At 47.8% G+C, this 60,948-nt stretch overlaps 1 protein-coding gene across 2 annotated transcripts; it reads right to left on the bottom strand.

Annotated features, from left to right (window-relative positions):
- Positions 1-22,590: 22,590 nt before the first annotated feature.
- Positions 22,591-44,486, bottom strand: TENT5C (terminal nucleotidyltransferase 5C). Of its 2 annotated transcripts, none has more exons than XM_081226510.1 (2): positions 44,426-44,486; positions 22,591-28,109 (listed from the first exon to the last, which is right to left on the bottom strand). In XM_081226510.1, exon 2 carries the CDS (start codon positions 28,081-28,083, stop codon positions 26,908-26,910), a length of 1,176 nt encoding a protein of 391 aa, XP_081082636.1. In that variant the 5' UTR covers positions 28,084-28,109; positions 44,426-44,486; the 3' UTR covers positions 22,591-26,907. The 2 variants fall into 2 exon arrangements, with proteins under 2 accessions (XP_081082636.1, XP_081082637.1); XM_081226511.1 differs by lacking the exon at positions 44,426-44,486 and adding an exon at positions 33,611-33,667.
- Between the last annotated feature and the right edge of the window lie 16,462 nt (positions 44,487-60,948).

The following is a 60,948-nucleotide window of genomic DNA, read 5'->3' on the forward strand; positions in this document are numbered from 1 at the left end:
AGTTCTCCCAGCCCCAGGCTGGAATCGTCACTCTGCCTCTTATAACTCTGGGTTCCTGGCAAACACTTGGCCCTTGTGTGCCTGCTTCCTCATCCCTTACACAAGGAGGCCACGGGTCGAGCAGGGCACTGCCGTAGGACTGAACAACAGCACACGCAGGCAAGCACCCAGCAGAGACCCCGGCACCAGGAGGTCTTTGCTTTTACTGCTGAATTGTCCAGCCCAGACCTCAATCTGTGGCGGGTGCTCGAGAACTGTGATTTCTTTCCAGCCTTCCTCCTGCCCGTGGCAGGACCCAGAGCTGGGGGTTCATGGCTCACCCTGCTAAAAAGTTGCTTCGTGTCTTTGGGCAGCCACAGGGCCTCTCTAGATGGCTAGAACTTGGCTTGTAAAATGAAGGGGTTTGTCCAGATGGTTTCCAAACTCTCCAGGTGATAAAAAATCTCTTGGAAACCTTGTAAAACGTCCAGCTTCCCTGGCCCCTCCCTTAAGGGTTCTGGCTCTGGAGGTCTGGCGTGGGATCCAGGTTGGAATTTGTCATTGAAACAAATACCCGAGATGATTCTTGACATCAAGGTGCTTTGGGAAACACTGGGCTCGAAGAGGCCTACCTTCTGTGCTCCAATCCCGCAGCCCAGGCAAGTGTGTGGGGGGAGGGGAGGTGTGTCTTCGGGCTAATGAAACTGTCAACTGGGCATTATTCAAAAAGATTTTAGTTTGTCAGCTTTCGAGAGTTAGTCACCACACGATCACTGTGATGCCCAGGCAGCTAATATGCAGATGGGACCTGTTTGTCTTTGTCCTCTGACTCACGCTTTGCTTTCCTCCAGAGACCTCTGCCCCATCCGAAAAGAGTGCTGGGCCGGGACCTGCAGCTGGAGCATCCCACCAGCCGTCGCAGGCTGTGCTTCCTGTAGTTTCTAGAAAACTCTCCATCTTCCCAGCCTCTTTCAACACGGGCCAGGTGTCCTGAAGGCCGTGTTTGAGGGAGGTGAGCACCAGTAGCCTGGAAGTGGAGCCCCCAGCAGCAGGGGGCCCAGAGCCAAAGGCAGGAGGCAGACTGGTACGGGTGGCAGAGAATGTGGCTTTGGAATCAGGGCCCGCTGGGGCCCAGTCGGAGCCCACACCTGCCCATCACAGCTGCAAGCCCAGGGACAAGTCCCTTTGCATGTTTACAGTTGAGTCATCTGTAAACACTCCCATACAGAATTGCCTTGGGGGTTAAATGAGCTCCTGGGTGAGCCCATTTAGGCATCGTGTGCCTGCAGCATCTACACACGTCACCACTCTCCGGTTCTCTTGAAAGCTGCACCTGCACGCCATCAAGTTTCTAGTGGCGAAACCTAGTTTTTCTTAGCCTCTTAGACTGTGAAGATGCAAATAGCTGGACACCTGGAGAGTCATTTAGGTCATTTCCCCTTCCTAGCCCTGTTTCTGACCTCAGAGCAAAGGCACGAATGTACAGCTCTGTCTTTTGAGACAGGACCGCCCCAGAGGGTGAGAGTAAAGAAGTGATCACTTACCTGAAGGGTGGATGGAGAGGAGACAGCCAGGTGATGGTGGGTGGGAGGGGTGTCCCAGGCAGCAGAGACCCCACATGGACGGGCCCTGAGGTTTGAAGGAGCTTCGAATGTTCGAGGGTGTGAGAGGCGCTCAGTGGGGGTGGGGAGACAAAAAGAAGCCAACCCACACGGGGGTTTTGAATGTTATCCTACATCCAGGGAGAACATTTGGGCTGGGGAGCAAGATACTTTTAAAAGGAGATTCTGGGGGAATAGGCTGATGGTAGCAGGGGCAGAAACTGAAAGTTAGGCTCTGAGCTGCTTCTCGATGTGCTGTTATTGCAACAGTTCACTTAAATCTCACGACACCCTTATGAGGTGCCTGCTATTACCCTTGTTCTTCTGGGCCTGGGTAGCCTTGAAGAAACAAGGCTCAGAGAGGTTGCAGTTTGCCTGGAGGCCACCCAGCTGGTGAGCTGTGGAGCCGGCACTCCAAGCCCATGCTCTTGCCTACTAAGCCTCACTGCCTTTTCTTTAAAGACAGCATCTGCACTTGGTGGCCCTTACCTCCCATTTGCTGTTCAGCCCCGTACAATAGGGCTTTGTCCCCCTCTGGTCCCTGCACCTCCCGCTGCAGTCACAGTGATGTGCTATGTCCATTATCTAATCCATGCCAACCTCTGACGCTGCCAACTGCCCCCTCTCCCCCGCCTTGACTCCTGGGACATCACACTCTCCTGGTTCTCCTAGTTCTATACCTGCCTCTCGACTGCCCTCAGTCCGATACCTTGCAAGAAACTGAATTCTACCAGCACTGTGAGCTTGGAAGTGGCTTCCTCCCCAGTCCAGCCCCAGATGAGACACCAGCCCTGGCCACCCTGACTGGACTGCCACCTTGTCAGATACCCAAGTGAGCTGTGCTCTGATTGCCCACCCTCGGAAACTGTGAGATAATAACGTGTGTTGTCTTAAGGTGTTAAATTGGCGACAGTTTAGCACACGGCAATAGGAAATGAATACATTTACAGACTCTTCGCCTGTTTGAACAAATGGAGGTGAGCTCCTTCTGCTGAAAGCAGGGTGTACACCCAACAAAGGTGCGCCAAGCCCACGGGACCAGCCCATCTCACTGGCCTCTCCTGCACATCGTCCCCCATACCTACTTTTCTATCATTTCCTGCATCCATGCTTTCTCTGCCTAGGATATCTGCCCCTTTTCTTGACCTGTGATCTCCCACGTATCCCTGGACTAACTGAAATGACACCTCCTCCGTGAAACCCTCTGAAATGGACCCCTGCTGTGGGATTTCACGGCTTGCTATCTATCCCTCCACCCATGTCCTGTGGCTGCCTGTGCACCACATAGCGCCCCCCATCTCATTTATCATTGTACACCCAGGGCCTCTGAAGTCATAGGGATGCAATAAACATGTGCCGAATGCATGCATAGTTCAGCGCAGCATACCTCCTCCCCCATGAACACCACAGCCAGCGAGGGAGTCTGTAGCCACCTTGAGTAGAAGACAAGGCCTTGCTGTCACCATAGTGGCCCACTTTAAGAATGCTATCCTATGATATTTATGTAAGCGGGGAGAACTACCTTCACAGGAGAGCAGATCTGGACGAATGAAGGGCCTTTTTGTTGCGCTCAGAGCCAGGATGGTTTGGGATATGTAATCTGACCTGCAGTAGAGCAAAGGGTGGAGGCAGGGAACAGTGGAGAGCATGGGAGCCCGTGGGATGTGGCAGCTGGGGACCACAGAGGTGACACAGGCCACCAGATACCCCCAGTTGGGGAAAGGCCAAGGATAGAACATCTGATGTTCAATTTGAAGTTGTCAGCATTGCTGTTAGGGTTGAAAGGTTTAGAAAAAAATATTTGGAGCATGTTTATCTGAAATTCAGATTTAACTGGGTGTCCCGGATATTATTTGGATATATATTTGCTATGATATAACTACCTCCTCCTGTAAATTTTCAGTTAAGTCTATAATTAATACTGTGCCTTGTATGATTATATGCTGTTGGTGCATGTTATTTAGGTAAAAATCTTTCCCTGAAACTTTTGTTATGAATATATCTACATACATATATGTGTACTAGGTTGCAAGGTAAAACATATTTCTGAGTTGTGGTCCAATTAATTTGAATGTCACCAATTTATAAAATGAGCACCACAGACCATAGCATGGAACATGGGAACTGAGACCATGTCCTTTTTCTTATCATCACCCAAAATGTCAGCACATAGGCATTCAGTAAAAGCATACTGCATGAAGGAATGAAGGTGGGGGTAAAAGAGAAGAGAATCACGGTGTCAGATCACTGATTTGGCAATACTGAGAGCATGTATGGCCTTATCTCTGAGATTTCTGTGCACTGGCGGAGCAGAAGCCAGGCTGCAGAAGTAAATGGAGATGAGACAAATGCCAGTGGAGACTGAGAGGCACTTGTTTTGTTTGCATTGAAAACATGGAAGTTCAATAAGTGCCCAGAAGAGATGATACAGGAGAGGCATGCTCTATTACCGCACTGTCCAGTAAGAGAACCACTAGCCACATGTGGCTATTTAAATGAAAATTAATTAAGAATACAGCTCCTTAATCACAGCTGCTAAGTGGCTACTGTGCTAAGTGACTAATCAAGTGTTAAACGGCTACCATATTGCCCAGAGCAGATAGAGGACATATCCATCATTACAAAACGGTCTATTGGACAGTGCTGCTCTAGAAAAAAAGTTGTAATTTGTCATGTCTATGCTGGCTTCAATAAAACGGGTCTACGTGAGACCAGTGCACGTAGCCCCCAACCTCCTCCTGCCCAAAACGTTCTCCAAACACAGCAGAAAAACTGTTGGGATTCTATTACAATCTATACACGATAAAATCACATTGGGTTCCAGTGATTGCGAGTTAACCCTGGGAGAGTTCAGTGGGGACATCAGGGAGCTGCTGGACCGCAGGATGTGGTCTGGGGGCAGTCTGGGCGTTCTGTGTGTTCATGATGGTTTCCCACCAAATCCAACAAAGGTCTGTGACAACTAGAAGTGGCTTACGATCGCCCGGACTGAATGCATGGGGAAAAGGAGGTATGGGTGGGGGGTACTGATGGGAGGTATCGGGGTCATGCTCAACAGAAAAGGTTGGAGCATTCAGGCTGGGGTAGACAGAATATGGTGGGTAAAAGGTGGTCATTACAGCCAAGTTCCCGTTCTACAAAATTCAAGTGACACAACAAATTGTGTTTGTGATTTCTATATGTAATTTTCACGGTTTTTATATGGCAACTTAATAAAAAAAAGGAATGTGGTAGAAGATGAGGTGTTATTATCCATCAGGGTTGTCCACTTAGGATCTGTTATTAGGTGTCCTCCTGACTTGCTGAAGTGAGAAAGTCACTTCTGGAATTTTAAAAATAAAATTTCCAATTATATGGGAAGATCTCTCTCTCCTTTTGAAATCACCTTGCTCCCAAAGATATGTTCACTTCTCTGTGCAATGAAGAGGTGGTTTTTCCTCATAGAAACTTGTTTACTTCTCTTTTCTTTCATCCCATTTATGGGATGATTTATGACCCCTGTGTTATATTTATCTTATCTCTTCTCCAATAAGACAGGAATTTGGAGGAAGCTCTTGAACCATTTCTGAACCATAGTGTGTGATGAGGCAGCTGAGGCTCAAAAAAGGTAAATGACTTGTCCAAAGACATGAAAATGACATGGTCAAAATCCCCTGCAAAGAAAAAATTCTATTCACTAACATAGTTGAATCGTACAAACATCCTATTGAATGAACGAAACACGTTCTAAAAGAATGAAATTATAAATTCACTTCTATCAAGTTCAAAAGCAGGCAAAACTAAATGACGGCACCTAGGGGTACATACACACATGATAAAACTATAAGGAAAAGGAAAAACAAGTGTCACAAAGGTCAGTAGAGCAGCACCCTTGGGGAGCAGGGAGAGTGAGGTAATGCAGGGCTCTGGCGGGACTTCTGAGGGACCAGCAAGGTTTTATTGGTTAAACTGGGTGGTAATTATACAAATAAGGAAAAGCGAGGTCTACATCTTCTCATCTCATTGATTCAAACATTACTTTTTTTTTTTTTTTTTTTTTTTTTTTTTTGCGTTACGCGGGCCTTTCACTGTTGTGGCCTCTCCTGTTACGGAGCACAGGCTCTGGATGCGCAGGCTCAGCGGCCATGGCTCACGGGCCCAGCTGCTCCGCGGCATGTGGGATCTTCCCGGACCGGGGCACGAACCTGCGTCCCCTGCATCGGCAGGTGGACTCTCAACCACTGCGCCACCAGGGAAGGCCTCAAACATTACTTTTGAAAAAGCTCATTTATTTGGATGCACCAGTCCAGAATCAGTGGGTGTTCATAGGTGGAGCAGGTCATTTTTCTGAGAGTTGAAACTTTGAGCTCTGGCGTTGGAGGTACAGTGGGACATGGGCTATTATGGGGCTCTGCTTCTTCTGGTGGTGCCTCAGTTCATCTTCCTCTTATTTTATAGGCGTTTCAAAGTGTTGTCCTTGGGGGGCTCTGTGGAGGCGAGTCAGGGCTCCTGAGGGAGTGGTCAGCACCCGAGCAGGACTCTAAGCCCCAGATCAGCTGTAGCACAGCTGCCCTCGTCCAGCTGCTTTACATATTGGGCATCCACAAGGGATTTCATTTTAAAAATGGGTTTTGATGTCAAAAGAAAAATGTAGAAAATCCCTGGGGTATCAGTTCTCCCTTCAGTAATAGACATACTATTTAGAATTACTAAAATTACTTAAAAAAAAAAAAAAACTCCCTTCCAGATTATTCACTAAGAAAATTTCCTCAGGCTTCCCTCTGGACCCTGGGCCCTGAGGTCCCAGGTTCTGCTCCCTGGCTCCCCACCTCACCCCTTCCAGCTACACTCTCCCCAACTTCTGTGCTGAGAAAAAGGCTGCTTCCTTGGGGTCGGTGGGCCAATTTCAGCAATACTGGCTCACCCAGTGGTCTTCTTCAGGGAAGGTGGGGTTTCTAGGAGGTGGAGTCCCCCAGTCCACACTGGGCAGGGTGTACAGCTGGCTCACAGGAGAAGGGAGTTGCAGACCAGTTCCAGCCACTACAGTCTGGATTCCATGGGGCTAAGCCACGCGCTGCCAGGTCTAATGTCTCTGTCTAGACTTGTTTGCTGCTAGGCCTCCAGGAGCCTCCAGCATAAGACCTCTGGCCTCCCCTCTGACCTGCCGGCTTCTAGAGCTGCTGACATAGGAGTCCTTAACCTTGCAGGCTGCCTGATCCCTGCTAGAGCGAGCTGAGCACAGTGAGAACCAGTCATATGACTACCCAGAGCCGAGGCCCAGGGAGCCAGAATGGAAGGGGCTGTGCTCAGAAGCCTGCCCAGGAGGGTAGCAACATGGGCTGGAAGCTTGCCGGACAGAGCATCAGCCCAGCCACTTGCCATTCAGAGAACAAGCTTCCTCCAGAGAAACTTGCCCATTGTGGCTCCAAGGCTACATTCAAAGTCGTGGACAGGATGTATTATGTAACCAAAGGCAACTGTTCATCTCGGACTCACTCCAGAACTTCATTATTAAAAATAGCTAAGACCATTTACTGAGTTATTACTACATTCCAGGCATTCTATTAAGTGCTTTAGGTACATATCTGGGTCAATCCAAGTCAATCCTCCCTACATGTTAAGTACTTTTTCTCATTTTATTGATGCAGGAACTAGTCCATGGAGAGGTTTGGTAGCTATCAGGATTAATGAGTCAATACAGGTGAACCCAGGTCTGATGACCCCCATCCAATCCACTGAAGTATCAACAGCCATCACGCTGCTGCATGCACAGGGCAAGCCCACCGTGGCCGCCATCTGTGGGCCTCAATATCTCCCAACGCCTCTCCACTCTTCCCCCACAATATTGTTCCCAGTTCCCCCCTCCCCCATCCCCATTATGGCCCCCTGACCTTCATTTCCTAGGGACGCCCCCATGGCTTGTTTCTCTGCAGGGCCCCATGTAGAGCAAATGCCGCCAATGGCCAGGGTCCTCACTGAGCCCCCTAGGAACCTCATTTGGGGGACCCCAGGTCAGTTCTCAAACTTCTAGACCTTCTATATGTGTGTCTACATTCATGGCTACAGTCCAATATGAGATGATCCTGGCAATATCGCTGAGTTGCCAAGAACAGATACAACTGTGCTTGATGATCTGTGTGCCTCAGACAAATACTGAATCTCCTGTGTATGTTTCCTCAACTACAAAATGGTGATAACACTTGTATATACCTCACAGGGTTGTTGTGAGGATTATGTTAATTAATATATGTAAAGCACTTAAAACTCTGCCAAACTCATTGTGCTATTATTATTATTGGTATTGTCATTTTGTTACTCTTACTAAGGCAGAAAAGTATGCAGTGAGTTTTAGAAATAGTTCAGTCAAGGAGGTAAATTTTTTGAAATGCTGGCACTCAAGGGCTAATCTCTGGGTATGTGAGAAACCGGCTGGCCCAGCACTCCCATCGCCTGGGGGACAGGATAACCCAGAGGTGCGGCACCCTAAGGCCACTTGAAGTGAGAGATAAAGGACCAGGGAGTCACTGGGTTTGTTTGATCTTTCTCAAATTGCCAAAATAGATTCCCTAATAAGCAATACCCCTCCCTCCAGTGTCTAAAAGAGATTGAACAACAACCAGTTAGAGGAAGCTTTTTAATCAGCAAAACAGCATTGTTGTTACGATCTCTTTCTCTGATAGTTTCATTGCTCCCCACCCCCATCTCTTTGCTATACTTTGCAAAGAGAGAGACTGGCCTTCTGGCCTTTGGGTGAAATCAGGCACAGCCTCCACTGCTGATTCACTGGCTCCTATCGCTGCAGGTCCCATTCTTGGGGAAGAGGTGGGTGGATGACATGGGCCTCCCGGGTGGCTCCATCAAAGCTGAACCCGACCACAAGCTAAAGAGTTGTGCTTGGTGGATTTTATTTCTCTCCTGACCACTTCTGTGGATTCTACCTATGCTGAACATGTCAGGAATTAAGATTTTTTTAAAATTAATAATTGGTTCAATTCAAAAGAAATCTTTAGGCTTTCACTTCTAGCCATTCTTACCATTTTGCCTGAAAAAACTTGAAACCAGACAAAATGAATGAAAGACATTGGGTGTCAGGCAGTGAAAGGTAGTGATTCCTGAGAGATGGGAAACCAAGGAATTGAGCCCTCTGATTGGATCAGCTCACTGGCTAGAGAGAGTTTACAGGTTTCTGAGATAGGGAGGAGGAAGTCAAGGGGAGCTGAGTTTTGGAAATGGAACTGGGAATCTGGGAGAGTGCAGGGCAGAGGACCAGAGAGGAGGGAACTGCATAGGGAGGGAGCTCCAGAGATCTGCAGAGGGTCTCCTACAGACCTTCAGCTGAGCCCTGACCATCACATACATGTAGAGAAAACTACTCGGGGTTGGAGAAAGAACCACCTTAAAGGACTAGAAGGAACAACCCCCGGTGTTCCACAGATCCAGGAACTGTTCCTTCTCTCACCAGCCATAGGACATTATGGGGCATTAGATGGAGAACTGACATAGATGATAGGATTAGTAGACAAGAACATTTAAAAAGTTATTATACTATTAGAATGGCTAAAATCTGAAAGACTGACAAAGCCAAAATCTAATGAGGATGTGGAGCAACAGGAACTCTCATTCGTTGCTGGTAACAATGCAAAATGGTACAGCCACTCTAGAAGACAGTTTGGCAGTTTATTACAAAGCTGAACATACTCTTACCATATGATCCTGCAACTCATTTGTCAAAACCCACAGAATGTATAACACAAAGAGTGAACCCTAATGTAAACTATGAACTTTAGTTAATAATAATAATAATTAATAATCTGTCAATATTGACTCATCAATTGTAACAAATGTGCCACACTAAGGCAAGATGCTAATAATAGGGAAACTGTGAGTGGGGGAGGGCAGGAAAGAGAGAGAGAGAGAGGGGATTTACGGAAGCTCTTTGGACCTTCTGCTTGATTTTTTCTATAAGTCTAAAACTGCTGTTAAAAAGTCTTTTTTAAAAAAATAGTTATTTATTTATTTATTTTTGGCTGCCTTGGGTCTTCATTGCTGCAAGCAGGCTTTCTCTAGTTGTGGCGAGCAGGGACTACTCTTCGTTGCAGTGCTCGGGCTTCTCATTACGGTGGCTTCTCTTGCTGCGGAACACGGTCTCTAGGCGCGTGGGCTCCAGTAGTTGTAGCACGTGGGTTCAGTAGTTGTGGCTCGTGGGCTCTAGAGTGCAGGCTCAGTAGTTGTGGTGCACAGACTTAGTTGCTCCGCAGCATGTGGGATCTTCCCAAACCAGGGCTCGAACCCGTGTCCCCTGCATTGGCAGGTGGAATCTTAACAATTGTGTCACCAGGGAAGTCCTAAAAAGTCTTTTAATTAGAAAAAATCTACATAAAGTACAAAAATGTTATGATAACTTTATTCCATATTTTCAAAAAGATGAAAGATTGAATATGTAAGTAAAGAAGTGGAAGACATAAAAAGACCCAAATTGAACTTCTAGAGATGACAACTATAATGTATGAAATGAAAAACACTATGGATGGAAACAAGAGCAGATTAGACATTGGTAGAAGATGGGAGGTTTACTCTGCAGAGCTGAATTGAAAAGGCTCTGGATTGGGGGATATCAACACTAGCTAAGGGATGGTTGAGACACTATTCTGAGAGTGAAGATTAAGTGAAAGTCCACACACTTGACTGTAAGTCAGGCTTGTGCCTCCAGATACATATTTGGCTAAAAGATTCCTCTTGGGAAAAACTGGCCAGCTCAAGAGAAAATACCTACAAACATCCACATTGGGGGTCTCCCAACAAAACATGGCTGAGTATTTGCCCATCCCTCTACAGAGAAGACTGGAAAGTATAAGTATGCCTCGTGCACTGACTAGAGCTTCTAATTAATATTAAAGTGACTCATTCCCAAATAAAAATGAACAGCCAAGCGTTTTCTACCTTCTGAAGAAAGTCTCTAAATGAAAGATGGGGTAAAATATGTAAACAGAGAAAAGGAACTTGGAGAAAAGAGAGAAAAGAAGCATGAGAAAATATCAGCAAAATGTATAAATACTATTCTTGGGGTGATAAGAGAAGCTATTGCATCAGTGAAATAGAGTAGAAAGCTAAAAAAAGAGTATTAAAAAAGAACCTTTGAAAGTTAAAAACTTGATAGCAAAAATTTTTAATTCAACAGAAAATTTAGAAAGTATGCTCAGGATATTCAGGATACCACTCGGAAAGTTAAGGAAAATTATAGATATAGATATATATTGAGACAGAGAGACAGAGAATTTGATTGAAAACCAGAGGGAAACAGTAGCATTAGAGAATTAGACCAGAAGGTCCAACATCTGAATAATCAAAATCCAGGAGGAGAAAATGAGGAAAAATTTTTAAAAGTAAAAATTTCCCATAACTGAAGGACATGACTTTCAAATTAAAATGACCCATGGTGGGCTTCCCTGGTGGCGCAGTGGTTGAGAGTCCCCCTGCCAATGCAGGGGACACGGGTTCATGCCCTGGTCCAGGAAGATCCCACATGCCGCAGAACGGCTGGGCCAGTGAACCATGGCCGTTGAGCCTGCGTGTCCGGAGCCTGTGCTCCGCAACGGGAGAGGCCACAACAGTGAGAGGCCTGCGTACCGCAAAATAAAAATAAAAATAAAAATAAAATAAAATGACCCATGGAGTACCCTGCATAGTGAATGTAAATTCACACACACACACACACACACACACACACACACGGCACTTTATCACTGAATTTCAGAACCTCTGAAGAGAAGACCCTAATAGGGCAGGTAATGGGAACAGGTCACATACAAAGGATAAGGGGCTAGTGTGGCATCAGACTTCTCAACAGCAATACTAGAAGGCAAAAAGCAATGAAAAAAATGCCTCAACATTCTAAAGGAATATGACTTGTAGCCTAGAAGTTTATGTCCAGCTAAATTCAACCAAATATGAGGGTAGAATAAAGATATTTCAGGCATGCAAGCAGGTTGGGTGGGAACTGTGTCCTCTTAGCTGACCTGATTGGAGGGGCTGGGATGATTAATGCTGTCTCCGGGGAAGCCAATCTTTCAGGGAATGGCAGACAAGGGACACACCTGTATACAGCAGCTGTCTGGGAGACAGGACTATGTGTGGCAGCATGAACAGTCATCAGGCAAGTATTGTCCCCCTAAGGGGAGATTGGAAGTATAGGGGGACATTGGCTGTCATAATTACTAGGGGCTGCTACAGCCATCTAGTTCCCCAAAGGCCAGGACACTAAGTGTCCTGCAGTGCATGGGATAGTCCCTCAACAAAGGACTGCCCTCCCCATAATCCAAAAAGCACATCCCTGAGAAAGAGTGACTTAGACACTTTCTTTGGCTTTTGCTAGGAGACTGATTATGCTTGAAGTGGGGCTGAGAGGGAGTCATGAGCTTTGGTGGGGGGCGGTGTTGGGTGAGGGAGAGAAGACAGCTGATTTGGGGAGAATGGAGACAAGTGAGAACATTCCAGGGGATAAAATACAATAACTGATTAACATAAACAAGTATGCCACATGCCCGTGCGTCCACAGAACAAATTCTATAAAGCTATTTTTGGTGATGCTTACATTTGTAAAGGTCTCTGTAATTGTTCTGTGTCCAAGTTCACATCAACACCCCCTCATCATGTGTCACCTGGACCACTGCTGAGCTCCCCGTGGCTCTCCTCATTTCCAGTCTCACCTCTGCCCCTCCATCTGCTACACAGTGACCACAGTGATCTTTCTCAAACGCAAATCCGATGGTGTCACTCACCAGCTCAAAAACTTTCAGTGGTTTCCCAATGCCTCCCCAGTCCCCAGGGCACGTGTAGACAAACTGACTCATCCTGTAAGACCCAGCTCCAAGGTTGGAGGGCTTTCCCCAGTCATTCCTTCTAATGAGACCCTAACACTGTACCCCTCCATTTTAGTATGATCCACAGTGTGACTCTTGTGTGCTTTTATACAGTGTTTCCCAGGAGTCCACAAGCTCCTCATGGGCAGGGACTGCTTCTCATCTGTCCTTGGATCTCCAGTGCCCAGCACCAAGCCTGGCACGGGGTAAGCACTCCTCAAGCATCTACTAAGTAGAGTTGACCCATTTCTTCCTCATGAGAAGGCTGAGCTCAAAGAAAGGTCCCAAGGGCACTTCTGTGACCAACATGAGCAAGGGCCCTACATCATGTCAGGCCTCCTCTGAGCACCCGAGTCCTTCACAGCTTTTCTGAGTCACAAGGTCACTGTGGCATCAGGCTCAGCTTAGACCTGTGGGCTAATGCCTCTATGGATGGGCTAGTCCAATATCTGCATTTTGCAGATGAAGAAACTGCGGCCTAGCGAGGCCCAGTGCCTGACCTGAAGAAACATGGCCTCACAAGCCAGATTAGGACATGGTCACCTGGCCTCCAGGCCAGTGTCCTGCCAGATCTCACACCAGGTTCGATGGGACCAGTGGGGAACTGGTGAGTATTGTATAGATAGTGAAGGCTTCACCAGCCTGTCTTCCCTTCTCACCAGTGGGGAAGCTTGAGTGGAGGGCGTGGGGATGGGGGGGATGGGAGAGAGACCTGAAGGTGATTCGAGACCAACAGGGGAGGATCTGGAGCCTTTCTACAGGCAAAGAGAAACAAGTGAAGGCTTTTGAGAACAGGCTGACTTGATTGGAACAGGGCTTCCCACTGAAAAGAGGTGGGAAATGCAGTCTACCAGGGACCAGTGAGGTTACCAGAAGTGATCGGTCCTGATTTATGGATGCCACAGCTAGAGGTGCACAGGAAAGAGGCAGGCTGTGTCTCACCTGCACAGTGAGGTTTTCTCTGGAAACTCTCTCAGCTCAGAAGATGTCATAATCAGAAGAGAAGATCCTCGGTAAAGAGCAGCAGGGAATCTGTCCCTGGATTCTGTAGTCTGGACCCAGGAAGTGTCAAGAGATCAAGGATGTGGCCTTGGAGTAGCAGTGACAGTAACTGTGGGTCCCACCAGTGAAGGCTGAGACTGGGAGCCAGCCCCTAGGAGCTGGAGCACAGGACTGGCCAGCCAAGGATGGTGTGGGCTGGAGCCCCGAGGACCAGTTGACCTCGGGGAGCACCAGAAGCAATGCTCTTCACCTTGCCCTATGGTTATACTCCTTGCTCTTTCTATATTTATTTTCTTTTTGTTCTCTTTTAAAATGTAGTAAAATGTTGTTTTAAAACATCCAGACTGTCTCAGCTGGCTCCAGGGAACCAAGGGTGTTGGTGGTGCCCATGCAGGGGCGGGGGTGGGGGCAGCTCCCCAGGTCACTAGAGTGAAGGCTCCAGAGGGGTGGGAAGAGCTGCTGGTCACTTGCTCTGCCCATGGGAACATTCTCCTTGCAGAGTTAAACCTTCAAGACGAGGGATTTTGGGACTTCCCTGGTGGCGCAATGGTTAAGAATCTGCCTGCCAATGCAGGGGACATGGGTTCGATCCCTGATCCTGGAAGATCCCACATGCCACAGAGCAACTAAGCCCGTGCACCACAACTACTGAGCCTGCGAGCCACAACTACTGAGCCCTCGTGCCACAACTACTGAAACCCACGCGCCTAGAGCTCGTGCTCTCAGCAAGAGAAGTCACTGCAATGAGAAGCCCACGCACCACAACAGAGTAGCCCCCACTCTCCACAACTAGAGAGTCCCCGAAGATGACATCCCAGGGCGCAGAAAACACTTGAAAACTAAACAACTAGAGAAAGCCCACGTACAGCAACAAAGACCCAATGCAGCCAAATAAATAAATAAAATAAATTTATTGGAAAAAAAAAAGACAAGGGATTTTATCATGGGAAGCGAAAACCTCTTACCACCACCCTCTGAGTGGATTTCAATTCTTAGACTCAGTTTTGTTCTGCAAATCATAAATTCCCTTAATTTTATTACCATTCAGTACACAATTCCTCCCCAGGAACAATGATTTTTTTTTTCAGAATCTGAAGTTAAAATGCAATGTATTAACAATAGTCAACTAAAACCACAAAAACAAATCAGTCTTTTTGCATTTGATCTGGAAGCCTAAGAAAAAGGCAGATTTGTCTCTCTTATTGAATCTCTGTGGGCAACAGTTTAAAAATTCAAACTAATTCTGAGGGTGTGGACATCTAGATTATTGGTTTGATGTTTCTGGTTGCCTTTTTTTCTTGTTGAGAACTGTGACATGTGATCCTATTTTTGAGTGTTTTCTGCGCCCTGGGATGTCATCTTCAGGGACTGGGCCCCCGTTTTTCCAGCTCCTAAGGACCCTCTGGCCATCCCAGCTCCTGTGGTACATCTCCTCCTCAACCTTTAATGCTGTGGTGTCCAAACTCCAAGCACGTGGGAATTATCTGGGGATGATTCCCAGCCCCTAAGCCAGACCTACTGAATCAGAATCTTGGGATGGGATCTGGGGAACCTGAATTTTTAACTAGCACTCCAGGTGATTTTATCAGATAATCTGAGGACCAAAATGAAAGCCTCAACTTTACTGAAGAATCACCCTGTTTAAACACAAAATAGACATGCCTACACACACAGGCTATCATTTATTAACTATCTATTTACTGCTAGGGTCTTCACTAACTTTAGTTCCTTTAATCTTTATACTAACCATAGCAGGTAAGCATCCCCATTTTTATAGCCAAGGAAACAAAGAGGTTAAAAAACTGACCAAAGGACACAGAGTTGGGAAACGGCAGTGCAAAGTCCATCCATCTCCTCAGCCCCCACCCACTTCTCACTCTCACTGCCTGTTCCCTCTTGAATGGGAAAAGACAGATGCCCAGGAAGAACAGAGCGTGTGGGCTGGCTGCATAGCATCATCCGCTCCATCCTCTCCTTCCTGAGGCGTGTGCCCTCCACTTTCTTCTTAGCGAAGCCCAGTGTCTTTCAGATACTCTCTTCACGTTTTTGAGCCTCTTGACTTATTCTTGGCAGGGTTGAGCCCCGGTCTCTCATCATGGCCCCTCCATCACTCTGTCCCTTGAACACCTGAATGACCCGTAGAGTCGCTGATGGCATTAGCGCCTTCCCCATCCCCTTCTGAACTCATCAGGGAGAAGGTCAATAGTTTTCCCGTTTGGAACCTCCATCTTTCTTGAACATTTTGTATGTCAGGCCATTGTTTCTCCAAATCTCTGACAGCCCATGTGCCTGCTGCAAAAGTGCAGGCTGAGCTCCTGGGGCAGGGAGGTCTGAGCCAGGTGGGACAGACCCTGCTGGATGCCCAGCCTGGGGGTACTGTCAGCTACTACACCTTCAAGCAGCCCCAGGGACCCCCGAGAGAAGTGGTAAAGGTCTCTGGAGTCTGGGAGTCACCCCCCAGGATGCCAGAACAAAGGGCTCACTTTAGCCTTAGGCAAGTGTCTCAGGATTCTGGGGGATGTGGGCAGGAAGGATTCATTTGACTCAGCGCTGAGGGGTACAACTTGAAAGTCCCAAGCAAAGCGTCCCAAGGTCTCTGAGAGGAATTGTAAGGAGTAGAACCAGCCTGTCTAATAGGAGTTGTAATATTTGAGGGCTCTAGGAAGAACCGAGGGAGAGAGTCCAGCCTTTCTGGGAACCTGGAAGAAATTGTGACCCACATGGGGAGAGGGGCTTCCCCCGCTGAGCGAGAGGTATGGTGGAAGGTGGGCCAAGAGGACCATCTGGGGCCGGAGGGCAGTGATGTCCACATGGCTAGAATCTCTGGGCTCAAGTTCAGAGTTGTGGTGACAGAAACTTACACTGGCAGGTACAGCGGGCCACCACAACGAGACCCTGAGCAGGGAGCTCACAAGGAGAATGTGACATGTGGGTGACAGGACTGGCAGTCTGCAGTTCCACCCGGTTGAGGGATATGGTTGGAGGGGGGACAAAAAAGAGAAGTGGTTTTCTGTGATGCAGCTTCTCATCTAGAATAAGAGCCGGCAAACTACAGTCAGTGGCCGCATCTGTCCTGCTGCCTGTTTGCTTACAGCTGGCAAGTAAGAACACATTTTACATTTTAAATGGTTGGGGAAAATAAAAATAATGGTATTTCACGATACATGAAAATTATATGAGGTTCAAATTCCAGTGTCCGGAAATAAAGTTATATTGGAACACGGTTAATTTACATATTATCTCTGGCTGTTTTTGTGATAAAAACAGCAGAGTAGAATAGTTGTGACAGAAACCGTATGGTCCACAAAACCTAAATTATTGCTAAATGCTTCTTTACAGTAAAAGACTGCTGACCCCTGAGCTAGAAAAATCCTTATACTGTCCCCTATAAGATATTTATCCAATTGGCTTCCACGATGGCCGGATCAGAAACTCACCCCAGCTGAACCCACGTGGCTGTGCAGTGTCCCCCTCCACCTGCCCTTTTCCACAGGCCCTGACTGCTGACCCTGCTGGAAGCCACTGACTGCTCCCTGGGGGGAAGGCCCTTGTCTGGCAGAGAGAAAACACAATCGAGCAGGGTGGGTTAAAGCATTCGTGTGAAATTTCAGACAGGGAAAGCCCCTGCTTCCTCCAGTACCGTTTTTGCCATTTTTCTGAGCTGCTGGGTCCCCGGTCAGGGGGGAGCAGGCCCTGGTTGGGGACGAGGGGGCTGGCTCTGGGGCTCGGGCAGTGGAGGAACATCTGAAACAGCAGCTTTGGAGAGAGGAAACGCCCCTGCCATGCAAAGTCCTCTTTGTTTATCATCACCATTATTAGAAATGTGCACATCCCAGCAAAACCAGTAGGTCACACAGTTACAAAAGAGCCTGCCACACTGGAGCAGGAGGTTTCTGGGCTTTTTCAGCATGTAGGTTCTAATTCCTGGTACAGGGAAGTGGTTCAGTGAAAGAACAAAATGACTTCATTGTGCAGCGAGTTCACTGTGGTCGTCCAGAACAGTATCTTTCATTCTCTGCTGACCGCCCAGCACAGGGGTGGGGGAAGTAGGTCTGAAGTTCCGGGGAACTGTGTGAGTTGGCAACAGGTCAGAAGTGAGGCTCATTGATTATCTAGTAGGAATTATGATGATATTGCCATCCATGGGTCAATGGGCAATGAGGTGGTCTGCCAGGACAGAGTACTGGCTGGCACCCCAGGCCTCAGACCAACAGCTGGGCATGGCCCACACCATCTTGGCTCCAGGTATGAAACTGTTCAGCCCAGGCTGATCAACCCCTCTGCGGCTGTGTGGGCTGGGACATGTTGCTTAACCTCTCTGAGTCTTGGTTCCTCATCAGCTAAGCGGGAGGTGGGATGGGGGGAGAGAGTATCCTCACTTACCTGGCAGAGCTGTCATAAGCATTATTGATAGTATAGGTGACACCCTTAATTGGCCTTGTAGGTTTCAATAAATTGTAGCTAGTGTTACTATTTACTTCCTGATATCCAACAGAGCTGAAGAATCTGTGGCACACGTGTTAGTGCTTTCACATAGTCTCTCTCCTCTCACAAGCAGATTATAAGCCCCTGGAAGGCAGAGGATAGCAAGGAAGACATACCATCTCTGAGCATCTTGTATTGGGCTTGGGGCTTTGTATCAAATACTTGCTTTTCTAATTCTCAGCAACCCCAAAGTGTGTACCATCTTCATTTACATCATCTCGAGGAAAGTTGGGCTGCAAGCGGTTTATGAGAGCGTGCGGGGAGGAGGGGAGGCGTGCTGGGTTGGGAGCTCTGGCCCTTCTGCCTTTCTGGGTTGTTCCTCACCTCGGGTCCCTTGTACCCTGCTGGGTACGGGCCTGGCGCTCGGGCAAGAGGCTGGAAGCACACAGCAAGCCTCTGGTTTGACGTTTCCTGACATAGGGGTTGCGCCCAATTCAGCAGCAGCCAAATTTCAAAAGGCAAAAGCGAGGGAAGAACCATGTTCCTTTCAGTAGTATCTGAAGTGGGATGGAAAATAAGCCTCTGCTGGAGAGCTGCCCGTGGGCCTGCGCTGGAGAGACGGAGGGTTTCTCCCACCCCGTGCTGATCATGGGAAGGCCAAGGAAACCGATCCCTCACCTTGGGGGAAGGGACAAAAGGCACAAGGATAATCAGGTACATGCAGCCAACCTAAGAGAAGAGCAGAAGCACAGAGGGAATCTGAAGTAGCAGGGGCGGCCGAGGAGTCAGAGGCTGCCAGGAGGCTGCTTCTCCCAGCCTCCAGCTTGCCTGAGCCAATGGCAAGATTCTTTTCTAAAAAGTCTTTGTCTAGCTAGTGTTTATTTAGGGATAAGGTGACCCAACTACCACTATATTTAGTGCATGAAAATCGACAGGTGTTTGCCTCGGGGAACTGCTTCGGGTTTTGCTATTCGTTTTCTGAGTCCCCTCCCTCGTGGGTTTCATCATGCCATGGCTGTGGGCAAGCTGGCTTCCTGACCTCCGCACAGTCCTCCCGCACCCCCGTACCCTCTGCTCCAGCTCGCAGGTAGTTTACATATTCCTGTATCATGTAACTTTTTTCTTGTTTAAGGGAAAAAAGATGCTGTTTCCATTTTAATTCTGATGTTAAATTATAAGCCAACCCCAATGCAATAGAGGCACCTTATTTCAGCTTAGTCAGTTGACTTAATTTTTGTTTTGAGCTAATCAGTTTAGTTGGTCTCTTTGGCCTCCATTTAATACCACTTACTAACCACAGACTTGGGACGTGTGCCCATCACTCTCCAAATGCTCTTGTTGGAGGGCGGGATACCTGTTCTCTGTACCTCCTCCATGTGCTCCCCTGTAAAATACAGGTTGAAGGCAAAACAGCATATCGTAGAAGGGCTGAAAGCTTGAGCCCCAAAGTTAGACGCCCCATAGCCTAGTCCTGGCTCTGCCGGCTGTACAACGTTCTGGTTTCCTCTGTAAACGGGATCGTCCTATCTCCGAGCTGTCGGGAGAGGCAATGCTAACACAGCACAGGACATGGCGTTCGGTGATGTTCCTGGAACATGTCAGTGAGCCTGCAGTAGGTACTCCTCACCATTCCCCACCTGATTCACAAAGGGAGGGTTGTCTGAGAAAAGCTGCTGGCCTGCCCAAGGAATTCCTTTCCTGCACCAGTGGAAGCGGATCTATTACCAAGCAACTCAACACCTCTTCAGCCCTTGGGCCCCGAGAGGCTGGCATAACAACTAATACTGTCCGGTGATTTATGGTTTACTGAGTGCCTTTGGGGGCATAAGACTGGGAAGACTGGGGCCTTGGAGATGGCTGCTGTGCACAGGCTCTGCCTCTCCTAAGATATGAAACCTTGGGGTGCTGGGAGCTTCCGGTCCCTTGTCTGTAAAATGGGAACAGTGCTCCCCATCTCCCAGGTCTCTGAGATCCACAAGCTGACTCACTCTCCCTCTCTGTCTCTCTCTGTCTCTGTCTCTGTCTCTGTCTCACACACACACACACACACACACACACACACACACACACACAGTCCAGCTTCGGACCCCTCCTTCCCAGGTAATCACCTAAAAGAAGGCAGGTGACACTTGCTTCTCATGCCTTCCCCTAGGACCACTTGTAAGAAACTTCCTATAGTAAAAGGCAGCTTGAGTGGTGACTCTGATGAAACAAATCTGTGATGCAGCTTTGGCCGGAACAGGTCGGCGGGCTTGCTCTGAGCTAGGTGAGGAATCACCTTCCCAGGCATGAAGCCGAGCCTCCCGCCGTGGCCCAGCTTCCCTGGCTTTTTGGCGGCACTCACAGAAACCTGCTCAAGAGAGGGAGGCCACTCAAGCAGCCGAGAGACATGTGGTTCATCTGCCAGCCCGGCACATTCTACTAGAGAGCATTCACCCTCGGGAGAGGGACACAGCCCCGTGTACAGGAGAAAGCACGGGACCGGGAGGCAAGAAGCCAGCCCTGTGGGCCCAGCTCTGGTGCTGTCATTCGGGGCAGGAAGTCGCTTGACCTCATCAATTCCCCCTCAGCTTTTGGGAGGTGTGGGATACCAGACACCCACCATAGTGCCTCCCAGCTCCTTTCTATGTCCCCCACCTTGACCCGCCTCTCGACTCTACCTGCCATGAGGTGCACAAGGAGCTGAAGGTCTCTGGAGAGGATGAAGCTCCACCCCAGGTAAGGCAGTAGAGGGTGTGTCACACTGAAGCTTTGGCCTGTGCTTCTCCCAGAGGTTGTTTCATAAACCCTCTCAGGTCCTGTTAATGTTCTTAGCATCTTCCAGCAGATGTTAATCCCAAATTACATGTATGTGACTCTCCCACCCAAGTCACTCCTTAGACGGTGAAGGAGAAAAAAATTCCCCACTAATTGAAAGTGTGCTCCTGGAAATCCTGGGTGGTGATGGGAGCAGTATTCCAATGCCAAGGAATTAACCCTCGGAGGTGATTCAGGAGTTCTACTAAAACACCAGAAGGGAAAGTCTGGGTGGGGGGGGGGGGTGGTATTAGGTGGGTGGGGAGTTAGGGAGGATACAACAGAGTGTGAAGCTTGCAGCCGTTAAGTACTGACCTTGTTCAGGAGGTCAAGAGCTTGCGGTCAACAGTGTTCCAGCATCCAGGAGATAACTACTCATTCTGGGGAACTGAGCACCACCACTGCCCACATCAGTTGCTCTGTAAATATTGGTCTGGACAATGCCTGGACTAAAATGTTTCCCAGCACGAGAATGAGGCATGATAACACACCCATGTTAGTAACCAGGATTCAGCCTCCTGGTTGCTAGTGGCCCCAGTCCAACTTCTCTACGGGCAAAAACACCAAGTTCAACATTTGCACAAGTTCAATCTCTGACAGTTGTGTGGGAGGCAGGCTGGGGGAAACGAAACAAGCAGGTGTTCACAATCTAGGTGAAGAGCTGATGCAACACAGTAAGTACAGGAGTCGAAACAGAAGCGGGGAAGGTGGCCTGGGAAGCAGGGTAGGTGCGACAGCCCGGCTGACTTTAGGGACTCGCTGCACAGAAGGACCTGTGTGCCCTGGGACTGGAAGGAGGGCTGCTTAGCAGGGGGGGTATAAGGCTGGAGCTGCCTGCAAAGGACTCCTCATGGGTTTAAGTCTGACATCTGCCCTTGCACAGCAGAGCCTTAAGCAGGTTTTAATGTCTGGGAGGAGCACAGGCAAGTCTGTTTTAGAAAGAGCCCTCGGGTGAGTCGAGAAAAATGGAGGGGAGACACATGATCTGACTCATGAAATAACCCAGGCAAGAGGTGAAGGCCACACCAAAACAGGCAGAGTCAAATATTTCAGAAGGAACATGCAGTACAAACGAGGAGGAAAAGGATCCTGGCATTGGCTTGTAGGCAAACATAAAAGATTGTAAAATTGCTCTCTGATGGATCCTAATTCTTGTGGCCATGGAGGGAGCTGCTCCAAGCTTCAGGAGCAGCTCTAGATCCACACAAAATATAGCCAGTGTGAGTATGTGGCCAGAACGGAGGTAGTCAACGTAAGGCTGAAGAGGCCACTGATTCGGATGTTGACAGCGCCAGGATGAAGGGCGGGGTGAGGAAGCAACAGAGGTGGTGCAGGCTGGGACTCAGGGCTTCAGAGACAGTGTCATCAGATAAACACGCCAAAGCAGTGATCTGGAAGGACTCCGCACACTGGACCGCAGGTAATCCTCATCCTCAGACCAGAAGGTCTAAGAAGGAGCAGCAACAAGCAGGTTGAAGACAAGGGGATGAAGGATTTTACACATTTAAAGACAAGACAACCACTCAGGCATCACTTGATCACTTCTATACTTCTTTTCCAATGTGAAGACACCATGATAGCAGTTGTATACAGTATAGTTGAGGTTATTTTGGTTCTCTTATTGAAATAGGTCTGGGGCCAAGGTCAAGCTCAAGAGAAACTAGCCTTTAGCACTGAATCAAACAAGGTGCCAGAGAAGGTGGATTTCAAGACCACACCACCTAATGTAAACGTTAGCCGAGATGCTGTGGTCGATAACAAAACTCAGTTTAAATCCAAATATTAAGGGAATTGCAGCCCCCAAGGTAACCACACAGAGAAAAGCACCATCTTTCAGACAAGTATCCAAGGCTGATAATGTTGATAACCGCTTACCATTGTGCAACGTGTTTCCTGAAACCTAAAATAAGTTCACCATTGAAGAGACATAAAGAGATGAGCAGAACTGACATGGTCTTTTTAAATATATCTTTATTTCTCAAACTCAAAGCTTTATTTCATCAAGTTCTAACACATTTTGCATTGACAAGTGATTTCACCTGCATCCCATAAGAAGGTCAGCGGCCATTACACCAAAGAGGAAACCTCACATATCCTAGGAAATTAACATTTGAAAGGCCATGCAAGTATACGATAACAAAAAAGCTTCCAATTTAGTCTAATTTGTATCTTTTCATCTATAGTAAGTTGGAAATTAATGGATAAAGACCTAATTTTCCTAAAGCAGTGATTTTAAGTTCATGAAAAAAAAAAAAAAAAAAGACCAGATTGCTTGAGTTTTAAAACACCCACAGATCCGTATTATTTAATGACTTCCTCTTTAGCGGATGGTCTTCTCACCTTCCTATGCAAACACACATGACAATTTGCACCACCCCTCACTAGCCCAGGCAAAACTCCAAGCATTTTCTTTTGCTTCCACTTAAACTATTCTTTAAGTGATAGGTAAACAAGATTTAGAACTTGAACTCAGAAGAAAGCATTTTCTTTCCTGATCCTCACTTTGGAAGTCTCCACAAATAATCCTGAAAACTTGCCAGGTCTTTTTAAATACATCCCCTGCCACACACCCCTCCCTTGGTCCTCTGAATGGAACTGGCCGAACTGGAGTATGTTCCAAAGTCAGCTGTGACATTCTGGTCTCTGCCAGATTAAAAATCGAATCTAACCTTGGCAACTGGATGTTCTTTCACCTCACAGAATCTACCCCAAGGGTTCTTCCCTAGTGTGGAGCTCATCAGATACCCGGGAAGCAATGGCCCCAAGGAGCATTAGGGTCTCTGCTCACAACTAGATAACTATCATTTATTCTCTGGAAGAGGACATTTGAGCTCAGAGTCTAGCTGCATCCTAAAACAAGGCACTGGTACCAGAAAGTTAACTAAAAAGGAGGTATTCCTAAAGTTAGGAAGTTGCTTTTGAGTGGCACCATTTTCCAAAGTTAACAAAGCAGTACTAGGTTAAAATCCTAATCTACCATGAAGGTAAGGGGCTAGTGCTAGCAGAGAGGCTGAAGGACAAGCAGATTCGGGGCTTTAGCAATTTCATTATTATTGCATCACCACAAAACACACGTTCACACACAGTTCTCTGTGACTCAAATCTCCAGGGGGGAAAAAATATCAAACTGGGGGAAAAAAAAAACAAACCCTTGAATGCCAACCCACATCTGTTGCCACACACCAGGAACCCAGCATCTTTCCTACCCGCCTCTCCCCACCTGCGAGGTCCTCCCAGCTGTGAGCCGTGCCACCTCCCACGTGCAGTCAGCAGGAACCCTGATTTGAAGGTGTCAGTGATGTAGTTTAGTTTCAGAGTTGAAGTTATTGAGTGAGGAATGGTGTCTCACTGCCAAGGTAAGATGTAAAGGCGAGGTGAAGCTCGAGGCCGGGGATGTAGTGTGTCCTCTTCTGCCAACACATGGGGGAAAAGGTACAGCTTTCATCTCACAGCTGCTCAGCCTGATTCCAAGAAGCAGGCTGGGGTAACAAACTGCATGCCTGCAGAAAGCATCAGAAAACGGCTAAGAGTCCTGAAGCAAATGAGGCTGCTTACATTTATATTAGAACTTGCACTTGAACTTTAGTGCCCTTTGCCACTGCCAAGTTTCATATTACTCAACACACAAAGAAGGGGAACCACTGGACTCAGTACAAGTTCAGAGTACCTGATGCTTGTGTGAGCAGCACAAAAGGCAGGTTCCAGCTAGAATTTCCAGACACCTGAAATTCAAGGTTACCTGTTCCGAGGCAGGCAAGCAAGAGGCTCATAGAGCAGATGGAGACACCACTAGACCAGGGTGGTATTTAAAAGTGCAGCTTTGGGTGAGTGCAGCTTTTTACCCTGATGGTTCTAGAACACAGGTCTACCCTCAAACTTCAGAACAGCTGGGCTAACTAAGAACTTCAGGTGAAGGGAGTCTATCGAGATGGCCATCGTGCAATGGTGGTAAATAACTGGGGGGCTGGGGATTTCTAGCAACTTCTGTGCCTCCCTTCATCCTTAAAGGAGGACTAGTACTAGATAGGAAAAAAGATATCAAGCAGAAAGAACTCCAAGGACAAACGGGAAATTTAAGTACTTGATGCAGCTCTGATCCCATCTTCATCCGGACCCTCGTTACCCTGATCCACAAGCCTTCTCGTAGAAGCAATGCTGACTTCTGTAAGCAAGTGCTTATGCTGGCGGCTTTGTCATATTTCAGAGCTTTGGTTAAACAGATCTGTCATCTTTGTGCAAACATGTTGCCATCTGACCACAATGGCAGCCTTTTAAGGTCATGGATGACCACAGAGTTTTTAAAGTTGGGGCTCACTCTTCACTGCCCTTTTTAACACTGAAGCACCCCAGGACCCACCTCAATGTAGAACCAGCCTTGACTCAAAGCCAGTGAATTCAAATATAACTACTGGTTCACAGGGAAATAGAAGCTGGTTACACTAAGAAGTGACTTTTATTCAACTAGTCCACAACATGGATACCAACTAAGCCTCGGGTTTCAGTCATGCCCGATCTGCTTTCAAGAGGACCAAGACAACGTATTCCAGAAAAAACCCTGAAAATATAATCTTCAGGAAAAGGTACACCACTCCTTTTCTACTAAGCATTAAGGTAACTTCATTGCTTCAAGCAAAGAGAAAGCAATCACTCAGGGCTTGGGATTTTTATGGCCACAGGAGAAAGTAAAAATCAGGAGCATGGATTTAATTAAATCACTCAAGAAACTAAGCTGGCTGGCAATATGGAGTTTCTTTGCCCTTGATACCCTAAAGTGATGCTTTCTAAGAGATCCCACAAAAAGCTTTGAAACACAAAGTCCCTTACCCTACTGGGAAAGCAACAGTAGCCTAGAACTCTCCCATTTGCTAAGCTTGCTTCAGACTAGAGATTAACACTGTTTGCCTTCTAAAGTGCAGAGTATAAACAAGTATGGTCAATCTACCAGAGTAAGGAAGATTATTCTTCTTCATTCTCTCAATTCTTCCCAAATACACCAGAAGGAATCCTCTTGAGGATGCCTTGGGGGCTCGGACACACACGAGGCCCCACTGATGGAAGGAGCGCCCACCTCACACGCAGCACAGGGACAGCAGGTGCGAATCTAAAGCAATTTTAAACCAGAGAACTCTGCCCGCAGGCGCAGACCATTCCACAGGTCACTCGGATCTACTGAAATCCCTGGATTTGTTTGCTGTCCAAAAAGCCTGGAGAAGGAAACCACTGTTTTTGAAAAAACAAAAACAGAAATCAGCCAAAGTACTCCAGAAAAAACAGCCAGTCATACTTGGAATGTGACCAAAATGGGTTTCCGATTAAAACATGGGAAGACCCTCACATCAGTTACGGCAATGACTCTAGACTCGGCACAATCCTTAGTCTTGGGAAGAGCAAAACAAAAGTGATGAGCTGATGAGGGAAACAAAAAAGTGTCATTCAATAAGAATTCCTCACTTTAAAGAAAAGAAAAATTGAACATTCACGTTTCCTATTTACAATCCCCCACCACAATTCTACTGAACATTATGTTGCACAGTTTATTTTGTTTTCAAGTTACATTTCAAGAAAAGGTCTTTTTTTTTTTTTTCTCAGCAATATCTCACCATTCTTCGTGATAGCACAGCATCTAAACCATAAACCACTTCCAACCAGATTGTAATTCTCCAGCTATCGGCTTTGGTTTATTGAGGAGAGAAATCCTCAGCTCTGATGACAGAGAATAAACATAAGCAATTTAGTCCCTTGAACAAAAATTAAGCCACAAGAGCACCCTCATGTTTACCATTTTCTGCGGGACTAAAATTGACAGAAGCAAATAGACCATCGGCACAACTTTCATGTAAGTGCTGAGAATTCCAAGTGAGGGCCGACATCCCCTACCCTAGGCTCCAGTGAGAAGCCCAGCAGCTGGAGACTTCTACACTGCCCACGTGTTTCCCAATCTCAGCGACCGCACGGAGCTCAGACGTCCCTGTGCTGATGTTTGGAACACGGTATGTTAGTGTCTGTCTTGGAAAGATGTGGATAGGTCATAGTTCCTATAGCATTTTCCAAAGTGGCACTGGAATAACAGGTCCCTTTAGGGTTGGCTCATGATATACTGGAGACCCATTCCAATGGGCACACAAAGAAAAAAAAAAAAAAAAAAAGCAGAATCAGAGCTGAGTTCCTCTTTAAAAGCCAAACACCTACATCTAGAAGAAGGCTCCCTTACCTGAGAGCCCTCGCCCTACGGGGGTTCCCCCTGTGGAAACCCTCGGGTCTCAAGGTTAGTTACAGGGCAGCCAGGTGGGGTAGGGCTGGCTGTAGGTGACCGGAGGGTGGGCCACGTAGTAATTGTTGAAGTTGCCGTCACTGACGTACGGCGCGGGCTGGTAGTAACAGGTGACGGTGGTGGCATTGGGGATGATGTTCTGCTCGGCCAGCACGCGCAGGGCCAGCAGGGAGATGAGGTTCAGGGTCTGCCTGCGCTCGTGGCCCATGAGGCACACGGTGCTCTCGTTCACCACCCTGCGCAGGGTCATGAGGTAGTCGTACTTGCTCCTCTCTTCCTCGGCGAAGTGGTTCTGCAGGTAGGTCTCCAGCTTCCTCTGCTGCTCGAGGATGTCGGGGAAGTCGATGAAGAACCGGGAACACATGTAGCGCTCCAGGGTCTTGATCTCGTCCTGGTCGGTGGGCCTGAAGTCCCGCACCAGGAGGTTGCTGTACTTGAGCAGCCCCCCGCCCCGGATCTCCTCGGGGTTCTTGGTGGCGATGAGTCTGTTCTGCAGGTGGTCCAAGGCTTCCTCGAAGTCCCCGTACACGCTCTCCCCGATGACAGTGGGGTGCAGGTGCTCGGAGAGGGGGTGGCTGGAGCAGTCATAGAAGAAGAGTAGGGAGTCCAGGATGATCTGGAAAGAGTCCACACTGAACTCGAACTGACGCCGGATGGAATCCACAAACTTCAGCTCCACGTTCCGCCCGTTCTTGTTGGAGAGGGAGATCAGGCTCCAGCGGTCAGTGTCCGTGCACACCTTCACCAGCTTCTGGACGTACGCCTCCTTCAGAGTGACTGGGCTGATCTTGAGCTTGTTCACGCCCTCCGGCAGGAAGTTCAGGAGGGAGCACAGAACCACATCCCGGACCAGTTGAAACTCGGCCTCTGTGGGCAGAGCCACGTGAAAGATGAGGTCCAGGTCTTTGCAACCCAACCCGTTGTCTTTGACCAAGACGTGGCCGGCCGCAGAGCCGTTCAGCCGGACGTCCTGCACTTTGATGCCCGCCTCCTCCAGCCGGCCGCGGACCGTCTGCACGATGTCCTTCAGCGTGATCTCCAAGGTGGGGAAGTTGCCTCGTCCGTGGATGGGTACGACCTCGGTCAGGACCTCATGCAGCCGGCTCACCTGGTCCCAGGTGAGCACGCTGAAGGACACGCAGTCGCTGGTACTGCTGCTCTCCTCTGCCATCTTGGGGGATGTTCTTGCCGGGGAAACTGAAAGGGAGGGAAGAGAAACAGAGTTAGGATTCACTTCTATGTGGCAAAGCAGCTCCAGGGACTCCGAGATGATGCTAGTTTCTCTCTGAACATCTTCCTTACTGCAAAGTGGCAAAGAGCACCTACCGCCGGGTGCTGCTGTTGAGGATTAAATGAGCTTAAACACGTTAAGAACAGTGCCTGCATGGAGTAAGGACAATATACACATAAACTTACCCTACACCAAATCTAACAACTTCGGACTTTTGTTTTCTGTGGGGTTTGTTTGTTTTGCCCGTTTTGTCTGCGTGAGGGTAGGGTCAGGGGTGGAGCCTGTGTGTGAAGGTAAGCAGACAAACTTACTAGACCGAGTAACCTAAGCACAACATTATTCAGTAGAGGGTCTACAGGTTTTGCTAATTTTCCTTGTTTTCCATGGAAATCACCTCTCCTGCTTTGGGCTCCCTAACTACATCCTGAGCTGGTTGATACCTCGGGACAATGCCCACACAGGACACAGGATCCACAAGAGAAGCTTCCTTCTCTTCGTGAATAGGTGGATTCTCAACCCTGGGCTTAGTCCTGCTAGAATCAAATATGCCGATATCCTTTTCACTTACGGGAGCTGTCTGCCCCCTAACAAACAATCCTGTTATCCAGGGTAGGACCAAGGAGGTGTCTGAGTGACAAAATTCCTGAGTAACAAAGGGTTAGGTCAGCCAAGCAGTGGAATCGCTCTGCCCAGCAAGGCGGCCCCACACAGGATGTGGAAAACCTCCTCAGGGCAGTGTGATTTTTCAACTGTATTTTGAAAACGAATCCCTTCAGTCTACCCAAGGAGAACAAAGTTAGCACTCAGTACTAGGAGAAAAACATGCTTCTCAGCACATCACCGGCTAGAACCACAAGGGTACCAAAGTAATTTTCAACTAAGTTATATTGTTCAGAAAATGAAACAACAGATTCCCTGGAAATGATAATATGTAATAACAAAAACGGATACATTAGAAAGTCCAGGTGCTGTGGATCCACATGGGTCACATATTATTAGCTAGATGAATGTAAAAGGCTGAGGTGCTGCCCTCAGACTTCACTGCAAACAGAAAGTTTTGCCACCCCCTTCACTTTTCTGACTTGCTAGACACACAGAATCCATCCCAATGACCTGCAGTTTCATTGTTTGGAAGCGGCTGCCTTTAAAAGCACGTCCAGCATGCATAGTCCTGGGATTCCAACTTGGGTTTTTAGTCTTGCACTGGTGCCAGGGACCCTCGCCTTATCTATAGAGCTCAGACCAATGGGATGGTTGTTGATCCATGCTGGGGGCACCATTGGACACACCAAGACGAGCTTTCCAGGAGCTGGCCATCAAGGAGGAGGGTGAGAACACAATGTCTCAATATGAGGCAGTGTGTCGGTGAAAGAAAATGTAATATGAAGGTAGAAGACGTGTCAGTTGATTGGGGCGAACAGGAAGGCCACAGAGGAGTTCATTTATGGGGCGGGGACACAGCTGACAGAAAGGCAACAAGAGCTCTCAGCTGGGTTTGAGGGGCAGAAGGCAGCCGAGACCTGACAAGTTGTCCAGTCTGGCCATCATGTGCCTCTTCTCAAGCCAGATCACAGGCTCCCTTTAGTATGTAGGTTAAGGGACTGAATTTGCTTAGTTGGCCATGGGAAAGTAGATCACATGATTAAAGCAGGCTCCAGGAAGGCCAATGGGGGATGGGCACTCTTCTGCTTGCTACTGAAGAATACTTGCCAAAGGGAAGGTAAACATTTTTCTTCAAACCTGTTTGGACAGCGTTAGAAAGCCCTAGGCTATCTAGATTATCCTACCAAAGCACTTCTAAGTTAAGGATACCAAGCAAAATTTGTGATGAAATATTTGATGTTTACTGTGGCTGGCCTTTGGTTTCAAGTCAGATTTGGGACAGTAGAGATCTCATTTTAATGTGCTCTATATACACTTGGTTCTTTGTGGCCCCTTTAATGATGAGCGTAGCACACATTACACTTGTGCCAACTGTGTAGGGCATTACACAATTAAGTTCAAATGATTACAGAAAGGTATGGCTCCAGCTTTGTTTTGAAACACTGCTAAACTATGATTCAGTGACATAGATTTCTGCCAGGTGTGTTGATTTACCTATAAAAATACAACTTGCTTTACCCTGTGTATCAGCTGTTAGTGTGCTTCCAAGGCTCGGGTTTCTGATATGGGCATAAGAAGTCACAGCAATAGAGGAGCTGCAATTCAATCAGTACTTGGAAAAGAAGGGAACAATTAATTTTAAGAAAATCTCTAGGAAGAAACTCAATAATGTTGTAGAGGAGAATAGTTGTAGGAATCACTTTTGACTCGTGCCTTTTTTTAAGGACTTGTTAAAAAAAGAAGTCATCTAAAGTCAGGACTACTCCCACCTCTAGAACAGTGGCTCTTAACACTAGAAGCGGGACATCTACGACCAGAGAGAATCTGAGGAAAGCTATCACTCATTCTTGGGGCGGGGGTGGAGGGTGGGAGGTGTAGTACATATGCATGAAAATTTTCACATATTTTAAAATCTCTGAAATTGTAGTAGATTCAAAGTTAGAATCTATTGTAGACTGAAAATTTGTAAGGTTCTAATGGGAAGAGGGGCAGGAATAGCCAGAAAAGTTATTAAAAATTGGAATGATGTCTACTAGCCTGGTAAGAGATATTATGAAGCTACAATAACTGATAACAGCAATGATATTGGCAGAAAAAGGCAGACAAATAGATGAAACAGAATTTTTTAAATCTAGAATGAAAATCTAGTACATAAGGGGATTTAGTGTATAAAAGGAGGCATTCAAAATAGTAAAGGGGAATTTTTGAGACATCTGGATAGTTATCTAGATTTTTAAAATAAGCAAGGATGGCTCCTTAGCTTGTGCCAATCTAAGATCTAGACGGATGAATCAAAGACTTAAGTGTAAAAGGATGAAACCCTAACAATACCAGAAAAACATGAAACTTATGTAAATTTATATAGAAGAGGTATTCCTTTCTAAATCACAAAGAAGTCACAAAAAATTGATACATTTGCCTATATAAAAATTAAAACATCTACCTGGTGAGAACACCATAAAGATGTGAGAAGACAAAACCAGGAAAATACTTGTAACATTAGACAAAGCAGTCATTTCCTTAATGAATAAGGAGCTCCTACACATCAGAAATACTAGAACCCCAACATAAAAGAAGGGGCAAAGGACATGAACAGTGGCTCAGACACTTAACATATTCAAACTTACCTTAAGGGATGGGCAAATTTAGACTTCAATGTATCATTTTTACCTATCAGATTGGCAAAGACCAAGAAGCAGACACTTCTGGTACACTGCCCGTGGGTTCCCTCTGAAGAACAACATGGGACTCTCAATTTTAAGTGGACATACTCTTTGGCATGGCAATTCTACTTCTAGGAAGTCCACTTTGGATTTTATCCTGTGAGTATACATGCAAGTATGCGCAAGGATATTCATTGAAGAATTATTTATAAAGCTACAAATAGTGATTGGTAAAGAAAGTTAAATGACTTGATATATGTATACAACAGGATACAAATGCCTGCAGTTGTCCAAAAGAATGGTGGCTGCTCTATCTGTATGAATATGAAATGCTTATCAAGATTGATTAATAAAAAAGCAAGTGTGAAACTGTATGTGTAAAAGCACAAGTCTATGCTTACACAATCAAAAATCTCTGGAAGGATATACAAGTAGTTCAGCTTACACCAAATACCACTTCTAGGCTGGGGTACAGGGTACAAAGAAAACTTATTTTATCTCTTTTGAATTTGGAACCTACATATGTATTAGTTGAAAAAAGTTAAAATCTTATGAGCCATATTCCAAAATCTCTCCCCTTTGAGCCTTCTAATCTGCTACCTTGTTTAATTCCTTCAATTCCTTTCCTCCTAGCCCTCCCCACCATCCCTGTATCCATGTGCCCAAACCGAATACACTTAGGAGCTTCCCCTCCAAGCCTAAAAACTGATCTCTAGAGGGGCAGGCAGAGGAGGAAGGACAGTGTTTATCTGGAATGGCTTTTAGTCAATTTTCTACTTCTGCGGTGTTTAAAAGATGATGTCCATTGTTTATCCAAAAAAACCCCAAAACTTTCAAAACAATGGATGTCATCTCATCTAGTGTCATTCTATGTTTAGTATCCAAAAATGTTTTCTGTAGTTTTACAAGAATTACTATTTCTCATTTCAGACATATTACAGCTATCCTCACGGTGCTGTTGGTTACTGGCTACAGTTGCAAGAACCTTAATAAATGCAGTAAACACTTTCTCAGGAACCTAAGATGCCTATAGTTGGCATCTTCCATGTCAACAACTTCTGACACATATATGAATAATGGAGTTAACTCTTAGAAAAAAGTAGTCTATATAAAAGCACAGTGCAGAACATGTGCCAAGTCCATGATATAGTTTTTAATTCTCCCAATTTACTGTGACTTAAATCTGGAGCAGCTCTTGAAGCTACTGAAGGCTCAAATTTAGGCTGAGTTATATTTGTTGTTTAGCTTATTAGAAGAGCCCAAAATAAGTTATCGATGCCTATTAGAAATGAATCCTTTGTTTTTCCTCACCCATCCAAACAATTTCAAATATCAAAAGTACATTTACAGGTTACTCAGACAAACGTGGTATTACCAGAATAAGTCCAAGTCATAGGCCCTTAGTGCTTAGATAACACACCAGAGCTTAGTGTAACGGTTTTAGTTTTAATTAACCACTTGAGATCAACATTGATATAATCCCTGTATAAAAGAACCATGTGAGGGCTTCCCTGGTGGCGTAATGGTTGAGAGTCCGCCTGCCGATGCAGGGAACACGGGTTCGTGCCCCGGTCTGGGAAGATCCCACATGCTGCGGAGCGGCTGGGCCCGTGAGCCATGGCCGCTGAGCCTGCGTGTCCGGAGCCTGTGCTCCGCAACGGGAGAGGCCACAACGGTGAGAGGTCCGCATACAGCAAAAAAAAAAAAAAAAAAAAAAGAATCACGTGAAACACACAGTCTCAATTCATGAAAGGCCCTGGTTAAAGGCAAATTCTAATTAGCAGAATTAACGAAATAGTAACTAGAAAAAAATTAATTTGCAGCCTGGTAAATTCAAAGTAAAGTGTTTGATTTCCCTTTACTTGTCTGAGAAGCAGATGCATTGTATTTTGCACTAGAAACTGGGAAAGGTGGGAACCATGATTTCTCACTGATTTGAAAATTCAGACACCTTTTTACAAATGAGGATGACCAACTGCCTGCTCAGTTTAAGCTACTTAATCTTCTAAAAAGTTTGACTTGTGATGAATGACTATCTTAGGCTCCCTTGAATTCCCTTTTCTTTTAGCATCTGGCTGCAGCAGAAGGATAAAATACACACATTAGTGGAAAACAAGTTTGTAGAGATGGCAGCAAAAGGTGAAAGGAAAGACAAACTAAGCCCAAAGAGTAAACCAAGCTCCCTGAGCACACTAACTTACCTTTGTTTCCCACTGCCTGGCACACTCAAGGCAGGTTGATCTGAATACCAGTTTGAGCCCTCATTGAAAAGAAAAAAAAAAAAAAAAAAGTTATTTCTAGTCCTGCTCCCTGCCTTATCTAGATCCCAGAAACAAGAGTGACAGAGGCTACGAAAGCATGAGGGAACTCCGGGTAGGCAAGAGGACAGGCAGATGGACAGGTTGGAGATGAACGCTAAGCACACTTGTAATACGTCTAGGCCTTATGGTCGAGGGCTTGGGTCAAATCAGCACTGATTTGTTTGTGCCTGGCCTTAGTTGTAGAAATGCCCAGACTCCCCTTGGCATGTATGGAGATGTACATCCGTGAAGTTAAAGACGGTATATATTTAAGCCTAGGTCTGTGACATCTGACATGGAAGCTCCAGAAGGTTTCATGGAAATGCTGCAGTGTGAAAGAGGCGCTCTCAGCTATGGCAGCCCATCTAGCCCACAGACAACTGAGCAGCACCCTCTTCCCCTGACCCTGCTGTGGGCTTAAGAACACAAACACGTTACAGCATTCCTTTGATGACAACGTGCTGTTAACCGGATGTTACCCCAACGGCCTGGATCTTCCTAGTGACCCTTTCCAGCTCGGGGTCAGAGATCCAGCCATGCGCGGTGGACTAAGACTGGTGACAGACCCCAAGGGAGGTGTGTATGGGGCACAAAGACCCCTGCCGTCCCTGGCTCCTGGCCCAGGGGGGACCCATGTGCCCGTGGCTGCGATCTTCCACACAAACTCTTCTCCTCCGTGTACAACTGAGGGCACTTTAAGCAAAAAGAAACTACTTCCTTGCCTATAAAAGCTTAGAGAATTTAAGCAGAAGTGAAAGCAGATGGCAACACTCGTCGTAACATCCCATCCCACCTCTTCCCTCATCTAGCTGAGGGAATGGAAACCACAGCTCTGGGCCTGTTTCTCTTTCTCCTATACAATGAAGGTGTAGAGGTGTGTGGGCAAGCGGACAGAAGAGTACTGAGCACAAGCCACGTCACGTCCACTCCCAGTCATCCCCACACGCACTCTGTCCCTTTTACACGAAGAATAAGGATCAGGAAAGATTAAGCAAATTGACCCCAGATCCTCAGCTCTGGACCTAATGTTCTGACTCTTGGAACTGGAAACAACTTCCACCAAGGTCAAGTTCTGCCACTGGTGGGCGGCAGGTGGGGAGAAGGCAATAAGCTCTTAAGCTACAAACCCACACGTACACTGGGATGACCAGGGCTTACTGCTACCAAAGTGATCTTTTCTAAAACAGAAACTGTACTGGTCTTATCCAAAAACAGGAGCTACCTTCTGCCAACTATACAACTGCGACGCCTTATCTTCCCATCGGCCCTTATCCCCACTGTACACGCTGAAGACAGCAAAGCTTCAGTCAACCAGCCTTTACTGCCTGCTTGAGTGCAGGCTCCTCCTGTAGAGACGGCCACAGCCAGAGGACACCAAATATGACTAGATGTTTGGCCAGTTGCCCTATGAGCCACCAAACTATTTGACAGTGTCCCAAACAGGCAGTGAAACAGTGCTGAAAGTTCATCAGGATCAACCCATCCGATTCCTACAACAATCCTGTAAGGGAGATACCATTTCCCTACTTTCATAGGTGGGGAAACTGGAGAACAAAGAGGATACACACACTGTTAACTGTCCAAGGACGCACTGCTGGGAAGTGGCAGAAATGGGACTTAGGAGGCTTCCTAGGTGGCAGACAGCTTTGGTATCCGTGTTGGGGTGAGGGCAGGGCTTTGAAGGTAAGCTGGTTGTTCAGGTAGTTGTAGGAAGGAGACAGCAATAAGAAGGAAAAAGAGAAGAAAGGTATGAAGCTTTGTTATCAGAGGGTGGGAAAGAAGTTGGCTAGAAGTGTTAAGGCCCCCTGCATGGAGTACGGCCAGACGGCAAGTGCCGAAAGCAAGGCAGAAGCATTTAGAATGAAAGTAACTAACAACTGTCAGTACAGAAACTCTCTCCCTCAAAACCATCATGGATTTGGGGGTGTATCCAGCCTGATGGGAGCCACCAGAATGAACATAATTAAGTATAGTCGTGCGAATGTTTGTTGTAAAGGAACAATGGCTGAAAGGTGAAGGCCTAGGATCCTCATTTCTGAGGAAGCTCCAGGATACCAGCCAGGTTGGGAGGCAGTGGTGATTTCAGAGAAAGCAAGCCCTGAAGGGAGAGAGAAGCCAGGAGTGGAAGGAGCTGGGAGAGTCAGTTTACTGGGCAAGCATTAAGAGGAAAAAATAATAGCACAGGAGAGAGCTTTTAGGAATGGGCTGATCCTGGTCTGGATCTGCAACTAAGGCACATGCCCTGCTCACAGAATAAAGGAACAGCTGCTGGGAGTCACTCTGGTGACTGGAAGATCAGGATTGTGAATCTGCGGATGAAGCAACAGAACAAGACACTCCCTGCAGACAAGAGGGTAACTTTATCAGATCCAAGAACAAATAACCCAACTGGAGCTGCAGAGACAAGGTAGGTAGATTGGCAAGAAGTGATCAGGACCCCAAGGGCTGGCACAGGAAGAAGAGTTGGAACAGACTTGAAACAGAAACAGCCTGGAACAGACTGACGAAGGCCTGCACGTTGAACCTAAGACTGGACACCTGCCCCTTTTCCCACCTGTGTGCAGTCTGACCCTTGAGATCCTTTCACCCTCGAGAGAGAGCCAGGGACTTGGGATGACCATGGACTTGATATATGCAGCAGCAGATAAGGGGGCAAAAAGGAGAAAACCCAGGGTCAACAGGGATTCAGCCTTCTGCAGAGAAATCCTCCCTTACTCCTTGAATTCCTAGGGAGGTGAAGGTCAAAGTCATCTAGGACCAGAGGGAAGCCTGAGGAAGCCTTTTGTCTGCCAGCTGCCAGCCCCTCGGCAGGGCCCCCGGCCCACCACCCGGGAGGAGGCCACATTCTGGAGACTCTCCCACTGCCCCCAAACACGCTGCAAAGTCACAGATAACTGAGACGCACACCTGTGGTTCATGTACCTGAATAAGAATTTCGATTAGTAGACAGCCCAAAGCAACAGAACCAGATAAAGTAATGCCTTGCTTATTAAAAGGACAAGAAAATGTATTCTTTGTTAACTTTTTACAAGAAGTTATGCTTACAGCTGCTCACTCAAACACCCACAAACACACTCTACCTCAGTCCAAAGATATAAGTGCCCCACGCCACAAAGCTGCGCCTGGGGAAAACTGCTCTCCGTCAGTGACACAACAAACCCCGCACGTGGTCTTTTCTCACTCAGCTCCAGCACATTCAGCCAGAGGCCTCAACCTATTTTCTCAGGGTTATCAGCATCCTCCTAGCCATTCAGCGCTGATGTGTACTAGAGTCTAAAAATTTGGTTCAATTCCCACGGCAATAGGGATGCTGCCTGAGCCAGAGGCAAAGTGTGTCCCGGCCGGAAGCAGAAGCGGGAAGAGAGGCCAGTGCCCCCTTGCTCTGCCCAGGCTTTCCCAGTGGGAGGGCCCTCACAGCGCTCCCTCCCCACTGATGCCAACATACAGTCTTCACGGTTATCAATGCCTGGGCCCCGTCCACAGACACCCGCCCTGAGACAACTCCAAACAGAAAGCTCTTTCCTGTCTTTCAAAATAGGACGCTTAAGTAAGTGTGGTTGGAGAGATAACGCTGGAAGAACTCATGCTGTGGCAGCAAAACAGCATGAGACAGAATAAAAACACTGTCCCGGATGTTGTAACAGGGACACCACAGAAGTTCAAGTGCTTAAAGGAATACCCTGAATCGTTGCAAATGTAAGTATTAACAAGGTCAGAACACAGATATCTCTGGATGGGAGAGATGCATAGAAGCCTTGATTTTTCCAAGGTGTCAGCATGATTGAGTGCTACGTACTCAACTTGAACTGGAAATAATCCTTGTTGCTCCTGGGTACCTCCCTCCCTCCTACCAAATGCCTCTTTCTAAAGCAGAGATGTTACTAGTCTGAACTCATTTAAAGAGATCCCCAGAGCTGGCCCTACAGTTTTAGAGACTGACTAGGCTGAGAAAAATAGGACAATTCCTAGGAGACTTTACTGTAAAGATGAACAAGTTTACATACAATCCATAGGGTTTAAGGACTGACAGCCCCCAGGTTTTATCAAGGACTGTGTCCACAAACTAATTTACCATCTAACTTTCTAGTTCAGAGCTTTGAACTGTTGCTAGTTGTCCAAAATGAGGACCTCAGTCAGCTAAAAGCCCCATCTCATCACCAGCAGCATCCCGTGGGCCTTATCAGGAAAGGGACAAGCACTCTCAGTTGCTCCAATGTAGCATTTCTCTTACGTTGGACATATACCCCCCTTTACCGATACCTAAGCATGAGCTGCCTCCATTCATTTCAATGAGGATGCTAATTACACATACAGATCCACCCCAGTTTTGGTTTTGCATAGATCCTTCCCTGCAAAGTTAACTTTCGCATAGCAGGTACCTGACCTCCAGGTACTGAGCACAGTGGCAGCCCAAGTGAGCATCACCAGGCTCAGTGGTCCTTCTGACATCATCATAAATACTGCTCAGAACGGAAATGTGGGTAGGAGGGCAGGGGAGCGGGGGGGAAGGAGTGGAGGGGTAGGATTAAAGTGAAGGAGCAAGACCATGGAGTGGTAGCTATTTCTGCACCAACTGCACAAGAGGAGGCCAAACCACCTTGTCTTTGGTGTCTTCACCTGTGTGAGCCATACAAGCCATGCATGTGGCTCACTGGGATGCTTATCATCAAATTAGCATTTACCAAGTCACGTGCTGCTGTTATCAGGCATCTTGTAGGCACCTTTTACATGAAAGTTATTTTCTCTACCATTTTCAAATCTTAATTGTTGATAAATTGTTAGAGTCCTGGTCCCCTGCCAATCTCAGAAGATTTTATCTTCAGTTCTTCGAAATTCTATTATTACCTTATGATTATTCTCTAAGAAACTATATAGAAAAACAAGAGAACAAGCACTGGACTAGGACTCAAAATCCTGTGTTTCAGTGTCAGGTCTGACTCACACAGTGAATGACTATCAGCAAGTGGGCCACAATGATTGAGCTTCCTTTATTGAGCTTCCTTTCGTTCTTTCAGATATCTGAGTACCTACAACATTCCAAGCACTGTTCTAGGAGCTTACGGTCTATCGGGAAGCAAGAGACCAAGATCTCTGCCCCTGCAGAGCTTAGATCCTATAGATCCTAGCTCATACTCTTCCTCCAAAACCTCGTGTTATTAACTCTTGCCTCCCACATGAGGAGAATCAGGATTTGACAGTGAAACATTTTTGCAGATGGTCTAGATCTGTGCCACCCAATAATGTATCCACAAGTTGTTGGGCGCTTGAAATGGGACAAGTCCAAATTGAGATGTGCTGTGAACGTAAAATACACACTGGATTTTGAGGATTCCGTACGAGGGGAAAAAATGTAAAATAACTCATTAATATTTTTATATTGATTACAAATTGAAAAGATAGTATTTGACATGATGGGTTAAACAGAATTACGTTCACCTGCTTATTTTTACTTTTTAATGTGACTACTAGAAACTTAATTGGGACTCATATTTCTACTGTCCTTCTTACAGTGAAGACACTGAAGAGGTAGAACCTAAAGAGGCAGTGGCGCTTCCAGGGCCAGAACCCAGGTGTCCTCACAACTAAAGCAGCCTCAGAAGCAGGGAGGGGGTAAGGATGAACACAACAAAGGGTCTGGGCAAGGGAGACAGCAGCAGCACCAGTGCCCCACCCAACACCCCCAGGGCCGGCACCTGGACACACAGCAGGTGCCCAGTTCACGCCCACTTCATCTCTGCATGTGGGTCAGCAACCTTCCCAGGACTGGCCAAGCCCACACAGAGTCAGCCAGCTGCGGTGGTCCTGATGCCCACCTCCTCAGCCATCACAGGTCAGGGATAAACAGGGTGTGTCTGGAGGATAAGGGGTAGCCAGCCAGGCGAAGTAGAGGATTACCCCTCCTCCCATCCTAGTAAGGGCTACGCAAGGTGAGAGGAGCTTATGACAACACGAGAGGGTGGGAGAGTTCAAGATTCATGGATAATTTTCTTCTCAAAATGTGTTTACAGGGAGCAAATAGAGAGACAGATATGGAACTTTTTGTGCTCATCCAATCTAAGATAAGGTTTGAAAAAAAACTAGAAAATAAGGTACAAGGTGGAACTGTAAAGAAGTACTGATGAGAAGAGGTGTGGGATAGGGGGATCCCCAGATGGGGTAAGATCAGACGCTTCTGAGAAGGGTCTAAAGCTGGATTAAAATAAAGTTTGGTGAGGAAGAAGGAGCATTCACTTGCTCAAATATTTGAGTGTGTATTCCATGAGGCAAGGCAGGTCAATTAGGAAGGGAGGTCAGGAAAGAACAGAAGGTCAGAAAGGTACACGTCCTGAAAGGAGCGCATCTTCTAGAGGGAGGGGCAGTTCCCGTGAGTTCTTAAGGTGTTTGTTGGAGGTGCCGGGACGGAGAGCTGGCCAGAGGCAGGGAGAGGCGCTGGGCTAGCACTCTCATGGAGCTGCTGTCTGCAGCCCTAAACCAGGTCAGCGATGGCAGCGGGAAAAAAAAGTTAAAAAGAGAAAGACTCAGCAGAACGAGCGCCCAAGTGAATGTGGAGAGAGAGAGGCTGAGTGCGCGCTGCGAGGCTGTGCTGGGGTGGATGGGCAGGGGGAAGGGCTTGAAGGGGGCGGGTCTGGAGCTCAGCCTGAGGGGTTTCAGCTGTCGGCCAATTAGTCCTCACTGCTCCTCGCTCCAAACCTACACCCAAGGCCTCCGTTTTTAAAAAGGCCCCGAAGCCACTCAGCATTCTGGGCCCGGAGCTTGCAATCCCAAAATGTGTGCCAGCACCTTGGCCCATCAGGACGCCATCTCCTGAAGTGTGCTCCCCTCTCTGAGAGGAATGGCAGTCGGATGCCAGCAGAGCACTGGATCCAGTTAACAGGCACACCTTCTGAGTCCCAGGTCCTGCACTGGGCATTCAGCAATGAGCATAGACCCCTGCCTTCCTGGGGCTCACATGCCAGTGGCTGCAACAAACCGGCAAAACCCAAGTGCCTCAAGGACATTCTGAGGTGGACCCAGCTCCTCTTGCATCCAGAGCATTTCCACAGGGCTTTTCACATACCATTCCCTTGGCCTGCTTGGCACCTGGCACAAACTACTACCTAGGAAGCACTTAACCACTTACGGACTCAGTCACTGTTATCCAAGAAATAAACACTTTACACAGCTGGGTGACCAAGACTCCCAAAGGCTCTGAGACTAAAAAACATCCTACACAGAGAGTTGCTTAACATCAGCAATTATTTCTTCACATTAGTTTTTCCCTATTGTTCCAAGAGGTTCTGCAAACAGTTCTAGAACAGGCTACAGGGCCCAGCTGTACAAAATCTATTAATTCTAAACAATTCATAAGGCTTCCTTACACAGTTGGGCTACACAAAGATGCTTCCTCTAAACCATTTAAATTCCAAACATAAGCTTCCTTTTTTTTTTTTTTTTTTTTTTGCGGTATGCGGGCCTCTCACTGCTGTGGCCTTTCCCATTGCGGGGCACAGGCTCCGGACGCGCAGGCTCAGTGGCCATGGCTCACGGGCCCAGCCGCTCCACGGCATGTGGGATCCTCCCGGACCGGGGCATGAGCCCGTGTCCCCTGCATCGGCAGGCGGACTCTCAACCACTGCGCCACCAGGGAAGCCCTAAGCTTCCTTATTAATGCATGTAGTGAAAGGATAAAAACGTTTGAAACCATAAGTTCCAGAAGCATCACAAGAGATCAGCACTACTGCTGTACCCAAGTGGCTTTAAACACATGAATATTTCTTTAAACATAGAGGTGTCTGCTTCATCATAATACTGCTTATGCCCATTTATTTAACGTTACAGTCAAAACACCAAGATGGCAGAAAGCATTTTTCTATATTGCCTTGTTTACCTCAGTGACAACACATGAAAGCAATGGACCTTATCTAACCAGAGTAATGTTTTATCCCAAGTAACACCTCAGACTCTGCATTGCTTCCCCTTAAACCCCGCCCCATCGCCCCCGCAATAACAACAACAACAGATACACCCCAGAGCCCCGTGTGAGACGGAGAAACCCAAACACAACATCACAAGTTTAACTTAACTCATGAAACTAGTCCCCGGCATCCATAAGATGTTTGCTCGGCAACACAAAAAGGGTTTACCACGTCCGTTCGCTGCTCTTGGCTTATCATTCTTTAGTGACTGACACCATGCACACAACATATCAAAGATGAAAATGAAGACAGGGTACTACTTAGTTGAGCAGTTGAAAAAATAATGGCATTTTCTAATTTTGTATCGAATGTGCCCAGTTTCTGGCACTGGGAGAACAAGGACGCTACAGTCCACTCTAAGTTATCTTTACTGCTGGGCAGTTCCTTGGACTCTCAGAAGTGTGAGGACTTCTCTTTTCTGATGGGCAGTGCATGACGTGCACAATCTGGCCTGGCCTTGAACACTGGGGAATGCAGGCTCAGTGCGGCACTGAGAGGTGGGGCAGGGGAGCTTCTGCAACTCAGGATGTGATTTCGGTGGCTACTTGTACGCACAGGCGAGCTGAGCACATTAGTAGGCAGAGCCATAGGTGCTCAACCAAATCACGGTCATTCTGACAAACAGGCCAAACGCCAGTCCTTTCCTTCAGTTACCCCAACTTAATCTCTGGATACAAGGCGGGTATTGTGGAAGAAATTCAACATTAAAAATGCTGCTGTTCGCTCTATGGACACACACTAACTTATGAAATTAGAGACCTTTGTTTGGGGTAACAATTTAGAGGCCTTCTGGCAGAGAAAAGAGTTTTTTTTAACTTTGAGGTTAAATTCACCCAGAGCTACCTGAAAAATTATATATAATATACCAAAATCTGCTTTCTAAAAACTCTTTACTGAGAATAAATGGACTCCAAAGATGTGGGTATACCTTAAGACACAGGGTTTCAGTTATCTCAAGTAAAAGCTTGACTCCAGAGATACTAAGCTCTCCACCTTCGCAAACAAGAATGTCAAAGGGCAGAACCCCTGCTGGTCCAGCTCAGAGCTTCCTTGAAAGGGAAGAGAAAAGTCAGCGTTCTCTAGTCCCCACCCCAACCCCTTTGATAGCAGGGTCTCAGGGTCTCCAGTTCGGGTCTCACTCCCTCAAAAACACCTCTGGGGGTTTAAGAAGGCACAGTTCCTGGTAAGCGCTCCTACCACCCTGACGGCTGCCTGGCTTGCTGCCTGGCTTGCTTCCCTGCCAAGTTACTCATGTTGAAAGGTTAGTGTAGCCAACAATGGCCACTCACATCCCCCCTGCAGGGCAGCTGGGCCAAGCCAGAAGTCTACTTCAGGAGGATTTAATAATCTTCACTTTATTTCCTGGGGAGGTTCAGGCTCCCAACCCACCTACCAAATATCCTGAATACCAACTGTCACAATACAAACGATTACGAAGTCTTTATAAACGCTTACTGTAATGAGTGCACTTGGACAGTCCACGGTTTGCATGTTATAACTCCATAACAGATAAACAAACGTTAAAAGGCAGCAGGTCCCTACTTAAGACAAAGATTTAGTCAGCCCTGCAGAAGTCTTCCTCCGGACCAAAAAAAAAAAAAAGGCGGGGGGAGGTGGGGGAGCGGAAGGGGACCGAGCTGATCCTTCCCGCGGGGTCCAGCCCTAACAGTCGGTTCTAGTGAGCCCGGCTCAACTCGCGTTCTCCAGAGAAACTCGCCAGGCATTTCCCCGGAAGTCCTCCCTTCCTTCAAAGTAGCGTCGTTTTGTTTTCTCCGGCAGGCGTTCTGCGTTTAGGTGTACAGGCTACCAACCTGTAGTCGTCGGGTTCGTCCCACTCCTCCGACTCCCTCCCACCGCCGCGATCTGGACTGCGACACCTCCCGGGCACCGTGCCTCTAAGCCGCCCGCGGCCCCGCTAGCCGAATCCACTTAACGGCCGTGGCTTTCAGACTACAGGTTAAGCAAGTTTCACTCCTCAGAGGGGAGGAACCAGGTCACAGACGCAGAATTCCCGAGAAGTTTCCGAGAGGAGCGCAGCGCGCGAGTCACTCGCTTGGATCAGTTTGCGGCTCTCGGGGTCCCCAGTCTAGGGCGAGTGCAGGAAAAGTTAGGGATCTCCGCCCTCTCCTTAAAACACCGGCCCAGGTTCCGAGCCTGGGGACCACCCCTCCCCTCCCCTGCCAGATGCAGCCCCTGACCGCTGCGTCTCCAACTGCGCCTTCCGAAACCGCCGCCGTCGAATTCGCGCCCGGCCGACCGGCCGAGGTGTGCGCGCCCGCGGGAGCGCCGGGGCGAGCCCGAGAGACCGCAAGCAAGGCAGGGGTGGGGCGGGCGCCGTCGGACCCGGGGAAGGTGCTGAAGGCCCTCATCACACACTCTTCGGCCGCCCGGCCCGCGCCCGGCCAAAGCGCAGCCTGCGCGATGCGCGGAGCAGGAACTCGCTGAAGTTTGCCAGCCCCGGCCGAAGTCTCTGGAAAGTTGTAGCTCCCTCTCGGAGCGTCTCGCCTGGCCCTCGGGGGCGGGCTGTTTAGGGGGCTGGGGTGACGTCGTGGGGTCTGGAGGGGAAGGGAGCACAGGGGCCCGGCACCTGTCCGCACCTCCCCTCTGGCCGCCGTGCCCCCACCAGGCTTGGAGAAGACTGGAGCTCCGCTCGGCCGGGGCAGATTTCCCAACCCTCCCCCCCCCCACCCCGAGGGCAGAACTCGCGGCTCTCCGGAACCGCGCATCCTCGCACCTTTAGAGGAGGGGGCCGTGGACTCACCCGGGCGGCGGCGGAGGAGACCACAGAGGCAGGTCCTTGGCGTGGGCAGCCCCCAGCAGGAGCGGCGCGGTCACTACAGCCCCCAGGCAGCGGCACAGAGTGAACCGTCCTGCCGCCGCCCCCTCCGTTCTTAAACGGCCTGACCACGCCCCCGCCCGCCACGACCGCCCCAACCCCCGCCCCTTAGCCTGCCCTCCCGGGGGAGCGAGGGGCGGGGCGGGGCGGAGCCGTCGCCCAAGGGATCCTTCCGCCTGGGCGCTGACGGCGAGGGCAGGGCGAAAGGTGCCCTCTGATTGGCTCCTCGGGTGAATGGTTGCCGAGAGACGAGTAAATCTTCGGCGGCTAGAAGGGGCCGGGGTGCCAAAGGGAGTAGCACTACGCAGGCGCAATAGAGAGGGGCTGCGTCGACACCCCCTTAACTTTGGAGCTGCTGGGACTCCCTTCCTTTCTGCTTTCCACTACGCTCTTTTCTGCCATTCTTATCACATAACTTCACCACCCCCCACACCCTACCCAAGTTTTCCCCGTCTCTATTCCGCTCCCGCGCAGGCCTGTTTTTCTTCTGCTTCTCTGGGGATTTTCGCTTTAGTTCTCTCTCCAGGAGTGGGGAGTAAAACCTCCAAGCCCACCTCCGACGTGTGTTTTGAAGTCGGAAAGAACTTTTGGTTTCTGAGCTGGTCGAGCCTTCCTGATTCCCCAAGCAAATTGGCTGGAGGTCATTGGGGAAAGGGCACGCACAGTTGGTTCTCCGGCGTAGTTACCACCTGTGTGCAGTTAGTGGGACTAAGAGCCGTGAGGAATCCATCGCCAAGCCTGGCAACCGTGACAGCTTCAGCCCGACTCGGAATGTCACAGAGCTCAGTTGTGTTTGTTATACAACATGCAGGCGGGGCTTGGACACCGTCCAGTCACTCCATAGCAAATGGTTTCGAGCCCTGGTTCTAAATTCAGATTAACCTGGGTTGGAATCTACATTCACCACCTAACTATCTGTAAGGCCCTGGGCAAGTAACTTAACCAACCCTCCATAAGTCTCTGTTTCCTCACCTGTACGGTGGGACTAAAAATGGAACAGCTTTGTAGGGTTATATAAGTAATAAATAAGAAAATGGAAAGCTATTAGTGCAGTGCCTGATATAAAGTGTGTGGTGACTGTTATTTATATCAAATTGTAGTTTTTATTTATCAATAAACGTTTATTGAGCTTGTAGTGATATTCTGTTAGGTTGTGGGAGGAAAGATTACTTCCTAGATGAAGTATTTCTCTACCCAGCCCCTTCCATCCCTGCCTGAAATAAATGTAGTTCTCAATGTCTGCCAGGATAGCGTTCTCAAGTACGTGCCTTCCCTGGGGAGAGGGAGGTCCCCTGGAATATTAATGAGATAGGATATCAGTGTGAATGCTTGTAGGGATCAGGATAGATGGTCTAATTTCTTTTTAAACTTTTTGGTTTTGAGGTACAAATTCGGTAAAGTGCTTTGTGTACAGAACAATGAATTCCTACGTATGTGTATCCCCATGTAGCTGCCACCCAGATCAAGACATAGAACATCTCCAGCTTCCTCATGCCCTTTCCCATCCAGTGTCCCACAAAGGTAACCACTCTTCTCACCTCTATCACCAATGTTTGAACTCGTTGTGGATGAATTACATAGTATGTGCATTTTTGTGTCTAGCTTCTTTCACTCAACAGTGTGTCTATGAAATTCATCCATGTTGTTGCATATAACATGGTTCATTCTTTTCCATTGCTGTGTATTATTTCATTACGTAAATATTCAATAGTTTGTGTACTCATTCCACTGGTGGATGTTTGAGTTGCATCAGGTTTTTGCCTATCATGAATGAAGCTGCTACAAACAATCCTTTTTACCAGCTTTATTGAGGTATACTTAACAAAAATTGTATATATTTAAAGTGTACTACATGTTGTTTTGATATACATGTACCTTGTGAAGCTAATTAACAGCCAAGCGAATTAACATATCCATCACCTTACATAATTACCTTTTGTGTGTGTGTGTGTGTGTGTTTGGGGATGGGGGTGGGGTACGGTGAGAATGATTAAGATCAAATCTCAAGTATATAATACAGTATTATTAACTATAGTCACCATGCTGTACATTAGATCCCCAGAACTTATTCTGAACCTTTTTACCCTCTGACCTACAAACATTCTTATATATGTCTTTTGGTGGAAATACATCCATTTATGTTGTGTTTATACCCAAGGATTGGAATCGCTGGCTCATAGAGTACACACATATTAAGCTTTAAGTATACTGCGAAACATTTTTCCAAAGTGGCATAACAATTTATATTCCAGTGACGTGAGATTTCTGGTTGCTTCACATGTTTGCCAGGGTTGATATTGTCAGTCTTTTCAATTTAAAAATGGGGTTGTATATGTCATTGTGATTTATATTTACATTTCTCTGATAATGATGTCGAGCAACTTTTCATATGCTTTTTGGCCATTTTGATACCCTTTTAGTGAAATACATGTTCAAGTCTTTTGCCTATGTCTCGGGGGTTTTCTGTCTTAATGATCTGTGAGAATTCTTTACTCATAATGGATGAGTCCTTTGTCCAATATACATATTACAAATACCTTCTCCCAGTCTGTGGTTTTCTTTTCATTCTCTTGATGTTATCTTTTGATAAACAGAAATTCTTAATTTTAATGACATCTGATTTATTAATCTTATCTTTTATGACTAGTGCTTTTAATGTCCTATTTAAGAAATCTTTGCCCAGCTTAAGGCCATAGAGGTCCTCTCCTTCATTTCCTTCTAGGAACTTGGTTGCCTTAACTTTCACATTTAGGTCTATGATTCATCTCAAATTAATTTTTTGTGCAGTCAAGATTTATTTCTTCCCATACAGATATCCAATTAGCTCAGCACCATTGGCAAGTAGTTTTGTTGAATGAATGAATGGATATTTATTAAATGAAAAATTCGGTTAAGAAAACAAAGTGACCAGTTACTTAAAATCCAGATTGTCCAGAAAAATCCAGGGTACATGATCACAATAAGACAAATACAAATTATTACATTACATTGGCCCTAAGACCATTTCTACTTTTTCAGTATGTCATGGATACCATTAGCGCAAGCAGCCTCAGGGTAGAACACGGGTCAGAAATTCTTACCTAGAATTTGATCTAGCCTGATTTAGTTCCGCCTTTGCTTAGGTCAAATTTTGTTCAGCGTCCTGACCCTTAGGCAATTTTGTGGTAGGAAGGAGGGGAAAGCCAAGAGCCAGAAGAGAAATTCCTTATTCGTATGTGTGTATATATTTTTCTTTGAGCCCCTTTTTATTCCTGGGGCATTACTTGACTTTTATAGAATTTTATTTCCATTTTTTTGTTTGTTTTGTTTTGTTTTTTTAAAATACACAGTTCTTTCTACCCCATGTGGCCTCCTGGAACTGGAAGGAGACTCAAGAAGTCATCAGGTACTGCCCATGGGTCATGGACCAGATAGTGAAACTGTCTTTCCGAGACTACTGGAGCCTCCTTGCCAATTCAAAATGATTTAAAGACCTTTGCTTTGATTCATTGATCTGTACCTAGGAAAGCTGAGAAAACGAATGAAGAGGGAGTAAATAGTCTTTAAAATGCAGGCATGACTCAACTGTCACCATGGCACTGAAGGCGTTTTATGTCTCAATAGGATTTAACTTAAATACTTAGGAAATTCTATCGTTAATCCTCATTTTTAAGGCAAGAAATACCTTTTGTATAGTGCCCAGTTATCCTCATTTATCAGTTTTCTTAAGTCTTAAGTATTTGTATTACTTTATCCCAAGGTGGATCACCTTGGTAAGCATTTATTAAAATACCCTTATCTAAATATCTTGTCTTAAAATGATTTTTAAGTTTTTATTGATGTTTATTGACATATAGAGACGTACACAGATCATCAGACCACAGCTCAATAAATTTTCACAAACTGAACAAACTTGTCACTAGCACACGATCAAGAAACTAAGGAGCACCACAGCACTGGCAGACCTGTTTTAAAACAGTGGCATTTCCTACATCCTCACAAGTCTCTGGGGGGGCCAAGGCATGACTCAGCTTTCCACTTCCCACCTAGAACTCTCGCCAGCAAACACCTGTCTCTTTTCAGGCTTCTTTAGACCAATATTTTTCTTGGGTGTTGCAGAATGAGAGCTAGGTTTGGAGTAAGAAGGTGTGAGTTTTATGGGAGGAGGGAGAGGGCTGCATCTTTGGGCACAGCTCTGGCAGCAGGCTCAAGCACGGCATGGCAGTGGAAGCACTGGGGCACGGAGGCAGCATGAAGCAAGATGGGGGGCCAGAAAGGGGAAGGGGGTGATGGTGGCACTGCCAGAGAAACGAGGATGCCAAAGATGAGCAGGGCTGACCTCACCCCTCTGAGGTAGTATCTCTAGACACCCTTCCTGCCCACCACCTCTAACAGTGTCACTTGAGAAAGGATGTAGGGTTTAGTCAGATGGCTGGTATCCCTGTCAAATGGCTTAGCCCCTCTGAGTCTCAGCTCCCTGATCGACAAATGGGAATGATAACTAGCCTCCCTGCTTCGTGGAGGTGTGTGATGATCAAATGAGGTAGTGAATGCATGTGAGAACAGTTGCCCTGTTCACAGGATTTATCTCTTTGCCAACCTTGGGCCCTTTTCTCTCTTTCTGTTAGAAGAGCTTGGCAAGCAAGTCGGATGAGAGCAGAGGAGGGTAAATTCTCAACACCTTGCTATGGCTGCCTTCACTTCTGGGGCTCTGGACCTCTTATCTGAGGATTAAAGTTTTCAAATCTCCCTTCAGGGAAAAGGAATTCCATGAAAGTGTAAATTGTTAACTGATCATTTCATATCTCGTGTCCAATCACTGAGTCCATTCTGAACCTGCCTTACATTTAGGTCCCGGATGTCTGTCTCGCCAGCCACCATAACGCCTGAAACTCCCAGCACAGGAGTCTGTGCCTGTTGGCGAAGAGACTCCCACCATTTCCACACAGGTTACCAGAGGAAGAGGATGCCTCCCTGCGAGGAATGTCTACCTCACCTCCCAGGGGACCTCAAACATTGTCTTCCAGGCCACATATTAGTCTAGATTTTCAGTTGCAAGCAATCAAAAATGACTCTGGATGATTTAAGAAAGATGGAATTTATTTTTAAAATATTGGGGAGCCCATGGAATCAGCAGGATGGCTAGAGAACTTGACCAGTTGGCTGTGCTACCAGGAACAAGGCTTAAAAATCGTACTGTAGAACTGGTCCAGGGAAGATGCCATGACATCACCACAGATGTAGGCAATGCACGTTGCTGCTGCCGCCTCTGGAAACGATGTAATTGCCACTCCCACCACTGCCGCCACCCATTGATAGGTAGAATTTTTGTGTCCCATCACTAGCTTCCGATCCAAAATCTGGGTGGGAACATCTGATCAGCAGAGCCCAGATCATGTGCCCAAGCCCTGGTTGCAAAGAAGGCTCAAAAATCAGGTTATGGGATTTAGCTCAGAGTTTTAACTCTGCAGAGTGAGCTCTACCTCTTAAGGAAGGGAATTCTCCAAATTCAGATGCTGGATGGCCAGAACATGTGCCTCTTCCTTCCCGTCTTTACATCCGTCTCTTGTGAGCATTGACTGAATGAATAAGCATTCTCTGATCCATCTAGCCCTGGGACACAGATCCAGACAAGTTTCTGAAGCTTACAAGTTGGAGAACCAGGAAATAGATTCTTGAGAAGCTTTGAGGATGGAGGCAGGCCAGCTAGCCTCACCTTGCCTGTACACTCTGCTGTTTGGCCAGGTGATACTTTTCCTCTTCAAAATTCTTCAAATAGACACTGAATGAATGATGTTTGGTAAAAGGAAGGAAGGAGGGGGACTTCCCTGGTGGCGCAGTGGTTAAGAATCCACCTGCCAACGCAGGGGACACGGGTTCAATCCCTGGTCCCGGAAGATCCCACATGCCTGCGGAGCAACTAAGCCCGTGTACCATGAGTACTGTGCCTATGCTCTAGAGCCCGCATACCACAACTACTGAAGTCCACGCACCCTAGAGCCTGTGTGTTACAACAACTGAGCCCATGTGCTGCAACTGCTGAAGCCCATGCTCTAGGGCCTGTGCACCACAACTACTGAGCCTGTGCTTTAGAGCCCGTGAGCCGCAACTACTGAAGCCCACACGCTCTACGGCCCATGTTCCACCACAAGAGAAGCCACCGCAATGAGAAGCCCACACACTGCAATGAAGAGTAGCCCCCACTTGCCACAACTAGAGAAAGCCCGCACACAGCGACAAAGACACGATGCAACCAAAAAAATTTTTTAAAAAGAAAAAAAAGGAAGGAAAGTGGGAGGGAGGGAGGGAGGGAGGGAGGGAGGAAGGAAGGAAAGCGCCTTGAACACATCACCCACCCTTCCCCAAGTCTCAGGTTTCATTCCTAGCTCTGCATTACTTTAACCACTGCTCTGGGCCTCAGTTTCCCCATCTGTTAACAAAGGGAAAAAAAAGGACCCAGGCTGGCTTACCTCCAGCATCTCCAGCTCCAACAGTGTCATGAAGGAGGTAAAGGGTATGTGGCGCGGCTGCCCAGCACATCAGGGGGTTGGCTGCATATACTGACAGTGTCCCAGAGCTGGCGCTTGTGTAACAGGCGGATTTACCGAGAGGGGATGACTGTTTGCTCAGCAGCCGAGAAGTCTATAATTAGACTGTCACAACATCAGCAAAAGTACAGGATCAATGTAATCAGAGAAGAAATGGAAAAGAACACGGCGTCAGTCAAAGTCTCCAGTGGGTCCCCGTGGTTTCCGGAGCCCTAATCGCCCATGCGATTCAACGTCCCGCTTGTGGGTTTCCTCCTGGTGATGACCAGGTTGGTTTGGGCCTGACTGCCCTTTACCACTACCCAGCTCTCCTCCTCCTCTTCCCCTTCTCCCTTCCTCTGCTCACTGAGTCTAAGGAATGAGAGACCAAAGGAGGCAGGACCTGTGCCACAAACTCATTGGCCGAGGCACCTCTTTTCCTCATGATGTGTATGTGTGTGGAGTGGAGGAGAGCCAACTATAAAATCCAGATCCCTGGGCCCCATCTTGGCCCTATTGGGTAGGTGCCTTAGAATCTGCATTTAGCATATCCTCAGATGGTTCTATGTATGCTGAAGCTTGAAGACCACCGGGCTGAGCCATCCTCCTGCCTCATGGCAGCCCTGCCCTCTTGCTTCTACTCTTCATCTGGCCCGGTTATAACACCGTCAGGATGGCAGCAAGATTTGAGGTAGCCAAGGTTAAAGGGCCCTTCCAAAGCCAAGAAATGATAATGGGCCTCTTATGTTCTTTTTAGTCACATTAAGAATTCCAAGCTGCAGACGGGCTTACCTCATTAATCCTCACGACATCTGATCTAGGGGGTAATGGCCAGTGTCTTTAGTTTCTTTCCATCAAAGTGGATCAGGGCCCAGGTCTGCCCCTGAAAGATCTGGATCCGAGGGCTTCTAGGCTCCCCCAAGCCCCATCCTCCTAGATAGAAACAACTGGATTTCATAAATCTGTGAATCTTCATTTCAGACACAATTTTTTAACATAAATAACACATGTAGCATTGTATAAAAATCAGAAAGTGCAGGGAAGCAAAAGGAAGAAAGAAGTCATTACTGATCCCTGATCCCACAGCAACAATTCTGTAAATACTTTGGTGCTTATCCTTCCACACTAGTGTGTGTATGAAACACACACACACACACACACACGTATTCTGTCCCTGCTTCAGTCAGGGTCCCAGAGGAAAGAGATGGCACACTCAATCATGGCTACTGAGAAGAGCTTGATGAAGGGACCATTTATCTAGTCATGGGCAAGGTCCAGGGAAATCTTAACAAGGGATGGGTAGCCCTAGCAGCAAGCAGCGAGCCATTTCCATGCTACGCCTGAAGAGATGAGAAGAGGGAGGTTCCCAGAACGTGGGGCGCCTCACTGCAGCTAGGAGAGGGCCACCTGACAGGAGCTGTAGCCTCTGGCCAAGCAACATTCTGCTCCCAGCAGGGAAAGAGCCAGAGGAAAACTGCCTGACTGCTCTTTCCTCCTGCCCTCTGCCCTCCTGCCTGGGCCTCCCTGTGTCCCGACTCAACCAGAAGGCAGGTGGGTGCAGTCACCGGAAGGCATCCTCCCTGAGACGCAGAGCCGGGAGTTAGAAGGGTGGCGGGAGGGTCTGGATGGGCAGATGGAGACTGTCCAACACAATTTCCTAAGTGCCTTTATGCACGCGATGATTGGCTTTGAATTTCTAGAATTGCAGATCTAGGACGTGCCGTGTTCTGAGTTCATTCTCTCCTGGACCACAGGGCAAGAGTGAATTGTTGCTTTGTGGTGTCGCCTTCAACACGGTGAGCTAGGAGCCCTGTCTGCTATCTCTGACCCCTCTATGCGGTCCTTTGAGGCAGAGACAGCTGTTGAGTTCTTCGGCCCGTGTGGCCTCCTCCACGTCGTAAGACCCAGTGCCGGGGATCAAGGCAGAATCCGAGCAGACTGGCCCGCAGGAGGCTATGGCCGCACGAGGTGCTTAGAGGCCCGACACCAGTATCTTAAACCAGGCAGAGGAGCAAGCCCCACAGGGAAGGCACAGCAGTCTACACCAACAATAGTGAGTTAGCAATAAAAGCTAATATTTTCGGCCAGTAGTAGCTAATATTTATTTATAATGTTTACTATCCTGGCCTGTTCTAAGTGCTTTATAGGTATTTATATCATTTAATCTCCCAACAGCCCCATGAGGCAGGTCACATTATTAGCCCCATTTTCGAGCCGAAGAAACAGGCATGGAAAAATTAACTCACACAGAAATTGAGGTATAGAAAGGTTAAATGGTGAAGCCAGAGTTTGAACCCAGGCAGTCTGATTCAGAAACCCAGTTTCTCAAAATCTATGTTCTGTTCCAGTGAGTCTGCCATCAAAATTATGTTGATGATAATACTGTCATCATTTGCCTTTTGAATTCTCATCCTCTCAGGAGTACCCTGTGAAGCTTCCAGAGGCTGCATGACATGGGATGACATCACTCAGGCTATTGGAATGTTCTGTGTTTTAAAACTTTCTCAGTTTGAGTTTCTAATACAGTCAATACCGATAGACATAACTCACATAGACAAAAGTTCCTCCGTGTCTTCAGGTGGGTCCTGCAGGGTCCTGTGAAGGACTCTTGAGACCAAAATGTTTGAGAACCACTGTACTACTCTTTTCCTGTGGGGTTCAGAGGAGGGGTTCCCACTGGATTATGAGATCAAATTTATTATCACTAGTTTCCTTGCCTAAATTATACGACAGTGTAAGGCAGATTCTACACTAGAAAATTATAGAGCCTGAAGGAACCCAGAGGGGTCAAAGGGCCATTTTCTTGGTTTGGGGAGGATGGCTCCAGCTGGGCTGTGGGCTTCCCTGCCCCTGGCTGCCTCATGGGCCTGCTGATGGCCAGGGGGTCCCTGCTGGTATTGTCCAGGACCCCTGGGCCAAGCCCAGGTCATGTTAGGGGAATGGAGAGTATCTGGTTGAAAGACCACACCAGTAATATTGTCATCTCATTTTCAAGGAAGAGTGGAAGTTTAAAGCTTTGTGATTTTCAGTAGAAGAGTATAATTTTACTTATCTGCCAAGATTTATAAAACATGATTGCCAGGTGCCCTTGTTTTTTCAGTCTATGAAATGGGGAATAAGTAATAATAATTGCTTTTTAATTGGTAGATATTGGGAATTATACCAAATGAAGTTTAGCCAATCGTGGGGAAAGGCTAGAATCTAACACTAGGGATGGCATAAAATAATTGATGTTCCTTGCTTAAAAGTGACGAGATAATGGGAAAATGTATGGAGTGGACATTCTAGGCTGGTGCCCAGCATCCAGTTCTCCTTCCCCAGTTGGGGAGCTGCCATGTTGCTTGGGTAGAACTGATGTGGACACCCCAGTGTCCTAATGATGGGCCTAAGCCCATCAGTGTAATTCCACCCCTTGCCCTTGACCAGTCAGGGATGAGAAGTTATCTCAAGCTCACGTTCAGTGGCTGGAGGAAGGGAAGCCACAGATGTGCATCTCTTTCTGGACAGGGTGATGTGTAGATGTGAGTCCTGGGATGATTGTTGTCACTTTGCTGCCATGAGAGAAGCTGATGTGTGATGAAGTCTACACTCCAGCAAGAGCAGAGCCAAAGACTCAAGGACAGACAAGCCAGAAGACCACACTGCCACCAAGCTCTTCTCTTCCAGAAGCCCATGACTCCCTGTGTTTTAGCCAATTTAACTATTTTTCTGATACTTAGCAACCAGAGCATCTGATATAATTAAATAGCTTTTTTCCAACTCAAATACTGTCAGATACAAACAGTAGGACTGTCATGTTGACCAAAGAGTGTCAAATCTGACAATTTAAGGATAATCAATCCTGATTTTCTATCACCTTCACTTCCAAACCTTCCACATAGGCATTTCCTATACTAGTCTTTCTTTCCAAATAAAACACTCCTTCCTTCTTTGACTGCATAGTGACCAAGCATCAGATACTTTAGTCTCAACAATTGAAGCTTCTCAAGTGTGAAGGAACATGCGGGCCTCGAAGGACAGCGCCACATGTATCATGAGGATCATTTAAGCCGACTTCTCTGCAGCAGGACAGATGTGGCAGGCCGAGGGGCAGGACTCATCTGATGGTTGGAAGGATGGGCTCCCGGCTCAGACTTGCTGGGTTCAAGCTCTGCCTGTCTCTCTGGGAGAGCTATTTGACCTTGCTAAGCCTCAGCTTCCTTATCTCAAGATAACAAGATGGTGATAATAAGAGGACCTCTAGCCTCTGGATGTTTCAAGGATTAAACGAGCTAATGGATGTACCATGCGTTTGTGTGGCCAACGGGAATTTTTCCAAAAATGTCAGAGACAGTCCAAGAGACTTCCCCTCCCTGGGACTCAGGTTCCTCTCCTGACAAAGGAGGAGGGATATCCAGGGTCCCCTCCAGGCAGACGTGCTGCCCTTGGCAGAGACAGGAGCCGGGTTCTCTGCTGGAGCAGCAAGGGGCCTAGAGCAGAGCGCTCTCCTGCAGGGAAGCCCGCCTGCCCTCAGAAATGACGCAGGGGCCACCTGTCAGGTGGCCTCAAGGGCCTTCAGGAATGACACCTATGTTTGTTTGGTTTTGGCTTTGGTTTTAAGTGTAGAGACTGCAGCAGAGAAACAGGGCCGTCCATGCTGGTCGGCATGTCAAGAGCGGGGCTGAGTGTGCAGACAGCATGGGTCCAAGGGTCTAAGATACTGTGTTGTTCATTCTGCTGGGCCTCACGTTGTTCATCCGTAAATAGGGACGCCCTCCCTGTCTCTCAGAGAGACTGTGAGGGTTACAGAAAATAATCCACGCGATGTGGGAAGGTGCCTGTCGTACCTTAGTGCCTTGGTGTCAGTACCGTTCCTTTCCTCTTTCTGGAGCCCAAGTCCACCAGCCGCCACTGCAACGGGAAATGGAGCTGGAAAGTGCACCCCCTGAGGGTGCAACCGAATAAGCTCTCTAAGCTTCAGATGGAGAGTTGCTGGGGTTCTGAGGAGACAGGCATCACGCAGAGACCCCCGACAGTGGAGAGCTGACCTCACGGCACCCAAGACCCACACCTGCATGTGCTAGCGTGGAAACTAACACATCAGGGTGGCTCTAGCGACCCATGTTCCCCAGTGCCCTTCAGAGGTATATTCATGATTTCTGTTAACTCATGAGACTTGGCTGCTCTCTTTTCTAGAGTCTTCTCCCCCCACAAATTCCCAACTCCTCTGTTATTTAAAATTCAAACTCCCAGAGGGAGAATCTGAGGGGCATCAGCAGTCACCATGTGGGCGTCTTCCCTCTAGTGGCCTCCCTGGCCCAGGTGCTCTCAGCTGAGGTCACAGGGATGGGATCACAGGCACAGGTGCTCAAGGGACAGCAGAGGGGGGCCAAGAGCCTGAGGTCGTGCAGCTGGATGGGGCCACCAGCTTCAGGGACAGCAGTGTGACACAGCTGTCACCAGTGTGGGCTCCTGGCCCAGGGCTGCCTCCTCCCCGCCTTTCTCATTGTCTTGTTTTGGGGCAGCTCCTCTCCAGGCCAAAGATCCTTTCCCGTCAAGCTGGTGCCACCCCCAGAGCTAGAGGGATCATGCTATGAGGGCCTGGCAGCTGTCTTAACCTATCTCCCAAAGGGCTTGTTTCTGTATGAAAGAGCCTGAAATAATCACAGGCCTGGTGCTTGCAGACAGCACTGAGGTTTTGTAACCACGTTGGCCCTGATCTGTACACAGTGGCTGAAGCCCAGGGTGAGATGCTGCCGCGGCCTGGCCTGTGGGTGCAGGTTTCCTGCCCCAGTGTTTAGAACTCTGTTTCCGAGCTGTCTTGTTCGTCATCACGTACACAGGGTGAGGTGACCCCTCTCCCTCATTCTTGCTGGTGGGGTCTGGGGCAGCCTGGATAATTGAATGTCGCAGCAGTGAGGGATGACCCAGTGTAACTGCATGGCAGAAGACGCTCTGGTCACTGTACTGAACCAGCACGGAGGACCTACCCTGGGGGCAAGGTTGCCCTCTGTGAGGAGGGGGAGGGTCACCTCGGGTCACCTCACAGGGTGGATCAGACCTGCTGTCATTCACCTGGAGAAGAGGTGTGTCTCTCACACTGGAATCAGCTGAGCTTCCAGGAGGAAGCCCATCCCTGGCATCTTGACCTGAAATGCCATCCCATCTGTGGGCATTAACTTTGCTCCTTTATTTAGGACATTGTTCTTCAAACTTTCAGACCATTGGAACCCCCCGGGGTACTTGTTAAAAAGGCACATTCCCATATCCCAACCCCAGAGGCTCCTATCCTATAGCTCTGAGGTGGGACTCAGGGGTCTTTGATCTTGACAAGCACCCCTAGTAGTTCTGATCCAGATAACCATGGACCACATCTAAAGGAACCTGGTCTAAGAGGAAGGTTAGGGTGTCAGGTAAGCTTGGATTCATAGTCTGGCTCTGCCACTTGCATGCTCTGTGGCCTTTGGCATGCTCTAATCTCTCTGTGCCTCAGTTTCCTCTTCTGAGAAATGGGAACAATCATATCAACCTCATTGGGGCATTAGGAAGAATAAAGAAAGTGAGATGCTGCTCTCAAATGCTTGGGAAGGGTGGACATGGGTGATTGATAGAGTCTGAAATCTCACTTGTAGAGCTGTACTTATCAGGGGACATGTTGCAGGAACGAATGGTAATTCTAATGTCCTGAAGAAATGCCACCCTTGGCTGCTCCATTCAGAATCATCATTGGTAAACAAGGCAACCTTAACACACCCTCACCCCAGGCACACTCACACCCTTCTCCCTTCTCTCTCAACTGGCCAAGCCCTTTGCCTGGAAGCCCAGTTCTCCGCTGCCTGGTCCATGGTCTACCCCATGACCCCCAAACAGACCACCTGTCAGCAGGAAGCCTGTCTCCTGTGCTGACATCCCAACTGTGCAGCCACGCTGAGTACTCTTAGGTCTCAGACTTCTGGTTTTTTAAGTAGTATTGCAAGAACTGGTATCCAGCTTTGGGAGAAATAGGATATTCTGTGTGGTCAAATATCTGGGCTCACTGAGAGACGGTACGAATCAGTTGTTTGGCTGATTTTATATACATTAATATTTGAGAATATTTACTTTATACCGAGAGTCTGGCCACTCCCAAACTCAGCTAAAAATAATTGGCTGTTCCAGCATTAGGAAGTTACATTAAAATCTTCCAAAGCTCTGTTGTCTTTATTATGAATAGTGATTATCATGGTATCTGAGAATCCCCGAAAGGGGATTTCTAATCATTAGAATTCAGGGTAAGCCAGCTTCTACCTCATTAAGCCTAAAGCCCTGGCAGACATCCAAGAACTGTGGCTATGCCACACAACCCAGCTGGGGACCTGGGTGGGGAGGGTTCGGGGACCTGGCTTCCAGTGTTCGCCCTCACCTTGCTGTGTAACCTTGGGCAAGTGTCTCTGAGCTTGTCCCATCCACACAGCTAGGGGGTTATTCCTCAGTCCCATACCTTCTAACGTAGAGCCTGTGTGTCTGGGTGAGCTGACCTTCATGTTTCCGTAGAATGACGCTTGGTCTCGGTTCCAGTTTAACAGGCCAGAGGGCAGTTAGAATCCATCCTTGTTGCCAATGATCCAGTACAAAATGCATTTCTATTTGTTTTGCACTAAACCAATTCCCCAGGGCAGCCATCCAAGCAGAGCGGAGTTGGTGGTAATGGAGAAAGCCCAAGATGAGGACGTAGTTTCCAGCACCAAGGCCATTAGCCAAGTCTTCCTGACGCCAGGATGGTGAGAGGAAGAGTGGACAGCTCCTCCGGGCACCCACGCTTTGGGCCTGACCTGTGCCTTTGGCCACTGTGCTGACAGAGCCCCTGCTTCTCTGGCACTGTGTAGAGGAGACACGGCTCTGAGGGGATGGCAGAGCAGCCATGGGTTTGTGCCACCCACCATTTCCCTGCCCTGTGGTGCACATCCAGGAGAGCAGGGCCAGCTTCTTAATGGCCATCGTTTCCAAGATGGCACTTGGCAATGTCAGTCAGAGGGTGAGGGCTTGACCTGGCTTGTCCCTTCATCTGGCCAGCTTTCCATGGGTCACACTGATGAAAGGAGAGGCTCTGCAGGGTCGGGGAGAGGGTGGATCACAGAGCTTTGGAGCGAAGCTGGCCTGACTCTTTTGTTGGGTTTGCCTCTTCTCCACACTCAACCTTGTGCCTGTTTGTTCCTGGCTGGGTCTGGCTCTAAGCTGTGGAGAAGTAGCAGCTGAGAAGGAGGAGAGGCTGCCGGAGTTGATGGTAACGATATTCCTAACAGTAGCTCACATTTGTTTAATGCACCAGCAGCTGTACCAAGGGCTGTTTCCTAGAGGGAGGATCTTTTGTTCCACATGGAAAAACTGATGTGAGAGATTGAACGACATGTCAAGGCCACGGGGCTGGTAAACCGAGAGAAAGGATTCGAATCTAGGCCATCCAGCTCTGGAGCTGGCCACTACTGAAGAGCAATGCCTTTCTAGAATTTTCAAGGGCAGGGTGTCCTCCAGACACCTCCTGGGCAGCTCTGGGCACATCCCCTTCCCACCTCCTTTCTTGGAGCTTAATGCTGTGGCCTGGAGGGAAGCAGACTCCCCCCCCGAGAAGTTTCCACCATTCACCCAGGGTGAGCTGCTTTGCTCCTTTGCTCCTGAGGGACGCGAGTGCGGCCGCCTCCCTTAGAAGCTGCGGGCAGGGGGCATGGCCTCCGCCCTCCTAGGCCCAGCTTTATAAACGCTCCTCAGGCCACTGTCTGGGGGAACACCACCTCTCACCGACCTCACACTGTCTGAACCTTAAGCAGCCAGAGGGCCTCTTTGGGGCCCCCTAGCCTGGGGAGCTGTGCTCCAGCTTCGAGGTGGAAAGACCTGGGCTTATGTGTCATCCATAACCCTCTGAAACTCTGTTTCCTCTGAAAATACAGATAGTGATGACTGCCTCATACCTACTGCAGCTTTACCGTGAGGGTGCAATGTGGTCATCAATGTGACAGGTTTTTCATGAATTTTCATAACCAGCTCACCTTGACCGAACTTTCAAACTAAGGACTTGACAAACAGCATCTTCATCTTGTTTAGATGCACAAAAGGAAGTTCAGAGGAGTTCAGGAACAGCCCAACACCCACTGCTTAGGAGCAGCAGGCCCAGGCTTGCTCTTGGCTCACCTGAGCCACAGCTGTCCCCTCCCTCCCCAAGCCCCGGTGTCATACAGATGCAACATAACGCTGACTCGGGACCCACTGCGAGGTGAGCCCGGTGTTGCAGAAACCAGGGCGGAGCGGAGATGCTCTGCAGAAGTGTGGGAACTGTTGCACTCAAAAGCGAGCCTTAGAAACATCTCCTGCCGACAGAACCTGCCACTTTGGTCACTGGGCGCAGCTGTGTCACTGCTCTGCCTGCGGACAGGGACACCAGGTGGCAAGCATCTTCAGCTCAGCCCCAATTCCGTGCTCTGGGCAATGGCTTCACCTGCTGCCTCCATCGCATGCTTTCTCGGAGGCGTAGCCAAGGAGCAGGGAGACACTGAATCAGAAGGCATCACCACCCCCACTGCTGAGTCCAGTTCACCACCACCAGCAGCCTTCTGCACCCCAGTCTTTCAGCCACGCTGGCCCGAGGGGCAGGCTTCAGCGACCTCCCTGAGACCCCAGACACAGGTGTTCGCACTCTCTTGGGAACCCTGTTCTGCAGCTGAGCTCTTGTGCCTACATCTTTAAGCGTGAGTCCTTCCAGGTCCCGGTTTGTGTAGCTAACGTATTATTCTTTTACAATAATCTTAGCTACAAAGGAGTTGTTACTATTTTCCAGAGGACTAAGTATTCCTATAGGGCATTGTGCTGGGCCCTCTGCCTGCATTATCTTAGGGAATCATCCAAACTAGGACGCTGTTATTCCCATGGAACAGATGAGGAAACTGAGGTGCAGAGATCGGAAGTGATTAGCCATGCTCAGCAAGCTAGTAA

The sequence above is a fragment of the Mesoplodon bidens genome, assembly GCF_964165515.1.
Source record: "Mesoplodon bidens genome assembly, chromosome: 2".
In the NCBI taxonomy this organism is placed as follows: domain Eukaryota; kingdom Metazoa; phylum Chordata; class Mammalia; order Artiodactyla; family Ziphiidae; genus Mesoplodon; species Mesoplodon bidens.

Coding starts and splice junctions, on each gene's coding strand:
- TENT5C (XM_081226510.1), bottom strand. CDS start 28,083: ATGGCAGAGGAGAGCAGCAGTACCAGCGACTGCGTGTCCTTCAGCGTG.